General features: G+C 35.0%; 2 protein-coding genes across 2 annotated transcripts; both read left to right on the top strand.

The window, feature by feature from the left end:
* Window positions 1-15,279: 15,279 nt before the first annotated feature.
* On the top strand, window positions 15,280-16,176 carry LOC131659628 (uncharacterized). The gene has a single exon (XM_058928793.1). It carries the CDS (start codon window positions 15,280-15,282, stop codon window positions 16,174-16,176), a length of 897 nt encoding a protein of 298 aa, XP_058784776.1.
* Window positions 16,177-54,278: 38,102 nt separating this feature from the next.
* LOC131657053 (uncharacterized) lies at window positions 54,279-55,959 on the top strand. Its single transcript, XM_058926562.1, has 2 exons — window positions 54,279-54,368; window positions 54,720-55,959. Exon 2 carries the CDS (start codon window positions 54,720-54,722, stop codon window positions 55,941-55,943), a length of 1,224 nt encoding a protein of 407 aa, XP_058782545.1. The 5' UTR covers window positions 54,279-54,368; the 3' UTR covers window positions 55,944-55,959.
* Window positions 55,960-72,089: the final 16,130 nt, after the last annotated feature.

The raw sequence follows: 72,089 nt of genomic DNA, 5'->3' as shown, positions 1-72,089 counted from the left end.
TCTCTAATTTTCTTAAGCATTGCTCTGATTCATGTTCTTTCTTAAAAGAATGTTCTGATTCATTCATGCTCTGACTGTTTCTGTCTAGTTTGTTCTGAAACATTTCAGGATGTAAAGATGCTCTGATGATACTCTAATACATTCAAGAATGTTCTGATACAATCAAGCATGTTATGATTCAAGAATAAATTCAAAGCTCTGAAGTTGTCCTATGGAAACAAGAAGCAGAAGCTCTAAATGTTCTGAAGTTCTAGGAAAATGTGAACGTCTCGACTGAAATGGAAAATACTCAGGGAAGTCTTTTATTTCGAAATTCTTCTAGTATTTATTTCAGGGGGAGATTGTTAATCTCAGAGGGAGACATATTCACACACTATGTTTATATGCTTATGCTATAACTGTGTAATTGTCTATAGTCATCTGATTTTCTGATTGCAAATTCATATCAATTATATATGATTTTGTCATCATCAAAAAGGGGGAGATTGTTAGAACAAGAATTGTTTTGATCACCATTCTTAGTTTTGATGATAACAATGTATATGAATTTTGTATAAGATAATATGGTACTCTAATCCTATGCATTTTCCATTTCATGAAATATATAAAGAGTATGCACAATTCAGCGCAAGAAGCACTGACTCAGAAGGTTCAAGTATGCAACATCAGAACATGCTCTCGCAAGACATCAGAAGATGGTCAAGCAGAATCAGAACATGGTATATGGAAGCATTAGAAGAACTTGAGTTTAGAAGCAGAAGCACTGAAGTTCTTATGGTATCACGCTAGAAGCACTTCAAAGTCAGAAGACAAGAAGATGCTCTGCACCAAGTTGTTTTACTCTGATTAATTCAAACGTTGTATCTACAAACATCATATCAGAAGCAAGTACAAGATGATAGGCTACGCTGACTGACAAAAGGAACGTTAGAAGCTATTAAAGGCAAAGTCAGTTAAAGCAGGAAAAGCAAGGCTCGAGGTAGTTGACAAAAGAGTGAAACATTAAATGCAATGCTATACGGATCACGCAACGCATTAAATGCTCCCAACGGTCATCTCTCAAAACGCCTATAAATAGTGAAGTTCTGATCAGAAGAAAGGTTACAACTCTTATGCAAACAACTCTGCGCAAACAACCTTAAACGCTGCTGAATCAAAGTCTTACAAACTTCATCTTCAACCTCACTTCATTGTAATATCTTAGTGAGATTTAAGCTTAGAACTTAAGAGAAATATCACAGTTGTGATTATAGCTTATTAAGAAGCATTGTAATACTCTTGTAAGAATTTGTTTACATTAATTTGTAAAAGGTTCCTAGAGTGATCAAGTTGTGATCAGAATACTCTAGAAGACTTAGAGGGTATCTAAGTGGAAAACCATTGTAATCAAGGTTGATTAGTGGATTAAATCCTCAAGTGAGGTAAATCACTCTAAGGGGGTGGACTGGAGTAGTTTCGTTAACAACGAACCAGGATAAAAATCATTGTGCAATTGTTTTTATCTTAAGAGTTTTTAAAGTCACACTTATTCAAACCCCCCCTTTCTAAGTGTTTTTCTATCCTTCATGTTGCTGATGGAAATGTTGAAACTACTACAAATGTTGATGGAGGTGAGAGTGTGGCTGATGGAAATGTGGATGAAGACCCAGAGATGGATGCATTGTTGAATGATATGATGACTCTTTATAAAGAACAACAATCACAAGTTGACAACCTCACACAACCAGCTGCTATGCAACCTCCTGCATCACATGAAACACAACCAGCTGCAATGAATGAAACACAACCAGTTGTTATGCAACCTCCTGCATCACATGAAACACAACATGCTACTAATGTCAAAAAACCTTCTTCTAAGAAAAAGGTCATGACTGGGAAGCCATAAAGGGTCAGTGAAAGATTGAAAGAAGTGAAAAATTATAAAGGCTAAATACCCTTTTTCGTCCCTTATCTTTAGCTCGGGGTCCAATTTCGTCCCTTAATTTTAAAAAAGTGCAAATAGATCCCTTAACTTTTTAAAACGGCGCACGTTTGTCCTTCCGTCTATTTTGTGTAAACGGCCATTTAATTAAGCTTGCGTGGCATGATGAGTTGGATATTTATATTTCTTCATAGCCTTCCATGGTCATATTTCTGTGAAAACGATTTCTCCAAAATTGGGGGCTAGGGTTTAGTCACGAACGAATTTTCTTCACCTTTCTCCATGAAATCTTCTAGTGGTTCTTCATCTATGATACAAACCTGTCATGAAAGTTTGAATTGGAAACCGATTTTCCACTGTGGAGATAGGGCAATTCTAAGAAGGGCGACGACAGCTAAGAGTTTTTGGAAGCATTTCTGGGGATGTCCTCATTATAAGGTATGTTTATAATTTAGATTTTCCTTGAATTTTTTTCGTCATTCAAACTGATGAAGAAAGGAACCCGTGAATGCAGGGACAAGGGCAACCTGGGTGTGGTTTCTTCGAATGGTTTTATGAGGAGAGTGAAGATACTAAGGGCAAATATTTGATGTCTAGGTTGGAAAAGCTTGATAAGAAATTTGAAGAATAGCAGATGGATGTTAACAAAATAAAGCTGTCAACTAAAGAAATAAGGAAAGAGATATATGAAAATAGGAGGCAGTTGAACAAGATGATCAAACTGGAAAAAAATTGGATTATGATGCTTTTTATAGTGTTCATAGGTCTGTGGTTTTTGATGTAATGAATAATACCTTGTTATTGTACAAGTTGAATGTACCATGGTTTTTCATGTAATGAATTATGCTTTTTTATTGTACAATTTGAGTGCATCCAATGCCTTGTTATTATAAGACAACATGTCCCAGTTCAATGCATCCAATGCCTTGTTATTATAAGACAACATGTATCAGTTCAATGTATCCAATTTCTTTGTTATTGTACCAGTTGATTGTGTCACAATATGCCTTAGTTAAGTTGAATTATCACAACAATATAACACAATACTGGTTCATAATATATAGTTTGAACAAGAAGTGGTTTATAATTATCACAATATTAATAATTGGTTCATAATATTACATCAGAATACACAAACCAGAAGTGGTTCATAATTACCAAAAGTGGTTCCACATTGTACTGTAAGGTGTCTTCATCATGTTGACAAAAGCATCTTTATCCAATTGCTTAATTGCCCTCATTTCTCTTTCAAATGCCTGGACATATGTTGATTTTGCAGCCTTCCAAATTAACTCTTTGTAGACCTTCCCTAGAAATCTTTTTCTGAAGTTATTGTACAAGTGTCTGACACAAAACCTTTGCTCAACATTTGGCAAAAGCTCATCCATAGCTGGGAGCAGACCCTGCAAAAGACACATTACAGTTATGCAAACAATAAGTCACATTACATCTATGCAAACAATAAGTAATAATCAGGTTTAATTCAGAGGTACACACCTTTTGTTGGTCTGAGATGAATGTGTAAGTCAGACACTCTTCCCTGCCTCTTAGGTCATCAATCAATAGTTGCAAAAACCAAGTCCAACTATCCATATTCTCTCCTTCTACAACAGCAAAAGCAACTGGTAGCATTTGATCATTTGGATCCCTTCCAATTGCTGCCAGGATCTGCCCACCACATAATCCCTTCAAGAAACAACCATCCAGCCCTATCACATGTCTAGACAGTTTAAAACTTTTCTTACATGCTGCAAAACATATATAAACCCTCCTGAAATATGGTCTTTGGTCTTCTGTACCTTCTGGAACAGAATCAAGGTTGAGCTTTGTAACACCCCACTTTCCCATTTTATAAAAATACGGTAAAATAATAAAAATTTATCAGAGTTCACAAACACAAGTGGAATGTCACATCTTTTCAAACCAAACAGAATATGAAGTCTCAATTACTTCATCTATTCATTCCTCATTAATCAATAAAAACAACGGAAATATTATTTTATTTAAAAATAATCACGGCACATTTGCCAACTTATTCCAAAACTCCACATAAAATCGTGGTCCTCAAATATTTGAATAAAAAACAGATACGCAACAAAATTCAATTAAAAATAACAAATAAAATAATCCCAAAAACATCTTGTGTTACGTATCAGAGCGACTCTAACTAACAACACGGAAGACTTCCATAAAGCTATCCTGGACTTCCACTGCTATTCTTGAGTACCTGCCCATTTCTCATGGTAGGGGAAATATCACCAGAAAGGGTGAGTACTCACATACCATTATAAAAGATATAGGAACAAATATAATTACATAATTCACAGGTCGAGGTTCATGTTCACATAACATCACACTGCATATATAAACTTTATTTATTCAAACATTCGTCACTGTATAAATTAACGCATCATCCACAATATCATAAACAAGTCATCACAAATCCATTCATTTATGCAACTCCACAATGCACATATCACTACACACATGTCATTTCCAATCACAACTCAACAAACATATAATAATAATAATAATAATGACAATGCAATGTGACTCAATGACTTGACACAATGCATGTGGTACCAAAACATCGTGGTTCATGACCACAATTCCCGTCGGAATTCTCGACTACTTTTTCATGGTCTAGTGTGACCCCTATTTCATGATCACACCCACGACCACTGTTTCATGGTCAAGTACGATCCCTATTTCATGACCGCACCAATTCATGGTTCATTCAATCGAACCCAATTCCTAAAAGAATCCGGATAATTCGCATACACTCCACTGAGCAACGAATTATCTCCACCACGACTCCACAATTGAGTCCGGGCCTATCTACCATAAATTTTCACCTAGCAGTCTCAATGCTATGTTATGGAATGCACAATCAACAAAATATGCATAATCACAAATAACAACATGCATATCACACGATCCTCTTGATCACACGTAAGCCACACACTAACCGTAATTCACAAAGAATTACCACAACATAATATGCACATTCATAATAGATAATATGCATATCACACGATCCTCCTGATCACACATAAGCCACACACTTACCTTAATTCACAAAGAATTACCACAACACAATATGCACATTCTGTTGTATATTATTAACAATAATTAATAATATTGGTGTGTTCCAAAATGACAAGGAAAATATGCTAGTGGATTTGAATTTTGAATTTGAAAGTTGGCAACTCTTCATGAAATGTTGCAACCGTTGGTGAACCATGTTGTGGACCAAAAGTCATAACTCTTAGAAAAGAAATTGTTTCACCAAGGGTCGTTACCTTGTGAAACAATATCAACATGCCCTATAAAAACATAATTTCGGATTCATAATTAACACAAAAAAATACAAATCCTCTAAAATAATTCCAGAACACTCTTCGCTACATTCGAGTTTTCGCCGGTTTTGCGCAAACTCGAGAAGGCTGAATTATCCTAGGTATTCCTGCGTAGAAACTCTAAGACAAATTGGGAGTGCTTGAAATAGTATAAGGAAAGTGTTCCGTACACGATTCTAGCCTCGATTCCATTCGGTCTAAATTGATTTTCTAACACATTCATAATAGATAATATGCATTCAACAACAACATACAACAACTACCAATTCATATGACTATCATACAGTCACTACATCATACCATAACTGTCCAACACATCACATATACATGTCAAAACCTGCAGCAACCACAATCCACAGCTACAACACACATTCGCACAACCAAACTCAACATTTCACAGTTCAACACATCGTAACATATACGGAGACACATATAAAGCATCGAATTATTAGAATTCTGGTATTGAAAATAATTTTAACTGAAAGTACACGAAACCATCTTTCCAACGATTTGAACGGCGCGCGAGTTGGACACACGGAACAAAAGTTGTGATTTTTCAAAGTATTTCAACAAACCCGACACCGACATTTTACACGGACACCTTAAAAGCACATTAGAACTTATTTAAATTTAATTCCAGGACTTGAAACCATTTTTACAAGAAAGTACACTGTATTAGGTTTCTCCAGGTTCGAACGGTGAGTCAAACGGACACCCGAAACTCAAGTTATGAATTTTTGAAGTTTTATAAAAATCCTGCATTTTTCCTGCGAACAGCTCTCGGGTTCCCACTCAAATCACCTCAAAATCTCATCTAAACATCACTATAATACAAATTAAATACATAGAAACCTATATCTATCATGTATCAACAATTAAAAACCTTAAAACATGATTTCTAGCACAAAAGTTTTGAATCCAAATCCAAACCCTAACATTTCAATTCTAGCAATTTCAAGAACAAAATCCCTTTTCAAAATTGTTTGTAACTTCATTCCGACTCTGACACGCGAACACGCAACAACAACACATTTACATCATACACTTCATAATCATACAATCTCATAACAACAATTGCAACCAATTATCATTCCAACAATAATCATCATAACCACATAGAATTCATAAATCAAAAATCAACAATTATCAAAATTATCTCATAACGACAAATCCCCAAAACCCCAAATCATATCATTATACCTAAACCCATATCAATAATAATAGCATGGAAATCCCCCTTACCTCGAAATTGCTCAGAAAATCCTGCGGAGATTGATTCTTGAAAGTGCCCTAGTTCTCCCTTGATCTTCCTCTCTAGCTTGTTTTTCTTCCTCTTCTCACTTCTACGATGTTTTTCACTCTTCCACGTAACTCTTCCTTTTCTCAACTTCAAATTCTCTTTTATTCCAATATTAACCCTTAGACCTCTAATACTTAATTCCAACCTTACCCTTCCCTAATTAAATAATTATTTAATAAATCACTAAATATTCATTCTATTATTCTATTAATAATAATAATATTATTAATAATAAGCATAAAAATAATAATAATAATAATAATAATAATAATAATAATAATAATAATAATAATCATAATAATAATGATAGTAATTATAATAATAATAATAAAACTATTATTACTTATATCACATAATTACTACCTACATTTCCAGTCTACGCGTCCCACTATGAACTCCACACCTACACGCTCAACCACACACCCTTAACAAGACCAAACAATTAATATAACACGCGACGGTTAAATAATTAAAAATGGCGTGTTACAAGCTTCACAGTGGATCCTGTGTTTGCCCTAAGCAGCTCATGACAATAGTCTTGGATTCTTGCATAGTCTCCCAAAAAAGAGCCATCAACCATATCTCTAGCCTGAACTCTTGCCCTTATAGCCTTGGACTTGTTGACTCCCACATTCCATTTCTTTTGAGCCTTAGCCTTTATATCCTTTATCCTTAACCTTGGATTGTTTTTCAAAGAGTTTAAAAGACTCTTGCTAAGCCACTTGGTAGTCATCATCTTCACATTATAGTCTCTACTACAGTCATGCTTGTCAACTACTTTCCTTAATTGCCATGTGTCATACCCCAAAATTTTCCCATACTATTTCTCTCATACAAATTCACATCAGTGCACAAGTTCCAAGACACACTCTCCTAAACAAAAACTCAGAAACTAGGGTTTGATTTGCTCAAAGGATAATCAGTGAATCGAGGGCTCCAAGGCATCCTATATGGTTCAATGTATCTCACACTATCTCCATGACAAGCATCAAGTCTCAATTCAAGGGATTGGTCACTCAATCGTCCATAAAGTCAACAGTCGACTAAGTTAACCTAAAAGTCAACTGTGGTCAAAGTACAGTCAAAACTCCTGATTTTTTGTCAAGATCCTCATATTGAAGTATCATTCACCATTTGATCAAGAATTGATCATGATTCATCAAGAAAAGATCAGAAATCAATAATTCCAAAAAGTCCTAGAACATATATTCATATGATAAATAATGAAGGATTAATGGTGTGAACAAATTGGTCAAAATTCAAGAAATGAACATAATGTAAGGTAGGGATGTCAATGGGGCGGGGCGGGGGCGGGGGAAACATTCCCATCACAATCCCCTCCCTCGAATTTATTCCCCATCCCCACTTCGGGTCCCCGCTACGGGGGGAGTTTGTCCCCCATCCCCATCCCCGCGGATCCCCACGGGACCCCACGGATCCCCATGGTTCATGCAGAGATCCATAAATATGATTTTTTATTTATTATTTTAAATCAAATTAATAGTAAAAGTTTAAAAAACTAACCACAAGAAATTTAGAAATTATTCTTTTATGATAAATATATTGTTTTAACAATATTTAATCTATAATATTGAGTGTCATGACCACCAAAATTTCAAACCAAAAAAATTGAAATAATCATTTATATCTCACTCTTCTACTAACAATACATATATATTTTAAATTTGTGTATAAGATTAATTATATGAAATGACAAATAAACTTCCATAATAATTTAAAATTATATAAAATTTAAGGACATTATGTTACTTTAGGCGGGGCGGGGACTCCACGGGGCGGGGGATATTTACGCCACCCCCGTCCCCGAAGTGACTTCGGGGAGACTTTGTTCCCCATCCCCGTCACCGCGGGGAAAAAAATCCCCGTCTTTGGGGCCCCAAACGGGGAATCCCCACGGGGATCCCTGCTAATGGAGGCAAGTTGACATCCCTAATGTAAGGTGATGAATCTGGATGTTTCGGACTATTGGGCCAAACTTGTGAGGCTTAAACATACCCATGGGTTGAATAAAGACTTCTAAATCAATTATTTTATTTTTATAACACTTATTTTTATTTACTTGAATTTTATTCATCTAAATACTAAATAAATTAAATAAATATAAGGTAATTAGATTTTATTCATAAGATTTAAAATTTGAATCAGGCTAAGTATCCAAATTTCATATATTTAAGCTAAAGCATTCGTGCAAAGCGTTTGGTGCAAAGATTTGATTCAAGAGCTCAATATTAGAAGATTATTCAATCAAGATCAATTACAATCTTCACCTTGCCAATTAAGAGGGATTCAATCAGATTTTGTTGACCTATTTGGTTCTAATATATAACCATGACATGGGCCGGACAAGGGGAGGATTTTAGCCGCATCAAGAAAAGCAGATTCTCATAACAGAAATCGTGAGAAAAGCGGGAGCGGCAACCAAAGATTGAGATCGATTAGAGGCGTTTGAAGAATTGGACAAGCTCCCTGAGTGTTTTCCGAAGCTGTTCAGGCACTCCTTGAGCCAATTCATGATCAGATTCACGGCCAAAAACTCAAGGTTTGCGCTTCTTTTGCCTCAATTCGATTCTGCTCATATACTCATCATAAATTACATACGAACACATATTTTTAATCGTGGTGATGTTTACAAGCTTGCTGTATATTGAATTTGTGTTTAGTTGCAGGTTATAGATTGTGCCATGGTTAGGTTTTCTGAGTTTGGAATTGGAAATTCTGAATACACAACAAATTGGCCGAAATTAGGTGTTCCATTAGACTCGGGGGCCGATGTATAGTAGACTTGGATTATTATTTTGTGCTTATCAATGATTATTTGCAGGATTCAGCATGGGAGACCTACGGCTACGCCACAAAACTGTGGCCAAAAGTATTTTTTTTTCTGCAGAATTGCAACGAAGAAGAAGCAATGCTGAACGCATGTTATTCTAAAAAATTTTAAAGGTTTTTTATAATATATCATTGTCACGTACGACTTTGTTTACAGCAAACAATAAGTAGTCCCGTGGTTGGAAGGAAGTGTCTGAGTCTTGATACCTCGACAGGTATTTTTACTACTTTATTTTGGGATAACTCGCTGCAAGATCCAGCACGCTTCACCTTTGCATACCCACAGTATACCCTCAACAATAGCCAATGGATTAGCGCTGGGATTAGATCCAGAGGAGTACAACGTGCATACCCATCATGGACACTCAGCAGCCACCACACATGATCCAAGCTGAGTTCTTTTTTTCTATTTTATTTATTTTTTTAATTACATAAATGTTTTTTTATCTATTTTCTTGTTTATCATTTTTTAATAAATTATTTATTTAGTTATTTTTTATTTATTCGATAGTTTAGTTTTTTATAATAATTTCATAATTGTTTATATTTTATCAAAAGTTCGATTTTTCACAATTTCGTTAATAATGGTTGTTTTTCATTTAAAATTCAATTTTATTTTAAAAATAATTTTTTATCAATTAAATAATTAGGATTACATCCAATAATTATTTAATTGATACATTGATTCGAACTCTCGATTTTTCTCCGTTAACTTTGGTAGTATTCCGAGTAGTTTATTATTTTATTATCTATGGTTAACTTGTGCCCTAAATTAGGGTTTGCAAGGTCTGTCGTCAGATCATGCCTACACTAAAAAATATTTCTTTGTTATTTTCTTTTCAGGGTTATTATCCGACGACTCCCGATCACCCGCCACGCCTTTTACGAAGCTAAGTCCCGACTCTATTCTATTTTATTTTATTGTTTATCTCTCATTTGCAGTATAAAATTACTATCAGGGCTAAAACCTCGAAAGTCAATGGACTCTTTTTGCACTCACGTCTTTTATTTATTTTTGCCCATTTTTCAGGGTTAGTCTCGAGGCTACCTCCGACTACGAACCATATCAGATCAAATCAAAGCTAAGTCTTTTCCATATTTGTTTAATATCTTTCTGCCATTTTTTTTATTAAATTAGGGTTAACATTATTTGGCAAATGAACTGTCCATACACTCACCCCTTTATTTTTGTTTTCTCTTTTCCAAATTTCGCAGGGTTAGCCAGCCGTCAAAGCTCAATAGTCGGTAACCCTAAACCCTGATCTCAATTATTACTTGTTTCAAATCTATTTGCTTTATTTTATCCTGCTGGTTTCAATTCCCCTCTCCTCTGATGGTTTCATTTTCCCTTCCCCATAATTGTTAATATTAATTGTTATGGTTAGTAACCCTAGGGAGTGCAACTTATTAATTCAATTACAATCACCTAACTATAAGATAAATATTTGAATCTGATCACATGATTGTTGCACCCACGCACGCTTTTGGGGTAACCTCTCTGTTGCCTGTTGCCTGTTGCCTTGTTGCCTGTTGCCTTGTGTTTTTTGCAGAATAGCCATGTCCCTCAAATACAAGGATACCTCAGCCACGCTACCTCGATACATATAAAGGTCATACGACCCTAATGATGCTGCCTTGGATACACTAATATGACCTCGACCCTCGGAAGTTGCCTATGGAAAAGGCTGAGGTATCTTCTAGCTGCCTACGAAAAGGCTATTATGATCCTTCCCTTTAGACTACCTGCCTCTCTATGGCATGGGATAATTTTAAGGCGAACGATAACTCGACGACCCTTCAACCTCCAAATGAAAGGCTTCTTGCCCTCTTATGGCAAGGATAGACCCTTTCATCCTGAAAGGCTAAAAGAACCTCTTTTTTTCAAACTATAAGGTAATTGCCCCTAATTGCTTTGCCTTGCTCTAAAATTTTTTATATTCTTTCTCATAATCCTTCAAGATGGCTACGCTCATTTACGAGCTAAAGTCCATATCCTTTTTCTTCTACATTTCTGAAAACAAGGAGCAAAGCAATTAAGAGCCCATGGAAAACAATGGATGCAAAGGGTGCCTTACACCTTCCCTTTGCATAAATTACCCCCCGAAGCCGTTTTCTTTTAAAAAGGTTTTTTCCTGTTCTTTTAGCCTTTCTATTAATTTGGATAAAATAAAAGTCGGTGGCGACTCATGCTTAACCGCGACATTTTTTTATTATAAAAAGTCAGTTCACCGTGTTACACCATGACTCTTCATTTGGTATTTTTGCACAATAAGCTTCCCATGCACAACCATCCTTGCATCTTACCCTAACCCTCACTTTGTCATTCTTAGTGAATCTCATATTTCTACCACTTTGTACAACATAAGTTGAAACTGCTTCCTTGAAATCCTCTCTTGAACTAAAATAAACACCTACTTCCCATTTAAAGTCTGCCATATTCTTTTGCAATTTGAACATTGGGTAGCTCTTTCTTCTAACAGCACCACTGCTCTCATCACTATCACAGCCACTTACTAATTCCTCACTCTCATTATCACCTTTGTCTTGTTCACACTTATCTTTAATACCACTGCCTTGACCCTCCTCAGCAATTTGTATGTTTTCAGTTAGATCTTCCAAGTCTTCTTCCTCTAAATCATCCAAACCATCAGATGAATCATCAAAAGCTACTTCCATTGCACTATCATAATTCTCATCCTCACTATCATTACTTCTTTCATCATTACTACTTTCAGCATGCACCTCTTCTTCAACAATATCCCCCACATGAACTTCTTCTTCAACAGTATCCCCCACATTAACATCTTCTTCAACATTATCCCTCACATCAGTTTCACCACCCCCCACATTAACATCTTCATCAACATTACCCCCCCTTCACAGTTTCATCCCCCCCACATTAACCTCCTCTACAACAGTTTCCCTCACATCAGTTTCACCACCTCCCATATGAACCTCTTCTTCAACAGTTTCACCCACAACATTAGTAACCTCTTCTATAAGAAACTGGCAGAATTCTGGCTCAGCTATCGTGTGTTGAATATAGATGTCACATTTTTTATGCACCCTATAAATATCAATTATTTCTAGTGCTCCTTTGTCATCAACCAATTCAGACATGCCTAATGAGGGGACTTTGTACCAGATTTTCTCTAATTCCCTATATCCTAAATCCTTAAGCACACCAACAAACTCAAAATATCCCCAAGTGTCAGCATCTATTCTCAAGTTAGAAATCGCTCCTTCTTCATACACACTATGGTCATCATCAACGAAGCGACCACTGTGATAAATGGTTAGTTCCATATACTCCTCCATTACACCTAAATCATAAAAACCCTAAACTGAATAAGAATCGACTGATACAAACCCTAAATAACAAACATTGTGAAAATCCCCAAATGTTATCAAACCCCTAATTTTACTATCACCCTAACAGCACAAATCAGAAGAACAGGAACGGAAAATAATGAAATGACATACCTGCGAACCGAAACGTGAATCTTGACTCGAATCTTTGTTGAGCGTCGCATGCACACACAGTTGCTCGAGTTTTTCTCTTCTTCACTTCTGCAACTCTAACGTTTTGTTTTTTAGGGTTTGAACCATGTTTAGAGTGTTCTTAAAAAGAATTAGACACGTGGATAAACAATTGCCTACGTGGAAAATAAATAAATAACACAACTAACGGATGGGAACGGAAGGACAAACGTGCGCCGTTTTAAAAAGTTAAGGGATGTATTTGCACTTTTTTAAAATTAAGGGACGAAACTGGACCCCGAGTTAAAGATAAGGGACGAAAAAGGGTATTTAGCCAATTATAAAAGACATGGTGGGCCTAGATCAACACTTGATGCACCTTTGACCATTGATGATAAAGATGGTGGTAGTACATCAAAGAAGATCTCAAAGAAAAAGTTATGTTATTGTCATTTTGTTAAGCACATAATGTGCAGTTTTGTAACTTTGACTTATTCTATGTGATGCACATAATGTGCACATAGTTTGCTTAAGCACATAATGTGCATTTTTGTAACTTTACTTATCAGAACATATTGACTTAACTTCACTTCACTTTGGTATCAATCCAAGATGTTAATTATGTATCATTCAATTAGTTCTTCTTTTAAGTTATTTTCTATCATCATTCCAACATATTTTCATGGCCTAATTTATCATAACAAAGCTCGTCATAAGAGTAATATCATAACAAAGACAAGAAATTAGAACATAAGTTACAGCTTCATATAACACAAGCAATTACAACAACTTCTCATTTGACGTTTTTGTTACATAAACATAAGAAGGCAATTAAAACATAAGTTACAGCTTCTCCTTGAACTTATTTTTTACCTGAACTAAGTAAGAAATGAACCCACTGACAAATAAACCTAACTAAAACATAATTCATCTTCTTTTTTAACCTATTAATCTTTTTCTCCATGGCTTCCATCTTGATTGCAATATCTCTCTCAATTTTCCTCATCATTTCTACTAAACCTACATCCGGATGGCCAAAATCTCTTTCACCAGAAACAAAATCTCTTTCACCAGAAATTTCATCATCCCAAAGAAATGCGTTGAGGTCATCTCTTTTACCTCAAAACTTACACTTCCAGTATTTTCTCCCCGGATTTGCAACCGATTTTAAAACAAACAACTTCATGGAGACATTGTGGCCACATTTGGGAGTTACTCTACCATTTGAAGATAAGCTTGAGTTAGAAGAAATTGGTTGACTCGTGTTACTGGAATTGAGAGACGAAACGAGATGAATGAAACGAGCAAATGCGAAGAGGAGAAAACAAGTAGGCTTCGTAGAGATGGAAAGAAGATGGTTGAAGAACAAACGAAAATATGGGTTAGGGCACAAAAAAACTGTTTTAATGGATAGTAGAAGAAAGGGTAATAAGGTCATTATCATGGGTGATTAGATGAGGTGGAATAACAAATCATTAAAAATTTTAAAAAAAATCTGCCAAATCAACATTTTTGATGATGTGGCTGACTAAAGGTACAAATTGAAACTTTTAAAATTTCTTAAGGCAATGTTTGCAACTTGTTTTTTTGGTAGGGGATTTTTCAAACCGACCCCATATAGCAGGGGGAAAAATAGGTATTAACACAATAAAATTATTATTTTCTTATATTTAATTATATCATTTTTTTGTGTAATCAAGATTATATAAACGAGAGAACTAATGGTTCTCCAACCTTTTTACACGAAACCAGGAAAAAACCTGCCAAAACAAAGAAAAATTACCAACCAACTTCAGTGGTTTTGTCATAATGTCTACAACACTTTCTTATCACTACAAGAAAATTGACCTGTAGTGACAGACAAAATCCGCCTCTATATGTCATTCAGCCGTAGGTAAAAGCCAATTCGTAAATCACCGACGGCCATGTTGCCCGTACACAATAGTGCGTGACCAATAACGGATTTTTGTGCGTCGGTTGATATTTACCAATAGACATATATCTTTACCTACAGTTTGAGTTGTCTGTCAGTATTTCTCTCAGAAAAGTTATTCTTTTAGCTACAACTTATTACCGTCGGTAAAAGTGGTATCCTGAAAAACAATTTAATTAATACTCCTACAAAGTGGGTTGAAGATTTTGGAAGTAATGTGGGTAAATATGCATTCAACTTTTGTAAGTAATGTGGGGAGAGAAACAAATTTCACTTTATATAATTAATACTCCTACAAAGTGGGTTGAAGATTTTGGTTTATAATGGTTATGTTTGTTGTCTGGTTTGTGCCAGGATTGTCGAACTTTGTATTTCTTTCCTTACAGCAGTTTGAAAAACTATTAAGTCGATAAGTTAAGTTAGCCCAAAATTAAAGATGCAAGATTCTAGTGGAGAATTGATTAGTAGCGAAGATTCGATTTGGTGGAGGGATTTGTGCAAGATCAATTTTCTAGATGATTACGTGGAGTATGGCTTTACCGGGTGTTTCAAAAGTTGTTGCATGAATGGGAAGGATACTCTTTTTTGGCATACCTTGTGGGTGGGAGACAAACCCTTTCGCTTTTCTTTCCCAGATTTGTATGATTTATCTACTAAGAAAAATTGTTCGGTGGCGGAGATCTTGATTTGGGTTGACGGAAGACATTTGTGGGATGTTCAAGCTTTATTTTCCCAGGGAGATGGTAGTGTTTCGGCTTTCGAGGCAGCAGCGGCTACTTTGCCGAGTTGGAACCGGTTTCGTGAGCTAGTGGAGGGTCACATTTCAAGTGATGTAGCGAGTGATACTTACGGTTGGTTCTTAAATTCGGATAAGGTTTTTACGGTAGCGGGCATTTCGAGGATAATACATAACTCTAAATCCTTTGCTTGGGATCTTCATGTGATTCATTCTTTGAAAGTTTTGTGGAGCATTCCATTACCGCCAAAGATAAAGTTGTTTTCTTGGAGATTTTTTGTCGAACACTTTCCGTCAAAAGATCTTTTATTGTTAAGAGGAGTCACTATTTTGTCTAATCCGGATTGTGATTTTTGTGGTGTTCATGTTGAAACTTCTTTTCATCTCTTTTTTTATTGTCATAGGGCGAAAGAGATTTGGAAACATATGTGCGCTTGGCTTGGCATACCTGAGGCGATCACCATAGAGGAGTTTCTTGATTTTGGGGTTTTACAAGAAAAGGTGAAGAATATTAATAGAAAGACTAAGATCAATGTGGTGTGGTTATCTACGATTTGGTGTCTTTGGATCATGCGGAATGCTATTTATTATCTTTGACAGGAGAGTTTTTTGTTTTGATGTCGTTTGTTCTAATATTATTTTCCTTTCTTGGAGATGGTTATCTAGCGGATATTCTAAGTTTAGATCCAATTACTACGATTGGTTTAAACTTCCTTTATTCGATGCAATCATTCTCTAGTGTTCTCTGTTTGTAAGGGTTGCACCCCTAATGCGAGCTTTATCAATCAATTGCCTATTAAAAAAAAGAAACAGTGTCATGAATTTCATGCTTCCTATTTCCTTTTCATTGCCTCTATATTTGTAGAATTTTCACGGTAGAGGATACTTTTGAGAGATTGAAATTACCGTGGATGTCATAATTACCACAATTTTTTCAAGAGAAATCTATCCCTATCTATATAGCATGTTTACGATTTATTTATTTTCCTACGACTTACTGAGTTATTGTTCCTATTTTAGTTTTAAAGAGGATTTCCAAATTTCACCGTGTTTGCGTGTTTGATTCTTCTATGTTGACTTCGGAGATTGCTTCGTCAAAGGCTATTTTTAAACTCGACTACTCAGTACAACCAAGCGTCACTTGCATTCAACAAATTTCATATACCAAAAATTGTTGCTGGCAGAAAAATCAACAGCCACTGATCCAGATTCTTATACGCATATTCTTTGTCTTCGGATTTGTGGACTATGTTTTCCCCAGATGTCCCTGCAAGAACCACACTAAGTCGTTACTTCCATGTCCGGAAGCAACGACTTGGGGGCTCCAGTTCTGAACTGATGTGTACTGTGTAAAATCATAGATTTGGTTATGAGTGTTTTGGGTGAGATTTTGAATATTTGATTAAAATTACTTTTAATTTATTTATTAAAGGAAAATACAAGAAAAAAAAAGGAATGCAACACTAACCCAATCCATGTTTTCGTATAAGCCGTATTTACGTATTTATCTAACTAACCATTTTACCATTTGTATGGATGGTTTCGTATTAAATAGCATGTCTCTTGTTTGTCAAGGAAAAAGAAAATGTTTGTGATGTCTATCAAGGTTTATTATAGAGGACTTAAATACTACAAAACATACGATCCTGGAAGTTAGAGAATATAAGATAATGCATGACACAAAAAGGTTCAATAAACCAATACTAATGAAAATGGCCACCTAAAATTTATTTACAGAACAAAACACATGACAAGAATGCAGCGGAATATGATCGTATTGATCATTTCTAAAAAAGTTTGAACAAGAATGCTTGTCATAAGAGGGTGAGCTAATTTATATGGCAGAAATGTTATCGTATGGATGCATGATTTGATAAGCTTAATCTCCAAAATGATGAAAATATATATGTAGAAGGATCCCTATAAAGATGATCAACAAAAATTAATACCAAAAACACTCATTAAAAATATAAATATTCCTTTCCTGTAAACTGAATCATTGACTTGGACATCACAGTGTCTTTCGTGTTATAAAAAACTTTAACACTTACAGAAAACATATTCACATTTAGCAATAACGATGTGCCAACAAAAACTCCAATGTTTAGAAACTTTTACCTGTTCATTTACTTTATACAAAATGATAAATATCTCCAAGTTCCTTTTGTCTATGGCATTGTAAATTAAAATACATAAAACACACCAAAATTATTTAAAAACTAATAATATTAAACTAGGAAACAATGAAACAAAATAAATAAAGATTCACATTGACGGTGGTCAAGTTATGGTAGCAATCTAGTCATCATGCTCTTCTTCTTCATTTTTCATCAGATTCTTCTTCATATTCATCTCCACTTCCTTCCTCTTCCTGTTCCTTTTTCTCTCTAGCCTCATCATTAACTCCACTCGCATCACCTCTTAATTTTTTGATAAAATGGTATGCCCATATGCTACTTTTGGCAATAGCAAAGCCGTGGGTACAACCCCTACTCAAACTTTTAAAAATAAAATTAGACAGAATTCAACAAAGAGAATAAATAAATAACGAGAGAAATGATCTCCATGTCTAATACCAAAACAAATGGTTGAGTACTTAAAGGACATAATAGCCGAAAAAATGTGAGAACCACCGTAACTTATCAATTTCAAGAATATATAAGAGAAATATTTCAACCACACCAAATGTAATCATATAAAGTATTTCACAGATATGACATGAAACAATGGCATTATTTAATTGTACTTGTAATTAAATTAAACATAAAACATCAATAACATAAAACTCATATTAACAAATCTTTAAATATTTTATTAATTTTTTTTATTATTTAATTATACTCACATTATACTTATGGAAACATAAATAGTTTATCCAAGGGCAATATCAAAGTAATTAATATATTTAAAAAAATAAATAAAAACCTTCACTTTTTAGCCACCAAATATTCTTTGTCAACATTGGTGTAAAGTGTAATTTTGTTTCTCACTAAGATAACAAATGAACAGAATATGTGAAGTGTAATAAGTAACACTTGAAAAAGGAAAAATTATTTATGTGCCAACAATCCATCCAAGTTAGGCTAAAACTCATAGATTTACAACATAACCTAGGAAGATAAAAGCATATCCCATACCAATAAAAAGAAAATCAGAACCTATTATAATAAGACGTATGAAAAGAGTTATATCAGACGATTATATAACCGCGTTATGGAAACAAAAACATAATATAAACTGATTTTATTTAAATTTGGATGCGCTATGCTTTCATCAGGATGGGCTATGTTGTCAATGTTATGGGCTATCCCCCAGCTAGAATGGATTTTTGGTCCATAAACAAGCATTCCTTTTCAATTATTACTTATTATACTTCTCATCTTCTCTTCATTAATTGCTATAATGAAAAACATAAAAACATAATTAAATTAATGTTGTCAGGAACATCTTGGAATCTTGGAACTTTAAGTTTAGGTTCTTAAATTTTTTAAATATGTTAATCATTTCGGTGCGAACATTGAATCAACTATAACTTCTATAAGAAAAATAGTACTCTCAACTTTTCATAAAAACACAACATATTCTCAACCCCAATCAAATAAAACTTTAACAACATATAAATAAAATCACAATTTAGCCATTACTCACAAATAATAAACATAGTAATAGTCCACAGAACCTTAAATAACTCAAAGTCAGCTCATTCAGTAAAGAAGTCAAAATTTTCAACTCAAGATAAACTCAAAAGTTAACTAATTTATTTTAATCTAATTAACTAAAAACACAGTGTGAGTATTATAATATTCAAAATAGTAATTCTTATTCATCCCTTTCATATAATTTAATTAAAAAAATCTAGAAGAAGAATGTCATTTCAAAAGCTGAAACAAAACGAAATTTAGCATGAGAGCTACAACATTAACTGGAAATATAATATATAATATAGAAAATAATAATAAAAAAAACAAAACCACTTTTAAAATTGTTTAATGTTTGGACTTAAATTCTCTACTTATAAACTAATAAGAACCAACCTCTCATATAAATTAGTAATAACCATTATAGTTTCAACATTTAAAAATTTATATTTATTAACCTACTATTTGCACTGACATAGTAATATCAGATTACAGATATTTTGTTATCCACTTGTTTGATAGAACATCTAGATAACAAAACTGATATTACATCTATCTCAATATAAAACTATAGAACAAAAGATTTATGACAAACAAAAGTAAACAACCATAACCTTCAATAAAAATACAATAAATTTATTTTGTTTTTCCTTGTGCAAACTTGTTACAGTATAATATTTATTTAGATAATGGTCAAACAATTTCATTAATTCGGTATGATATGAGCATTTCTCAAATATACAGGGATGCATTTTAAATATATGAAGGGCCATTTTAAGAATAGTAACAGAAAGATATAAACATGTTATATATCATATCAAAGAGGAAAACAAGGTTGAAAATATACCATTGAATTGAGTTCTCAAAACTCACTTAGAGCAACATAGTAATTCAAGCCTCACATCCAGTGATTCAAGCCTCTGCAAATGTGTTCAGCAATTGAATCATCATTATAATTGATGTATCTTGTGAATAAAAAGTGATTGGGAGAAATCAGATTGAATATCCAATTGTGCAATTGATCTATTTTAGAATTCAAGATTTCACTGTTCTTATAGTTATAGTGATTGCCATAATAAACGGATTAAGTAATTAACTTTGGTCGAGAGACAAGCTAGGGTTTCTTGTGGACGAGAGCGAATTGGACAACAATTTCTTGTCATGGAACGAGTTTTAAGGGAATGAAGGAACGAGTAATAAGGTAGTGAAGGAACAACAATAAATATTTATATTTATAATAATAAGAAAAAACTTACTGTCATAAGAAAAATTCCAAAGTATAATTTATGGAAGTTGAAAAAAATATTAGAATGAAAAATACTTCATCCTATATTCCTAAGAATAAATTTATAATTCATGAAACAAATGCCGCCAAAGAGAAACTTTGTTTACGTCTTGTAATGTTTGACTAAATATTTTTTTAAAGAGTAAAAAAGCTTATATAATAAGAAATAAAGTTCTTTTAATGAGAAAAATTAATTTATATTATTTTTAATGGAATTTTTGTTGTATGAGAGTAAATAATATTCGCATCTATTATTGTAGTATTTTAAATTATAGTTTATCAGATCCTAATATTGACATGCTTCCAAGTTTAAAACGGATAAATGCAAATGCCAAGTGACGCAAGGGCCCACGACGACCGTCGTCCGGTAGCCTTCTGGCCGGAGGGGGTGTCTTTTACGGTGGACCTTAGAGAGGCTTTTAAAAGGGTTATCTCCTCTTCCTCAATTTTGGTTTAAACTCCTGCCTTTAGGGCTTAGGGACCTTATTTAGGGGGAGTGGCTTGAGACCTTTTTAGGGTTCTTTAGGGTTTTTCACTGCGGTTCTCCATGCTTTGTTCCCTCTATTGGATTGGGTTTTTCTATCTCTACTCAGTTTTTCTTCTGTTCTGTGTGCTTTGAGGAGGTGTTCGTTGTAGGCGGGTTTTCGGGTGAGGTTCTCTTTTGCTTTTTTCTTTATTATGCGGAAATTTGGTGGTGCAATGAGGGATGAGGGCTGGTCTGAGGCTAGGAACAGAAAAGCATTCCACAATTGGAAACCTAAGTGGGATACTTTTCCTTATGAAGGGAGGAATTTCAACTATAAGGGGTTGCAGGGTGGTGTGGTGACTTCTGTGTATCTGTCCGAATATCTTGAATTCACTAAGGCAAAGGATTTGTTCGAATTGTTCGGTTGAATCGGGAAGGTGGTTGAGGTAGCTATAGCGGCGAGGAGGAATCAATTTGGAAAAAGATTTGGTTTCGGTAAATTCGTTGAGGTGGAGGACGAGAGAATGTTGGATGCGAGGCTGGACAACTTTCTAATAGCGGGCAAAAAGATCCATGCTAATTTTCCGCGCTATCAGAGGAACTTATTGGTGCCTGGTGGTGTCAGGTTTTCTGTTGCTAATGGCAGAGAGTCTGTGGGCTTGTTTGGTAAAGGTAGGGCTGATAGGTTTGAACCACGGAGGGACAATCGTAGCTTCACGGAGGTTGTTGGAGCGGATAGTGGAAAGGTTGATGTGGCAGTGAAGGTGTCTGCTCCCCCTTTCAGTTTCAAGTCTCAGGCAGATGTCGTAGCGAGATTTAGAAAAGCTTACGTTGGGAAAGTTTTAGTGTCGGGTTCGGCGTACAATATTCAAACTCATTTCGAGATGGAAGGTCTTTTTGCTATCAAGGTCATTCCAATGGGAGGTGACCTTTGCATGCTTGAAGAGGTAGAGGAGGGTTATATTGAAGACCTTACTGGGGAGGGAGAAACATGGTGGAAGACGTGGTTTGTGGAGATCAAGAAATGGAAGGAATCTGTGGTTGACTCAAGTAGGGTGCTTTGGATTCGGGTGTATGGCATTCCGGCTCATGCATGGTCTTCGGAGTTCTTTGTTGGTTTGGCGGAATCTTTTGGTTCATTCGTGTGTATTGACGAACACACATCGAAAGGTGATTTTTTGGATGCGGCAAGGATTATAGTGAAAGTGTCTACTTCCTTTGTTGTCTCGGATACGTTGCGGGTCATTATTGATGAAAACATTTACCCTCTTCTTATTAGGGAAGACATTTACGGTGCTTTCCAGTTTGGATCCAAAACTATCAACTCATCTAAGTTTGTTTCGTCTTCTAATTCGGATGATGGATGGCCAAATCATTTCTCCGATTATTTTGTAGAAGAGGTTTCGGTTTCCTCGTCAGCTAGTGTTGAACATTTTGATGATCCTATCCCTAGCAATCCTAAGAACGATGGTAGTGTGGCGCTGCTCTCCCCTGTTTTGGTGGGCGTTTGTGAAAATAGGGAGGCTGCAGTCGCGGACAGTGGCAATATGCAGGTGGCAGATTTTGTTGCTGATGTTTCTAAGGTGGCAGATTTTGTTGCTGATGTTTCTAAAGCCTATTTTGAAGGAAATTTAATTCTCTACAACTTTGTCTCTCACAAGCCAAGTCCATAAATGCTTCATTTGAGAGATACAGTCCAAGAGATTATAGGTCCTCTAAAAAGTCAATAAAATATACCTTTTGGGTCAAAGCTCATAACTCGAGCATGGAAACTCCGATTCAGATGAAACCAAAAAGGTCATTTAGTGGACTCTTTGAGCTTTCCAAAAAGTCTAAGAACACCTCCATATGTTAAAAATTGAAGGAGTTATGACTTGCACAATTTGGGCGATTTTGAGAAAATGCGCTTAAAGCAAAGTGGAGAAGTTTGGTATTTTGAACCATTGGGCCTAAAATATGGATTCCAAACATGACCATGGGTCTTATAATGATCTTTTTATTAATTATTTTATTTTTATAATGTTTACCTTACTTATTTGAATTTTTAATTCATTTAAATGTGGAAAAATTATTATAAATATAAAAAAATTAGTTTTAAGTCAAAGATTTGATTTTGTAACCAAATCCAATCATCCAAATAAGCCATATATGATACAAATTTCGTTCAAAAAAGATTGGAGAGAGATGGCCCAAAAATAGCAAGATTTATGAGATTTTTCCAATCAAATTTCATCCTTCCAATCACATGACTTATTGCTAAAAATATTTAACCTATTTGGTCTCCTATATATTCAGGAGGAATGGAAGAAAATAGGGGTTGGCTAGAAGGACGAAAAAATAAGGAAAGACTAGGGTTCTCTAAGCTTCCTAAAAATCAAAGAGCTAAGGCACACGAAAATTCTTGGTTCCAACAAATTTCAAGGCCAACAAAACGTCTCATTCAATCCCTAGGAGGGTATAGGGTAATTCCAGGGAGTTTTCAAACGTGAATCATACATGGTATGCATATAGCATGATTAACAACGATTGTGCATTCTTTTAAATTTTGTATTTCACATATTATCGAGTTTCAAAGTGATTGAAGGCCTCTAACGTGTTCCTGAGACTATTTAAGACAGGTTTAAACAATTACTAAAGGGTCGGGACGTGAGCATCTCGAAACGCCATTGTTGAGGTGCAAGCATGGAAGAGGTTCGGTTTGCATGCTCCAGGTCGTTTCAGACCAAAATCTCGATACCATTAGACTCGCCATGCTTTAATTATAAGATCTGGGTGATCTCTTCATTATAATAACAGTGGTTTGTTTTAGTTTAATTATGTGTTTATGTTATTGAAATATATTGAAACCACGACTTTGAGTTTGATTTTATACTTGATACAACTTTCCATTTGTTCCAAATTTGTGATGGTTGTGTTCATGACATTTAGCACTACAATTTTGGTTCAAATTTCGTTTGATTTCGTGGAGAATTGAGGGAGTTATAGCCATGAGAAGATGGAGGGGGGGGGGGGAGCTGCGTTTTTTGAGGTCATGGAGGAGTATTTTCACGATATATGCAGCCCCCATGAAGAAGACGATTGCGTGTCTTCATGGGATTGGTCCGTCAACATCCACCACTCTCTCTCCACGCGTGTTGCTTTCCAATTGGACGGTCAAAAGTCTTGGCTTCTCTCTCATCCTTATTGGTCACACACCATTCTGTGGGGCCCGGTTTGACTTCCTTTTGGTTTTCTTGAATTAATTATTTGTTTATATTATATTGATTGATGATGATACCACTAACAACTACTTGCACGCAGCACAATGGTAAAACGCTTCTCTTGGTAAACTACAAGGCCCAAGACAAATATTTTTAGCACATCCAAATAATCTCCTATAAGCCAAATCTAACGTCCAGGAAATGTGGGTGCATCATGGGACTTCAAGGGCTTGCCCACACGTAATAAAGACCAGGTTTCTTTTATTTTTTATGTTATTTATATTTTGTTTATATAATTGTTTAATTATTTTAATATGTTTTTAGTATATATAATTTAATTCTCTTATTCAATTAGAATTAGGATTAGAATAAATTAGGATTACTTAGAATTGTCTCCCCGATTGTTTTCCCGACTCTTTTAATTATTCGACTTAATGTATTCTAGTCTTTAATTATAAATCACAAAACCCTTAGAGAAATTTATAAATACATTAGGGTTTGCCTAATCCCATTGGGCATTTGGCCAAAATATTAGGATTTAATTTATTATTTGTTTCGATTAAATCTATTGGTTGCGACGGGTAATAATCAGTTATCTAATTCTTAAATATAAATTAAAATAACAATTTATTCTGCTAAATGGTTGTAACCAAAGCTATTGGTTACGATGATTAGCATTTTCCCTTTATCAAATTCGTTATTATTTGCAATCGAATCTATTGATTATGAGGAGTAACGATAATTAAAATACACACATTTGCTATCCGTGATAATCGAATCTATCGATTATAGTGGTTAGCAATATTCCCTTCAATCCGTTAGCCATGGTAATCAAACCTATTGATTATTGCAACTAATGGTAACAAATTAAAGTAGGGTTGTACGCCCAAATCTTAAAACACACTAAAACCACGATACTACAGGATTCATCTCTTCAATACTGCGATGTTCACAACTACGATAAGGTAATTCAAAATACCTTCGAACTTCGCATTTCAAAACTACGACATGCCATTCAAAAAGCCTTCAAAACAACTTCAAACACCTCCATATTCAATTCTAAGGCGTACAACCTTGTGCCCGAACTACGTTGACTCTGATTCTCCATAAGGAGATACGTATGCACTTGGCAACAAGGCGAGTCCCCTCCCTCAAAACTCTAATCATGTCAACATAATTAGCCCTATTACTTTCTGCCTTCCTTTTTTTATAAACCCTACAAACCTTTATCTTTGAATGTTAGCATTTAGGAAAGGGTTGAGGGTGCCTAACACCTTCCCTCGACCTGAATATAATAACTTACCCTGAATCTCATAACTGCGTAGGGTTTTCTATTCGCCCTTCAGAATAGGTGGCGACTCTAAACCTTTAAATTTTAGGCAGGTTGCTACACAAATGTCACCCGCCCAGGCCCCCATTGAATTTACACACGCCTCCCCATTGGATGCCGCCATATACAGAGATGGATAAACCTCATGCAAAGGACTTTGACCAATCTATCAAACAGACCAAAACGGCATCAAATTTCCTTCACCAAGCTTAAAGGACAAGAACTTTCTCATACTTATTGCATCATCAGCATCACTAAGAGTCATAAGTCTCTCCACCACAATGAATCCGTGCTCTTATGCCCAACTTCCCTTTTCTGAATTATTCTTTGTTCCAAAACACCATATCTTGCTTCCAAAACAACCTTCCAGATTTCATTTTCCTCATTAAGAAATCTCCAAACCCACTTTGCTAACAACTGTTTATTAAACATAGCTAGATCTTTAAGCCCCAAGCCACCCTCCTTTTGATGTTTACACATCGAGCTCCAGCTTACTTAATTCATACCTTTCTTATCCTCCTTATGACTCCAAAAAAACTTCCGTTGAATTCTAACTAGCTCCTCCACTACCACGGCTGGAATTTTAAAGAAGGACAAACAATACACCGGTACATTAGTTAAAACATATTTAATTAAGGTCACTCTCCCCCCAATTGACAAAGCAAAACTATTGTTCCGCTTGAATTATATATCTTTTATAAAATCTTTCACATTTTTTCGATTTTTTAAAGGTAAATATGTTTCAAGTCCATTTAAATATCTCAAACTTAGTTTTTTAGTCTCTCAACAATTTTTTTTCAAAAAATAGTTATCCTAATATTTTCTGTTTACATTTTAGATCCTTCATGTCATCGTCGGTTAACAGAAATTGATGTGGCAAACCACGTGGCAGCGTCATTGTGGAAAAATGCTGACGTGTCATGCCACATGGGTGAGATCAACATCATATTTGAACCCATAAAATTTCGGAGTTAATATATAACAAATTCATTGCAAGAATTCTGGTTCTGAAAAAATGGTTCATGTTGACACCCGCCTCTCCACTTAAATAGAATTGATTTCATATATCTCCCATGTCTAAAGTATGAAGATCATTAGAACTGATGACACCCAGTGCTTCCAAAAAGTGACATGGTTTATTCCTCTGTAAAAGTTTAGTGGAGAAACCATGGTATGGTCAACAAGTTCTTCATTCACTTAATTATTGGAAATTTATTTACCCACTTCCCTATGGAGTCACCCCCGGTGAGAACCCCATTTTACCCTGCTTCGGAAATGCATTTCTGAAATATTTTTTCTTCTAAATTTTCTCAGATTTCGGAAGTGCACTTCCGAAAAATTCCCAAAAATTAGGATTTTGAATAATTCGGAGATGCATCTCCGAAAAACTAAAAAAAAAATTAAAATTTTAAGGATATTAATTAATTCACATATAATAAATTTGATATAATTTATGAGTAATTAATAATAATAATTATATATTTTGATATAATTTATGAGTTATGAATAATAATTATTATACATTTCTATTCCGAGTCATATTTTAAAACTTAAAATAATTTTAATTAAAAAAATTAAAATAACTTCACTTACAAAATAAGTTATAATTTTTTATTTATATATTTATAATAATTATTATATATTTATATATTTATATATTTATATAATAATTATAATAATTATTATATATTTATAAAAATTATTAGATATTTATATAATAATTATTATATATTAATTATAAATATATTTATATATTTATATAATAATTATAAAAATTATAAAAATGAGTGTTTTAATTTATTATAATTATTATATATTTATATATTATATATTTATATATTTATAGATTTCACTTACAAAATTAATAATTCCTATTATGTATTTATATATTTTTTACGTATATGTTTTTAATAATTATAATTAAAAATGAGTTATAATTTTTTATCTAGTTTAAAAAAATTAAAAAAAGATTTTGTCTTAATTTTATTTAATGAATAAATTTTATATTTAATTCTATATAATTTAAAATTTATTAATGAAATTAAAATGTTTTTGATTTATATAAGTTAGTAAAATAATTTTTATACCTTGATTTTATTGATTCACCTTCATTTTATCAGTTAGTCTTTTAATATATGAATCTAATTCTAAATTTTCATGATTCATCGGTGAGATTCTCTGCTTACTTACTGATTAGTTAATAGTTGAGTTACCTTCTATATATAAATATCATTTGTAATTTGCGTTTTCTAGGGCCTAGGTCAGCGCTTGGCAGTCTTTGACGATAGGAATGCTGAATGAAATGTGGAAGTTTTTAATCCCTCCAAAGATTCAGATTTTGGCTTGGAGACTTTTGATTGTTAGACTTCCTTTAAACGACTTGTTGTTGTCAAGAGGAGTCACCCTTATTTCTTCTAATCTGATGTGTGTGTTTTGTGGGAACCATCCGGAAACATTGGCTCATTTGTTCTTTTTTTGTCTCGTTTCCAAGACGGTGTGGAGTAGGATCTATTCACGGATAGGAGTCGAGAATACTTTCTCGTTGGCGGAGTTTATGGATTTTTGAACATTGCAAACTAAGGTGAAGTCTCAAAATTACAAGAGGATGATTAACACCATATGGTTTGCAACATCTTGGAGTATATGGCGAATGCGCAACGCTATCTTTTTCGAGCAAAGTCAATATAGTTTTGATGTTGTGTCTTATAATGTTATGTTCTCTTCTTGGAGTTTGTTGCCTGTAAGGAACCGTTTTCCTCTTCCTCTAGTTTTTTCAACTGGTACATGTTACCGTTAGGATGTTTCAAAGTCTTGTAATCTTGTTGTAAGGGTTGCACCCCTAGTGCGATTTCTTAATATATTTGCCTATTGAAAAAAAATTTTAAGCTACTATTTGTTATTTTTAATGATTTTTTATTTGATTACTATTGTGTACTTAACTCATAATCTTACGTTAGTATTATATAGTTTTTAAACTATTTAGTGGCAAAACTCTGACACATTAAAAATTGAAAAAATGTGTAAACCTAACTTCTTTTGCCAATAGTGAGAACCTACATAAATATATTATTTTTTTTAAATAAGATATATAGAAATGGGACAAAAGCCCAAACACGATTACAACATAGGCTTAAACAAGCTAAATAGAAAGAAAATTACACACCAAATCCAACCTAAAATAAGTATAGGGTTTTTCTAAACTCGTAGAAGTAGCAATTGAGATGAGTAATATTCCCTATGTAAGACTATCTCCAAATGAAAGCTTTACAACCCCAAACGTCGTTTCTAACATTCCAGACACTATCTTTAAAAACCTGCTGTTAAATATATTTGCTCGCCAAATTAATAAAATAATAAATTTAATAAAATTATTATTTTCCTATATTTAATTATATCAATGATTTCATAAATGAAAGATCTCGCAATAATTTTTTTATTTAAAAGTTACAGATTAAGATGTGTGTGGGTTGGGGTTCTTGCCAATCTTAATTTTTTTTCTAGTCAATTGCCATTTATGAAATAGTCAATTACAAAACGTAGAATATAGTATATATCTTTGGGGTATTTTATATTATTATTTTCATTTAAAAAAATATTTTTACTATTCATATCTGGTTAATTACAAATGCATTTGATTATTTATTTAAATATTTTGTAGATAATATTTTAAAATCGCAATGTTAAATATCGGAGGAAAGTACGTGGTCTCCGTTCTGGTCAACCACTTCGAAGTTTAAGGGAGACGCAGTCTTTTAGGGACTACGTGGACTCCGTATTATTCGGGGGGTTGGGTGTGAAGTAACCCTACGAGGAGGAGGGTCCTCGGCATAACCCCGGGAGGAAGAGAGTCCTCGGATGAAGGGACGGTCGCCGGGAGCGTGCCTGGAAAGCTTGAGTCTAGACGAGGAGGGAAGTCCTCGTCAGATGGGACGCTCGCGGGGAGCATAATACGCCGAACACTCGCTGCAGTGCTTTCTTCGGGAGGAAACAATATGGAATGGAGGGAATTTTCGGAGTTCATTGACGAAAACAGTTTTGTTGGATGTCCCTTGCAAAGGGAAGAAATATAGTTGGTTTTGTGGTGACGGTAAATCAAAGAGTAGAATAGACAGGTTTCTTATTTCTAACAACATTGTAACGTCTTTGGGAGGTGTTGGTCAATTGATTGGTTCAAGGGACATTTCAGACCATTGTCTGGTTTGGTTGATTATTAATAAAGAGGATTGGGGGCCCAAACTGTTTTTGTTTAACAATGAATGGTTTTCTGATAAAGACTTTATCCCTTTTGTTAAAAAAGAGTAGTTGGATTTGAAGATAAAAGGGAAAGGGGACTTTGTTATGAAAGAGAAACTTTGACTTATCAAGGATAGGTTGAGATGGTGGAGTAAAAACATTTTTGGTAAGTATGTATTTGAAGTGGAGGAAGGTGTTAGGGTTTTGAATGCTTCGGACGATAATGAGGGATGGGATGAAGAGGAGCATGCTAGAAAGTCAAGGGCTAGTAAGAAAATTTGGTTGAACCTTAAGATTAAAGAGAATATGCTTCTTCAAAAGGCTAAACTAAAGTGGTTGAACGATGGAGATAACAATAACAAGTTTTTTCATAGAGTTATGAAGGATAGGAGGAATAGGAATCATATAAGTTATATAAGTTCAAGTGGAGGAATGGTGGAATCGGTCAAGGAGGTCAAGGAGGCGGTTAAAACTCATTTTGAAGAGAAATTTAAAGAAGAGAATTTTTCTAGACCAAACTTAGACGGAATCTTTCTTAGCTCATTGAGTTTGGATGATAGGATTGGTTTGGAGGTCCCTTTTACGAAATTGGAGGTCAAGGAGGCAGTGTGCAATTGTGATGGTTCTAAGAGCCCGGGCCCGGAGGGTTTTTCCCTCCTATTCTTCAAGAGATGTTGGGATTTTATTAAGGATGATATTCTAAAGTGTTTAGAGATTTTCATAATGGAGCAAAGCTTTCAAAATCTATTATCTCATCTTTCCTTTCTTTAATCCCGAAGTCTTCTAATCCGTTGAGGCTAGATGAGTATCGACCCATTTGACTTGTGGGTAGCATTCATAAAATTATTTCGAAAGTTTTGGCTAGTAGAATCAAGAGGGTTCTTTCTTCTATCATATCTAAATATCAAAGTGCTTTTGTTCCGGGAAGACAAATGTTGGATGGAGTTCTAGTGGCCAACGAATTGGTGGACTATGTGAACAAGGAAGAGAAGGAATGTTTACTCTTTAAAGTGGACTTTGAGAAAGCTTACGGCAAAGTTAGTTGGAACTTCCTTAGATATATGATGAGGAGAATGTGTTTTGGTCCTTTGTGGATGAATTGGATGGAAGCTTTGGTGTTTTCGAGCAAGATGTCGGTTCTCTTCAATGGTAGTCCTACTTTGGAATTCGAAGTGGAAAGGGGTCTCCGCCAAGGTGATCCCATTTCCCCTTTCCTATTTGTTTTAGTGGTGGAAGGATTGAGAGCTTTGGTTAATAAGGCGGTTCAAATCGGTGTTTTTAAGGGATGCCATTTGAATGGTAGGTGTTTCCCAGACAGTCTCCAATTCGCTGACGATACTCTCTTGGTGGGGGGTGGAAGTTGGAATCACCTTTGTGAAATTAGGTTGGTGTTGAAAGGTTTTGTGATGGTGTCGGGTCTTGGTATTAACTACAACAAGAGTAAGATCATTGGCTTTAACATTAACCCGCATTTTTTGGAAGTGGCAACATCTTTCCTTTCTTGTAGAACGGAGGCAAGAGATTTCAAATTTCTTGGAATCTACATAGGATCGAATCCTAGAAGGGTTTCATCTTGGAGACCGCTTTTGGATATTTTTAGAAAAAAATTGGACTCGTGGAAAACGAGGTGGCTAAGTTTCGCTGGGAGGATTACCCTTTTGAAATCGGTGATGAGTAGCTTAGCGATTTTCACTTTATCCTTCTATAAAGCTCCTAAGAAGATAATTTCCGAGATTAATAAATTACAAAGCAATGGAAGCTTGGATGAGTTGGAAAGAAGTGTGCCTTCCGGAGGAGAAAGGCGGTCTTGGCATAAGAAGTTTGGAAGAGTTTAATATTGCGCTTCTTTTGAAGTGGAGGTGGAGAATCCTAGATGCTACGGACTCCTTGTGGTATAGGGTCTTGAAAGCAAGATATGGAGATGTTAACACTAAAGCTTTAATCGGTGAAAAGAAGTCGAGAAATAAAAACAAGAGATCTATTTGGTGGGCGGACATCATTTCGTTGGAGAAAAATTTACCGGAGGATTTTCTTGCTAAGAATATCAATTTTAGTGTGGGATTAGGACACACTATTCCTTTTTGGTATGCTAATTGGTCGAATGTGTGAATTATAAAAACTTCTTTTCTGAATTTATTTGAAATGTCTCATTTGCAGGATGTCTCAGTTTCCGGTATGGGAGGTTGGACGGACGGTGAATGGCGATGGGGAGATTTCAGAGTTGATCTCGGGGCGTTTTCGGGGGCTGCTGCCACCGGGACAGCCTTGGCAGAGCTGCTTCCAGCGCCTGTTAGCAGTGCTGCAGCGGCTGATTCCGCGTATTAGAAGTTGTCAGAGGACCGTGAGTTCTCCGTTTCTACGTGTTATGGAGAGTTACGCAAAGCCTCGTTTTCTTGTGGTCTGGCAAATAGATACGATAGAGTTATGAATACTATTTGGAAAGTGGAAGTTCCTCTTAAAGTAAAGGCTTTTGGATGGAGATCTTTCTTAAATAGAATTCCTTCAAAAGACTCTCTTGTGTTAAGAGGTATTCTTAACTCTTCTTCAAATCTCTCTTGTGTTTTTTGTAATGAGGACGGTGAATCTTTGTTCCATTCTTTTCTATCTTGCCGTTTTGCAATTGATGTTTAGAAAGAAATGGCGGAGTGGACAGGTATGAATTTAAAAGTCATGCTCGATTTCAAAGAGAGTTTTTGAGAATGGAGTTCTTATTGTAACTATAAGAAAGTCAACCAAACTAAGGTAGGTGTTGCGTGGTTAGCTATAGTTTGGAGACTTTGGTTGTGCCGAAGCGATATTATTTTCAAAAACTCTACTTGGCATAAGAGAGATGTGGTTTGGATTGCAAAGAGCTTGTTTGGAGATGGTCGTACATAGGAAGAATTACTCAACCCAATTGTAATTTCTATGAGATTATCAAAAACCCTTTGTTTTACTTAAGCTGGGTTCCATTTGGTTGTGTAATTTTCTTTTGTTCGGATGCTTGTTATCCTTTCTATTGGGTTGTTTTTGCTATTGCCTCTTGTAATCAAGTCCTTTAGAACTTTGGTTCTTTATTAATACAACTTACTTACAAAAAAAAAAGTTGCTACGTATGATGCCCAGCAGGTATTGATAACAACACATTCTTTCGAGAAAAGCTCTGGTTCCTACAATTATTCACCTTTGTAACGAAATAATTATTCCTCTGCAAAACATAGTTCAAGTCATCCCCTTCTTTAAAAATATGTGAACAACTTGAACATCCAGCTAGGTAGTGAACTGCAAACCATGAACCGGAAGGAAATTATGTATTTATCATTTAAACTCAATCTTAGATAATACAAGCAACCTTCTGGTTAGTCCTCCCCATTGAAAACAATCTCTGCCCTTAATTCTTTCTAGCAAGTGTAACATTGTTTTGTTTTGTTTAAATTAAATATCAGAAAAGTAGTAGGTCAAAATCCAACTTTAATCACTCTCATGGCTATTATGTCAGTTCACTAATTACCCATATGACACTAATGGGTTTGTCTGATTCTAATTGGTTTAGAGTCTACTAACATGCAACATGTCAAACTCTGCAAATATTTTTGGTATTTGTTTGATTCTTTGTGTCCTTTGAACATGTTCATAATCTTCTTTAGAATTTGGAATGATATCAAATGCTGGACTACCTTTAGAAGTTCCAACTTCAATGGAATGACCACTATCAGAAGTTGAATTACCGCCAGAGTTTAGATCCTCATCGGAATCTAGATCAGAATTAGATTCACATTCAGAGTCAGACTCGCCTTCAAAATCTTCTTCAATTTCAAAGTTAATTTCCGAGGAATCTTAATAATAGAAAGTATATTAAACTAAGTTATGAAATTAAAGTCACCTATATATTGAAAGCCGTGGAATGAAGAACTTGAGGAAATGTATATGTACATGCTTTTGTTTTATTGTTGTCTTTGAGTAATGAAAGAAGTTTTATGTATCAAGTGAAATTAAATAGATTTACCACAACATATGTAAATTGAAATTAGGGTTAATAGCCATTTACCTCCTGCTATATAGGTGAGTTTTAATTTATCCCCTTTAAAAAAATTGGATTACCCCCTATAATTTTTGTGCACCCCCTAAGCGTGTAAAAATTAGAGGGGTAAATCAAAAAAATATATTTTACAGGGGGATAATTTTTCCTCTTAGGGGGCAAAAGATTTAGAATTTTAAAATTATAGGGGGTAATCCAAAACTTATTTTTAAAGAGGGGTAATTCAAAACTCGCCTATATGACAGGGGGTGCATGACTATTAACCCCTGATATTAATATAGAACCAACATTTTATAAACAAAATATATTAGGATATATCATCATACTGTGTTCCATCAAACAAAGAATGATTAAACACATGACAACACATTGAAAACACTTTTTATTGTCGACGTGCTAGTGTCTTGTATTTTTCATATGCATTCGTGCTTCATAGATCATAGTATATATTCCAATCAAATATAATATCGGAAGCAAGAAATTAACAAGACGATTTCGTAACTCATAAACCTAACATTTTTTTTTAAACAAGCGAAAACACATAGGAATCAGACATATAAACAACATTCTATAAAATCAATCAGAATTACCAAAAGGAAACTAAATCATGTAAAGAAACACTGCACCAAATCCTATCACAAAGTTGATGTCAAACATAATTAGAAACGGTATTATCAAACAAATGCTAACTTGAAAGCAAAAGAAACAGAAACTCTGAGATAGAAAATTAAAACTAAATGCAGAATAAAAAATTTACCCCTTAAATGTAATTAATGAAATGAACTTCTACTAAAGTAGAGTTTTGAAGCAAGAAGTCAATTATTCCATCAGGTATGGGTGAAGATGTTGCTGTAAATATTTCTAGTTCTTTTCTACTGTTAGTAGCTTCCAGTTACATAAAGAAGGGAACTCGGTCTTTAGTAAATAAGGAACTACGGAGACAGTATGGCCAATGAATCATGATTAATTTTATTAAAGCATGTGTTCTTTTAAAAAATTTAGAAATAAATTGATATATTCATAAACTAACTAAAATTTTCGCCTTTTATTTTCATTCTTTTTCTTTTGATTTGTCAAAGTACAATTTTTTTTTTTATCATGATCACTATTTCCTACTTATTTTCTTCTTTTTCCAAAACATTTCATCCTCCCCAACTTTATCATTTTTGTAAACCCTTGAAATTAAATTTAGTTATCTTTTATCTTTAAGACATGGTATGAACATTGTTTTTCTTTTAAAACTGACTAAGGATTGTAACTTCTCAAAAATAAAAATGTCAACGTTTAGGTCCAAATGGGTTAACAATCGGTAACACCTCATAAGTTAAGCATTTTGGTCCAGTAGTTTTTTCCTAAATAAGAAAATAATGCACTGTTCATATCCATGACATTATTATAGATTAACGAAGGGTTAAATATACAAAACCCCCTGTAATATTAGTGAGATTCTGTTTAAGCCCCTGTAAAATAATTTTTTTTAAAACCCCTCGTAATTTTCAACTTCCGTCAAATAAGCGCTTGATTGCCAGATTGCATATTATGTCAGTTCAAAACCCAACTTTAATCACTCTCATGGCTATTATGTCAGTTCACTAATTACCATATCAATACTTTTTTCTCCACTTTATCCCAAAGTTTGAGACTGCATGATTCTCTCCATGTTTACACTCCGACCAAACTTTGACGTCACAACAACACAAGGAGTGTTATCCAATCGGTTGGATATCTTCACATCATCAATATTGTCGTTTGAAAGGGAATTTTTCCACCAAGTATTCATCAACACGATATATGAAGTATTTAGCAACATAAATCCTCAACTTTATAAATATTAACGAGCTCAAAGAGATGTCGATATCCTTATAGTTCCACTGAGGTATCATAAATAGGCTGAAGTGGATGTGTTATTGGGTCTGAAAAATTCATGTTTAATAAGGCATAAATAATATTTTAAAAATTAATTTGTAAATAAATTTTCATAAATAAATATTAATAAAAATAATTAAAGAAAACGTAAGAAATTAATATAAACTTGAAAAATAAATAATTATATAATAAAAATTAAAATTAAATAAAATAATTAACGAATTCCACGTTGCTTCTAAAAATTAAAATTAAAATTCATCAAGACTGCCAAGTCATTTTATAATGGAATTTAGACTCAACAGGGGCTATAGCGAGAGAATCTAGAAATTGCGAGGGGGGTTTTAAAAAAAAAAAACTTTACCACAGGCGCTAAAAACAAATCTCGCTAATATTACCGGGGGACTTCGTATATTTAACCCATTCACTAATAGTAAGAGTTATGAAAAATTATTATAGTTAGAATGCATGTCTTCTCTCATTTATATATGTAAAATGTGAGCTATACACTCATCTCACTTGGTTTAGGCTTACCATTGCTAACTTATATTGGCACATTTTCACTAAAATAGTAATAAAGTCAACCTTTAAACCAGAAACTAATTCATGATCATTCTATTAATTTAAAGATAATCACAATATTAATCATGAATAAAGGATTCAAAAGATTTAATCTTTTATCATTGCATCATTCTTGATTTTCATTAACCTAATCTTATGATTCATCTGGATTTTCTTTTCCAATCATTTGAGCCATTTGTCGACAAATAACTTGAGCAAATACAAAACATTTCAAAACTGGATTTGCATTCCACCCCCTGTAGAGAATCATAACATGTCCTAAGGTCATAAAAAACTAAGGTTAGTTTTGCAGACATCCTTGTTAAGCTAAGAAATTCTGATTATGCGAATTTGTAGCCGCAAAATTCGCTTGGCGCACAACATTGCTCGCCTAGCAAGTTTTATCATTACTTGTTGTCCTTGTTCATATTCAACACACATCCATAGAAAACATACATACATTTAACAATAATGACGTCCCATTTTATCATTCTGTGTACTCTTTTTTTAAACATTTTGTAGTTGGTTTTTGAAACATTTTAAAATAATTTTTTGTTCCTCTGGGTTATAGTTCTTGTAATTTGTCTGCGTTGAAAATATTAATAAAAATGCTCCAAAGTTATTTTAGCTTTTAAACTATAGTTGAAATTTTAAACTGAACATTATGGAATACAAGGTACACATATTATTAAATGTTTAGGTAAATATATTACATGTTTCTTTCAATTCAGATTTTGTATCAATGGAACATGTTTCAAGTAAAGAAAGGGAGAACTTCATTGTTGAAGAAGCATTGGGTGACCTACACGGTAAACCAAAATAACGAATAAACACTCTATTTCAAACTGAGTTTAATGTTGTATGCGGAACCCAGAATGATAACTCGCTGCCTACGTAAGCCTTGTAGAATATGGCTCTATTCTCCTCCTTAAGGTCCCTTCTTTCACTGTGAGAGAAATGTTTCAACCACACCAAATGTAATCATGTAAAGTGTTTCATATATATGACATGGATCATTAACATTCCCTCAATTTCTATATAAATAATTAAATTATACATAAAACATCAATAACATAAAACTCATATTAACAAATCTTAAAATTTTCTATTAAATTTTATTTTATTACTTAATTATACACATATTATCTTTATGGAAACATATATAGTTTATCCAATGGCAACATCAAGCGATTAATATATTTAAAATAAAAAATAAAAACTTTCACTTTAGAGCCACCAAACATTCTTTGACAACATTAGTGTAAAGTGTAATTTTGGTTCTTATTAAGATAACAAATGAACAGAATATGAAAAGTGTAATAAGTAACAATTGAAAAAAGAAAGATGATTTATGTGCCAACTATCCATCCAATTTGGGTTAAAGCTCATAAATTTACAACATAACCTAAGAAGATAAAAACATGCCCCATACTAATAAAAAGAAAATCAGAACATATTATAATAAGACGTATGAAAAGAGTTATATAATATAAACTGATTTTATTTTCATTAGGATGGGCCATGCTTTCATCAATATGGGCTATGTTGTCAATTTTATGGGCTATCCCCCAATTTGGATGGATTCTTGGTCCATAAACAATCAATCCTTTTTCAGTTCTTACTTATTATACTACCCATCTTCTCTTCATTAATTGCTATAATGAGAAACACAATTAAATTAATGTTGTCAAACATCTTGGAGGTTAAAGTTAAGGTTCTTAAAATCTTTAAATATGTTAATCATTTTGGTGCGACCATTGAATTAACTATAACTTCTATTAAAAAAATAGTACTCTCAACTTCTCATAAAAACTCAACATATTCCCAATGCCAACAATAACATTCAAGATAGTAATTCTTATTCATCCCTTTCATATAATTTAATTAACAAATGAATCTAGAAGAAGAATGTCATTACAAAAGCTGTCAAGTAGCAATAATCATTATAGTTCCAACATATAAAAATCCATGCTATTTGCACTGACATTATAATATCACATAATAGATATTTTGTGATCCACTGGTTTGAAGGAACATCTGGAATACAAAAGTGATAATACATCTATAACAATATTAAACTATAGTAAAAAAATACATATCCTTCAACAAAAATACAATAAACTTATTTTGTTTTCCCTTGTGCAAACTTGTGTCACAATTAACAGTATAATATTTATTTTCATAATGCTAAAACATAATTTAATGATAAAATAATGAAAACATTGAACTTGATATGAGCATAAATCGAATAAGATATGAGCATTTTTAAAATATACAGATATGCATTTTAAATAGCATTTTAAGAATAGTAACAGAAAGATATAAACATCTTATATATCATATCTAAGAGGATGACAAGGTTGAAAATATACCATTGAATTGAGTTCTCAAAACTCACTAAGAGCACCATAGGTTTTGTTCACATCATTAATCACATCCAGCAATTCAAGCTGCTGCAAATGTATCCAGCGATTGAATCATCACTGTGCAATTTATGTATTTTGGAATTCAAGATTTCACTGTTCTTATAGTAATTAACTTTGGTTGAGAGAAGCTAGGGTTTCTTGTGGACAATAGTTTCTCGTCAAGGAACAAGTTTATAGGGTGTGAAGGAACGAGTTTTAAGGGAGTGAAGGAAGAAAAATAAATATTAATATTTAATAATAATAATAATAATAATAATAATAATAATAATACAAGAAAAATGTACTATCAAAAAAATAATCATAAGAAAAGCTTTATATCCGTTTTGTATCAAAAAAAGTAAAAACTTTTTTTTTTAAATAAAAAAGTTTATATAGTAAGAAATAAAGTTTTTTTATGGAGAAAAATTAAGTTTAGTTTTTTTAATGAAATTTTGGTTGTATGATAGTAAAAATATTCTTACCTTTTTTTTATACAGGTTGGTTTAAGTGCAAAAAAATTATTTAACCCCTTTTTTTCTATACAAGTTGGTTTACTTTTTTATTTATTTTTTAATAGGCAAGTCCATAAGTGATACTCCACCAAAGAGATTACAAAAACTTACCCTCTAAAACAAAGGAGAGTGTTAGTGTTCTAAAAGGAAAAATTATAAACAACAAAAAGTTACAATAAAAGGACACCCAATACCAATACCTCGAAACAATAGCGGTCTTGCAATCAAGGGGCTAGGTTAGGGTTAAACATCATCTCTTCTACGTCGGTTTAAATTCCTGACCTTAGGGTCAGGGACCTTGTGGAGGAGGTGGGTTGTTTATACTTTGACTTGGTTTCAAGAAGCCTCTCGTTTCGTTTCTGCGCTAGGTTTTCTCTCGTTGTTTTCTCTTTTTTCCTTTGTGTCTCTTCTGGTTTTCTGGGTTTCTTCTGGTTTCGTCGGTGGTTTTGTTTGCCGTGTCGGTGTTTGGGTGTTTTGATGTGGACCCCCGTTACCTATAAGAAGAGATTCACTCCGAAGTGGGATACCTTCCCTTTTGGAGGTCGTAATTGAAATCCATCTGTTTGGTTGGGGGCAATAACTTCTGTGTTTGTGTCTGAGTTTCTAGATGAAACCACAGCAAAAGATTTGTTTCAACTCTTTGGCTGTCATGGTAATGTTGTTGAGGTAGTGATTTCGCCAAGGAGAAATTCGTTCGGGAAGAGGTTCGATTTTGCGCGGTTTGTGGAAGTGTCCGATGGAAGATTGTTAGCGGTTCGTTTGGATAATATCTTCATTGGCAATCGGAAACTTCATGTCAACTTTCCGAGATTCAAAAGAGGTTTTCAAAGGGACATCAAGAAGTCCGAGAGGCCTGTTAGGAGTTTTCGTGGTGACTCCCAGAATAGGGTAGTTCCTTCATGGGGGGGCATTCCTAAGGCTGCTGTTCGGAGGAATCAATCCTTTGCGGAGGTTACGGGTTCTGGTCAGCCGGATAAGTTTTCGAATAGGAAGGATAACAATGTTTTTGTGTTTCAGTCCCCTGCAGAATTTAAAAGCAGAATGGCCAAAGCATACGTGGGTAAAGTAAGTATACCGGGTTCGGCTCGCAGTATCCAATCTCACTTTGAAATGGAAGGCGTTTTCGCTATCAAGGTGTCTCCAATGGGCAGTGACTTATGATTACTAGAGGAAGATAGCTTGTCGGACGGCTCTGAACATATCTCTGATAAGATGTCGGAGGACAGAATTTCTAAAGGAGCTGATGAGAAGTTGTGTGGGTTGAAATCTGTCAAGAATTCAAGGGAGTTTATATCACTAGACAAAAACGTCACCAGGGGCGGTAAAGTTGAATTCCGTAATGTTGAAATAACCTCGTTTTGGTTCAGCCACAAACACCACACAGCAGTCAGCCAAACAACCACCACGGTTATTCTAACGTACTTGTTACCTACTTTGCACCAATTATCAAAAAAAATTGTTACCCACTTTGGACCAATTATCAAAGAAACTGTAAATAAATATATATTTTAATAGTTACCTACATTTTTTTTTATATTAGGAAATCAATGAATTATAAAATACTTAAAATATCAATTCTAACGAATTATAAAATACTTAAAATAAAGGAAAAGGTAAAAAACTTTAGAAAGCTTACATAATTTAAGCGGAAAAATAGTGTTGTTCCATATTCTGCTTTTATATTTTAAAGATTGGGAAACAGAAACAAACTTATATTTTATAACATAAATTAATAAAAAATATTGAGTCTAAAATACCACTCATATAGAGTAAGTCTTTAAAATATTATAACTCATTTAAAATTTTAAATGTTTTCAAATTATACTTTCATCTAACTATGTAATTCATCGCTTAAGTTTTAGATACTAACTAATTGAATAAAAAAATAATAATAAAAACTTCTATTATACTACTTGTATTTAATATTAAAATTCCAAATGTACGATTATTTAAGAAGAAAGACCATATTAAAATTCCAAATGTACGATTATTTAAGAAGAAAGACCATGCCATCATTTAACAATAAAAATACTATTATTTCTACTACTATATAAAAAGATAGTTTGGCTGATAAATAAACCCTATATCAAAATTCCTTCTCTTGTAAGAAAATTCAAAGACCATAAAAACAAGGAGATGAAATTACAATGCTGATGAAAATTGAGAAAGAGTCAATGATTTACCTGATTGTATTTTTAATTCACATATTTTAAACTCTAATTACATATATTTATTATTATAAATTATTTTCTAATTGTTGAATATCTTTTAAATATCATTGGTAAAATATCCCAAAGCAATTTCCCACTCTTCTAGAAACAATATAGATGAAGATAGGTTATAGAGTTACCCAGTTTGTACACTTCTTCACATACCCTCATTTTTAAATGCCAAAAACGACGTTCATAGTTGCATTCTATCCACACTATAGCAAAACTCTGGAAGCCTCTTCCAACTCTTTCATTAATCTCTTCACACTTTACTCATTGCAAAGCTTTCACAAAATTTGTGAATCAGATTTTATCACTACGGGATGCCTCAACCTCACTATACGACTTTAACCTTAACTCTCTCATTTTCAATGAAGCGTTGTCTATTTAAAAGGATTTTAAATTATGTTGTTGCGCACAATGTTCAACAACTAGAAATCCATGTCGAGTGTAATATTCAAGTCTTTCCATCTTGCTTTTGATCACGCCACACTTCTAAAGAGTTTCAAAAAAAATATTATTTCCCAATCCTATGTTTTTTCAAGCATTAAGCAGTGTGCATCTAAGGTATGTTACCTTTTTACGCGGAGCAGATTTTTTTTAGCATTTCCAAAGTTGAGTACTTTGGAGATTTCTCATTTTGCTATTCAAGGTGAACAAAATATTTGCATATCAAGTAGCACCCTTCTCAACTTAACGATACAATCATATTCTTACCCGGGCAACATCAAACTATCTACTCCAAATCTTTGTACTTTTTCTTTTATAGACAATTCTGTTGAAAGTGTCTGAAATGGTGCGTGTCGGGATTTATATAGCATGAACGGTTAAAATTGTTCCCATGTAATAGGACACCTTCTGTGGGTTCCCATGGTAGGAATGTGCTGGCGGTCATAATCATGTATCCTCAATTGTAGTGACATCTCACCTATTCCTCGGGTCTTTTCGTGCGATGCTTTCATCACGGCCTTCCGAGCACCTAGAAAAACATATATGCTTAAGTTTGGTGGACTTATGTTTCTTTAAATTAATGGTGTAGTATGCTAAGTTGCTAACATCAAACATATAAAATGAAAGAATCCTCTCACGTTCAGACTATAAACTGTCATTTGGTGTTCTACATAATTTTCTTTGTTAAGCAAGAATATATTTAACAACATATTGATAGGAGAACCAAAGTTCTCAAACCCGATTACAAAAGCACAAGGCAAAACTCGGAAAAAAATTACACTCCAATTGAATCCAAAATTAAATAAAACAAATGGTCTTTGTTAAATTGATAGAAGTTGCAATTAGGTTGAGTAATTTTCCCTATAAAATACCATCTCCATGCCGAATCCTTTGAACCCCAAACCATGTCGCGGACGTTCCACGTATCACTTCTAAAAATAATGTCATTCCTAATAATTCATAAGCTCCAACAAATAGCCAACCAAACACATGCTTCTTTACCTCTTTTAACTTTCTTAGATTTGCAAAGAGGACCATCTCAAAAAACTCTCAAAACTATCCGTTATAATCTTCCAAACCAATTTAATCAGTCATTTCCTTCCAAACCAAATCCGAATAACAACAAGACAAAAGAGAATGAACGGAGGATTCGCCGACAACGCCACCGAAAATGCAAGAGAGATTGCTAGAAGAAAAAAATACCTTTTAAAGCAAGCAAATCCCTTGTCGGTAGTCTATTGATAAAACACCTCCATCCAAAAGCAGCTTTGATTTTAAGAGAGAAATTAGAAATTGTCATTAATAATAATTTTGTGAAATGATTACTCTTGGCAAAAATGCTCCTGTTATAGTGCATCTATGCTATGAGGATAGTTCTCTTGATTCCAGTCATCTTTCGGCAAAATTCGGCACTGCGAATTCCTCCAACTTTTGTATGTTTACCACCAGTCTTCACAAACCCTGTAATCAACGATTGTTCTTCACAAATCTTGATTATCAACATAAAGTGAACCAAACAACATGTCAATTTCAAGACAGGTATAAATCGAAGAAAAAGAAAGCCAATCCTTATGTAAATACGTTCAAAATGTAGTGAAAATATGCCGCTCATTAAACAAAAGATAAGAAAAGGAAATTAAAACAAGTAAAGAAAATCTACTAACAATTATGTCACAACCCTATAACATATAAGATCATATTTTAAAATGCTAATTCAATCTAGGCAAATATGTGATTCAAGATTCATCATGAATCGTTTTTCATAACTTAGGAGTTAAAGTTTTCTTCAACTAACAATCTAGTTTGAAGTATGAACTAAAAGTTATTTCTAGTCATACGTACATGTTAGAATCAATGTACAAGTTATTTCTCTAACTAAGACATTTGTAGTTATGATAATAAAATTAAAATACAGTTTGATAAATATTATACTTGCATGAGTTATACCTGTAAAGTATTAGTTCCTGAATTTCTTTCTCTTTTGCGACAAAAGTGAAGGGTGTGTCCAAGAGAAATGTTATGGCGACTATTTGGTTGGCTACTCTTTGGACTATTTGGTTGAAGGAGAATGCTATTATTTTCAAGCAAGACCGTTTTATTTTCTCCGAAGGCATGTCGATTATTATTCTTTCTTCTTGGAATTGGCTTTTAGCTAAACACAAGTTAAGAGATTTTTCTCGCTTGTTTCGAGCCGTAGGTGCTTCCGTTGATTTGTATGGTGGTTGGAGTATCCCTTATACTCCGTTGATTAATCCTTTGTTTATTGAAAAAAAACGATCAACGATTAAATATTAGTAAGTTCTTTCAACGAACTAAGTAGATTTAAGGGAGCCTCTACATAATTCCAATATATATTTGAATAAAATAAATATATTATAAGAAATTAAACAGATGTTAAAGTGTGGCATCAAAAGATGCAAGAAGGAAAGTATTGAATACTACAATTGAGAAGGACAACTAAGTTTTTGACGTTGTGTGAAACTGCGTGTATTAATAGCCGAAAAAATGTGAGAACCACCGTAACTTATCAATTTCAAGAATATATAAGAGAAATATTTCAACCACACCAAATGTAATCATATAAAGTATTTCACAGATATGACATGAAACAATGGCATTATTTAATTGTACTTGTAATTAAATTAAACATAAAACATCAATAACATAAAACTCATATTAACAAATCTTTAAATATTTTATTAAATTTTTTTATTATTTAATTATACTCACATTATACTTATGGAAACATAAATAGTTTATCCAAGGGCAATATCAAAGTAATTAATATATTTAAAAAAATAAATAAAAACCTTCACTTTTAAGCCACCAAATATTCTTTGTCAACATTGGTGTAAAGTGTAATTTTGTTTCTCACTAAGATAACAAATGAACAGAATATGTGAAGTGTAATAAGTAACACTTGAAAAAGGAAAGATTATTTATGTGCCAACAATCCATCCAAGTTAGGCTAAAACTCATAGATTTACAACATAACCTAGGAAGATAAAAGCATATCCCATACCAATAAAAAGAAAATCAGAACCTATTATAATAAGACGTATGAAAAGAGTTATATCAGACGATTATATAACCGCGTTATGGAAACAAAAACATAATATAAACTGATTTTATTTAAATTGGGATGCGCTATGCTTTCATCAGGATGGGCTATGTTGTCAATGTTATGGGCTATCCCCCAGCTAGAATGGATTTTTGGTCCATAAACAAGCATTCCTTTTCAATTATTACTTATTATACTTCCCATCTTCTCTTCATTAATTGCTATAATGAAAAACATAAAAACATAATTAAATTAATGTTGTCAGGAACATCTTGGAATCTTGGAACTTTAAGTTTAGGTTCTTAAATTTTTTAAATATGTTAATCATTTCGGTGCGAACATTGAATCAACTATAACTTCTATAAGAAAAATAGTACTCTCAACTTTTCATAAAAACACAACATATTCTCAACCCCAATCAAATAAAACTTTAACAACATATAAATAAAATCACAATTTAGCCATTACTCACAAATAATAAACATAGTAATAAGTTGTCCACAGAACCTTAAATAACTCAAAGTCAGCTCATTCACTAAAGAAGTCAAAATTTTCAACTCAAGATAAACTCAAAAGTTAGCTAATTTATTTTAATCTAATTAACTAAAAACACAGTGTGAGTATTATAACATTCAAAATAGTAATTCTTATTCATCCCTTACATATAATTTAATTAAAAAAATCTAGAAGAAGAATGTCATTTCAAAAGCTGAAACAAAACGAAATTTAGCATGAGAGCTACAACATTAACTGGAAATATAATATATAATATAGAAAATAATAATAAAAAAAACAAAACCACTTTTAAAATTGTTCAATGTTTGGACTTAAATTCTCTACTTATAAACTAATAAGAACCAACCTCTCATATCAATTAGTAATAACCATTATAGTTCCAACATTTAAAAATTCATATTTATTAACCTACTATTTGCACTGACATAGTAATATCAGATTACAGATATTTTGTTATCCACTTGTTTGATAGAACATCTAGATAACAAAACTGATATCACATCTATCTCAATATAAAACTATAGAACAAAAGATTTATGACAAACATAAGTAAACAACCATAACCTTCAATAAAAATACAATAAATTTATTTTGTTTTTCCTTGTGCAAACTTGTTACAGTATAATATTTATTTAGATAATGGTCAAACAATTTCATTAAATCGGTATGATATGAGCATTTCTCAAATATACAGTGATGCATTTTAAATATATGATATCATATCAAAGAGGAAAACAAGGTTGAAAATATACCATTGAATTGAGTTCTTAAAACTCACTTAGAGCAACATAGTAATTCAAGCCTCACATCCAGTGATTCAAGCCTCTGCAAATGTGTTCAGCAATTGAATCATCATTATAATTGATGAATCTTGTGAATAAAAAGTGATTGGGAGAAATCAGATTGAATATCCAGTTGTGCAATTGATCTATTTTAGAATTCAAGATTTCACTGTTCTTATAGTTATAGTGATGGCCATAATAAACGGATTAAGTAATTAACTTTGGTCGAGAGACAAGCTAGGGTTTCTTGTGGACGAGAGCGAATTGGACAACAATTTCTTGTCATGGAACGAGTTTTAAGGGAATGAAGGAACGAGTAATAAGGGAGTGAAGGAACAACAATAAATATTTATATTTATAATAATAAGAAAAAAGTTACTGTCATAAGAAAAATTCCAAAGTATAATTTATAGAAGTTGAAAAAAATATTAGAATGAAAAATACTTCATCCTATATTCCTAAGAATAAATTTATAATTCATGAAACAAATGCCGCCAAAGAGAAACTTTGTTTACGTCTTGTAATGTTTGACTAAATATTTTCTTAAAGAGTAAAAAAGCTTATATAATAAGAAATAAAGTTCTTTTAATGAGAAAAATTAATTTTTATTATTTTTAATGGAATTTTTGTTGTATGAGAGTAAATAATATTCGCATCTATTATTGTAGTATTTTAAATTATAGTTCATCAGATCCTAATATTGACATGCTTCCAAGTTTAAAACGGATAAATGCAAATGCCAAGTGACGCAAGGGCCCACGACGACCGTCGTCCGGTAGCCTTCTGGCCGGAGGGGGTGTCTTTTACGGTGGACCTTAGAGAGGCTTTTAAAAGGGTTATCTCCTCTTCCTCAATTTTGGTTTAAACTCCTGCCTTTAGGGCTTAGGGACCTTATTTAGGGGGAGTGGCTTGAGACTGTTGAGTGTCTTTTGTTGTTTTTATTCGTATGTTTTTAAGGCACTTTTTTACCCTTTTTTTCTATGTTTTTAGAAGAATAGCTTATGTAAATAAGTGATTTTTGTCATATGTAAATGTTTGGTATTTTGATCTATTTTCTAGTGTTTCAGTTATTGGTGATAGCAAATGTTCAGAAAAATCGGGAAAAAAGTCGAAGAATCGAGGATTTTGGCAACTCTGAAGGTGTCAGTATTCCTCTTGTTTTCGCCCGGCGAATAGCTTGGAAGCGAAGCTCCGCCCGGCGAGGGGTAGGCGAGCCAGGGGCGAAGCAGCTCAATTTTTGGCCATCTTTCTGCTCTGGAGCGCCCGGCGGAGCGTCTGTCTCGCCGGGCGGAAGAAGATATTATTTTGGGGTTCTTTTGTGTGCTTTTGAGGTCACGTGGCCTGTTTAGTGGGTTTCGCCCGGCGAAGCTGTTCTTCCGCCGGGCGAATCTGGGCTGATGTGCCATGCTATATAGTGCTTGTTAGATATTTTGAGAACCATTCCATCTTTAATTTCTCTCTCTTGAACCAAAATATACCATTTGGAGTGAGAAAACCCTAAAACTTCCATTGTTAGTAGAATTCAAGTTTTTACCCATCAATCTTGGAGACTTCCATCTTGATGTTCATAAAGCTTGATAGTTTGCTTGTTACTCAAGTCACCATGGAAATGGGTGGCTAAACCTTCTTGGTGTCAAGATTAGAGGTAGATGATTTGCTTTTAGTTTGTATTTCTTTTGATCTTTTGTATGTGAACAAGTGATGATATATATATGGTGAAAAACCTTGTGTTTATTTAGTTATGAGATTTGTATTCTATTTGAGAAAATGTTTTCAAGTCTTGACCTAGGTTTTTTATCTATCAACAAGTAAAGTTTAGAAATAGCTTTGTGAGTTGATATTTACCTATATTAAGCTTTGAGTGTTGTCATTTTGATAGTTAGGTTGAGAGATCATTTAAGGATCAAAATGGCAAATTTCACAATATGGTTTAGACATGAAACATATTGAGAGGATTGTGATTATATGTATCATTCATGAGTTCACGTATTTGATCAAGAAAATATGATAGAAGCAAATCATCAAAAACAAATCTAATCTTGACATTCTTTTACCATCTTTTAAAACCACATACCAAGTTTAGCATTTCTTGCTTGAGATTAAACAAATTATGTTACCAGAATCAAAACCAAACCCCATGATAACTTTAACTCACGACAAAGTAAACTATAGAACGGCAGTGATATCGCAATAATCCCTGTGGAAACGATAAACGAAAAGTACCACAATACACATTCAACAAAATGGCGCCGTTGCCGGGGATTGTTGTTTAGATATTGCAAGCATTGCAATAGTTTGTTTTGTATTGAGTCTTATAATTAATATCTTGTTTCTAAATTTATTTTCCTTGTGTTTGTTAATTTGCTTGGTTAGTTTTTCAGATTACAGTTTATGCGAGGACGTGTACCTGCAGATCAACTCCTTTTTGATCCTGAGATTGAGAGGACTGCTCGTAGAGAGAATAGCAAAACTCGTAGGAGGAGACAACTAGCTAGGGAAAGAAGACAACAGCAAGAGGCATCTTCTTCTTCAACTCCTGTTGAAAACTTGGTTGAGGAAGAAATGGCTGCGGATCCTCCAGCTCGAGGGCCATGTGTTAACAGCCCTCGTCTAAATGCACAATTTGCTCGTGATCAGGCCAATGGAAGAAACTCCGAAATGAAGACGGGGTTACTTCAATTATTATACCAAAATCCGTTCACAGGGGCAGATCACGAGGATCCATTTACTCATCTAACAAAGTTCTACGAGATCGCCGGAACAATTGGTGCTCCGGAAGACCAAGAAGAACAGGTGTTCAGGAGACTTTTTCCTCATTCCTTAATTGGAAAAGCTAAGGAATGGTACCTTGATCAACCTAATAATGTCATGACAAATTGGAACGAGTTAGAAGAGAAGTTCTTGGATCGGTTCTTTCCTCACAATAGGTTCATGGAAGCGAAAACTTCTATTGCGGTGTTCTCTCAAGGTTCGAATGAATCTCTCAATGAAGCATGGGAGAGGTTCAAGTCCATGGTTAGAAAATGCAAAGGTCATGGGTTTGATGAATTGTCTCAAATCCATATCTTTAGAAATGGACTCCAACCTCAACCAAAAACTCTTTTAGATGCGACCGCGGGTGGTTCGTTGATGTCAAAAACTGCTGCAGAAGCGATTGCTATCATTGATAGAATGGCTTTGAATGATCATCAAGGGCAACACAACCGTAGTGCATTGCAAAGAAAACCGGGAGTTCTTGAATTGAATACTAGTGATGCAATACTTGCTCAAAACAAGTTATTGACACAACAAGTAGAATTGCTCACTCAACAAATGTCAAAACTCCCTCAACAAATCAAAGAGATAAATGGGAGCCCTTCTAAAAATCAACATGTGTTGTGTTGTGAATTGTGTAGGGGTGACCATCAAACAGGTTTTTGTCCTCCACCGGGTGAAGAGGTGAATTATGTGTCTAATCCTAATCAAGGATATGGTGGGAGACAACAACAACAACCTTACAACAATAACCAAGGTTACCAACAAAGAGGTAATCAAGGTTATCAACAAGGATGGAGGCCGGAAGCGGGCCCATCGAATCGTCAAAATCCTTATCAAGGCGGTTACAATCAACAACCTCAACAAACAAAGCTTTCAATCGAGGACACTCTTAGCCAATTCATGCAATTGCAAATTGCAAGCCAAAAGAGTACGGATGCCGCAATAAAGAACCTTGAAACTCAAGTCGGGCAATTGTCAAAGCAACTTGCCGATCATAACAAAGGTCCTTTTCCGGCTACTACACAAGAAAATCCTCGTGAGCATTGTAAGTCAATTCTAACTCGTAGCGGTAGAAATATTGATATGGGAGTAGGAGAGATAGTTGAGGAGGAAATTGTTGAGAGTGAAAAAGATAGGGTGATTGAAGTAGAAAAAAATGTTGAGGGTGATTTAGTTGAAAATGAGAAAGAGAAAGAATTAGTGGAAAAAGAAACTCTTGAGAAAGTTGTAGAAAAAGAGAGAAAAAAATTGAGTGTGAGTGAAAAGGGAAAGAAGAAGGTGGATGATTCTATACAAGTGAAGAAATTACCTTACCCTCCCGGTCCGTCAAAGAAAGAAGATGCAAAGCACTATGCTCGGTTCTTGGACATTTTTAGCAAGTTGCAAATCAATGTTCCTTTTTCCGAGGCATTAGAGCAAATGCCGATGTATGCGAAATTCATCAAAGACATCATCACTAAGAAGAGAAGATTCTTGGATCAGGAGGTAGTAACGGTGAGCTCTTGTTGTAATGCGTTAATTCAACGCACTACTCCGATAAAATCAAATGATCCTGGGCGGGTAACCTTACCGGTGTCTATTGGAAATGTTCACATAGGCAAAGGTTTGGTAGATACCGGTTCTAGCATTAATTTGATCCCATTGTCTATGGTGAGAAGATTAGGAATCAACGATTTGAAGCCGACAAGAATGACGTTATCATTAGCGGATAAATCCACAGCTCATCCTCATGGAGTTGCGGAAGACTTGCTTGTCAAGGTTGACAAATTTTGGTATCCTGTTGATTTTATTGTCATAGACATGGAAGAAGATCCTGAGATTCCATTGATCTTAGGAAGGCCTTTTATGAAGACGGCCCGAATGATGATAGATATTGATGATGGCTTAATGAAATTAAGGTACCAAGATGAAGAATTATGTCTTGATCTCTTTGAAGCCATCAAGCATCCTAGTGATGACGATGATTGTTTTAGAATCGATGCCACAGAAAAAGCGATTATGAAAGTAGAGAATGAAATGCACTTGACTAATCCTCTTGAGAAAACTTTAATGGAAGCTCTTGAAGTGCTTACAAAAGATCAAGAGAAGGAAATTGAAGATTGCTTGAGAAATCTTGAGGCATGTGATGAGATGAATCCTTTTGAAGTTCAAATTGATGAGTTGAAAGATGAGCTTGAAGTTGAAGAACCAAAGGTGGAATTGAAAGTGTTACCTTCTCACTTGAAGTATGTGTTCCTTGAGAAGAATGCAAACAAGCCGGTTATCATTAGCAACGCCCTTTCTAAGGTTGAAGAAGAAAAATTGCTTGTGGTCCTAGAAAGAAACCAAGAAGCAATGGGATGGACACTTTCCGATCTCAAAGGCATTAGTCCCTCCTTTTGTATGCATAAGATTTTGATGGAGGACGACTTTAAACCGGTGGCTCAACCACAAAGACGTTTGAATCCGGTGATGAAAGAAGTAGTGCGAAAGGAAGTAGTGAAAATGTTAGAAGCCGGGATGATTTATCCGATCTCGGATAGTGCTTGGGTGAGTCCCGTCCATGTGGTGCCTAAGAAGGGTGGAATGACTGTGATTCGAAATGAGAAGAATGAGCTAATTCCTACTCGAACTGTGACTGGATGGAGGATGTGTATCGATTATCGTAAGCTTAACAAAGCTACGAGGAAAGATCATTTTCCCTTACCTTTTATGGATCAAATGCTCGAGAGATTATCCGGTCAACAATTTTATTGTTTCTTAGACGGGTATTCGGGATACAATCAAATTGTAGTCAATCCCGAGGATCATGAGAAGACCGCTTTCACATGCCCTTTCGGTATTTTTGCTTATCGGCGAATGCCTTTCGGGTTGTGTAATGCACCGGCAACATTTCAACGGTGTATGCAAGCTATCTTTTCTGACTTAATTGAGAAGTGCATCGAAGTTTTTATGGATGACTTCTCGGTTTTTGGGGCTTCATTTGATTTATGTTTGAAAAATCTTGATACCGTGCTAAGTCGTTGTGTGGAGTCAAATTTGGTCCTCAATTGGGAGAAGTGCAACTTCATGGTTACTGAAGGAATTGTGCTAGGCCACAAGGTTTCTTCAAGAGGCCTTGAGGTGGATAAATCAAAAATTGAAGTTATAGAGAAGTTGCCTCCTCCATTGAATGTGAAGGGTATCCGTAGTTTTCTAGGACATGCCGGGTTTTATCGAAGATTTATCAAAGATTTTTCCAAAGTGGCAAAGCCGTTGAGTAATCTACTCAACAAAGGTACTGAATTTCTTTTCGATGAATCCTGTTTAAATGCTTTCCTAGAGCTTAAAGAAAAGTTGGTAACCGCACCCATAATCGTCGCTCCTAATTGGTCGCTTGATTTTGAACTCATGTGTGATGCGAGTGATTATGCGGTGGGTGCCGTATTAGGACAAAGAAAGAACAAAATTTTTCATGCTATTCACTATGCAAGCAAAGTTTTAAATGAAGCGCAAGTCAATTACGCAACTACCGAAAAAGAGTTGCTTGCTGTTGTGTTTGCATTAGAGAAATTTCGTTCTTACTTGATTGGTTCCAAAATTGTGTGTTATACTGACCATGCAGCTATCAAATACTTGCTCACTAAGCCGGACTCAAAACAAAGGCTGATTAGGTGGATTCTCTTGCTTCAAGAGTTTGATCTTGAAGTAAGAGACAAAAAAGGGTCTGAAAATGTGGTAGCTGACCATTTATCTCGGTTGGTGAATACCGAGGTAACACAATTTGAAAGTGAGATCAAAGAGGAATTTCCTGATGAGAAACTGTTTATGGTCCAAGAGGTTAGACCCTGGTTTGCTGACATGGCTAACCATAAAGCTACCGGGTGGATACCGGAAGATCTTACTTGGAACCAAAAACGGAAGTTTTTATCCGATGCTAACTTTTACGTTTGGGATGAGCCTTATCTTTTCAAATTAAGTAGTGACAATCTCTTAAGGAGGTGTGTAACTAGTGAGGAATCTCAAAGTATTTTGTGGCATTGTCACAATTCACCATATGGTGGTCACTACAATGGATTACGTACGGCAACTAAAGCCCTTCAGGCAGGTTTTTGGTGGCCTACGTTGTTTAAAGATGCCTATCGTTATGTTTCGAGTTGTGACAGTTGTCAGCGGAGTGGTGGAATTGGTCGTCGAGATGAAATGCCTCTACAAAGCTTCCTAGAGGTGGAAGTGTTTGATTGTTGGGGAATTGATTTCGTCGGTCCATTTCCATCCTCATTTGCCAATGAATACATTCTGGTCGCTGTGGACTATGTGTCTAAATGGGTGGAAGCGATTGCTTCACCAAAAGCTGACGGTAAGACCGTAATCAAATTTTTGAAAAGGAATATTTTTTCGCGTTTCGGTACGCCAAGGGTGTTGGTGAGTGATGGTGGATCGCATTTTTGCAATGCTCCACTTGAAAAAGTGTTGAAGCAATATGGAGTTAGGCACAAGGTTGCTACTCCATACCATCCGCAAACCAACGGCCAAGCTGAAGTTTCAAACCGTGAGATTAAAAGGATCCTTGAAAAAACTGTGTCAAGTTCGCGAAAGGATTGGTCTCAAAAGCTTGACGACGCATTGTGGGCGTATCGTACCGCTTATAAGGCTCCAATTGGTTTAACTCCATTTCAAATGGTTTATGGTAAAACTTGCCATTTACCCGTTGAGATGGAGCACAAAGCTTTTTGGGCGTTAAAGCTTTTAAATTTTGATCCTAACTTGGCCGGTGAAAAAAGGAAAGTTCAAATCCATGAGTTGGATGAATTGAGACTTAATGCCTACAATTCCAACAAAATTTATAAGGAAAAGGTAAAATTTTATCATGATAGCAAACTTCGGCAAAAAGATTTCCAAGTTGGTCAAATGGTGCTTCTCTTCAATTCCCGTTTGAGACTTTTTCCGGGAAAATTGAAGTCAAAATGGTCTGGACCGTTTTTGGTCAAGGAGGTGAAGCATTTTGGAGCGATTGTGGTAGAAGACCCGAAATCCAAAGAAACATGGACTGTTAACGGGCAAAGATTGAAAGTGTACCGTGGGTGCGAGTTTAATAGAGAAACAAAGGTGCTTGCTCTTAGTGATCCTTGATCACTTATAGCCGTCGAGCTGACCGACGTTAAACAAAGCGCTAGTCGGGAGGCACCCCGGCATTGTAAGTATTTACTGTTGTTTTAGTTGTTTTATTAGCTTTAAAATCTTATTTGAATGTTGTGTAACCAAAGGCCTAGGCCTGTAATCTTTTTTAAAAAAAAATTTTTGGTTCTGGTGTGGAGCGCCCGGCGGAGCAATTTGGCTCGCCGGGCGAAGGAGTATTTTCTGTGACTGTTTGTCACGTGCTTGGGCTGCAGAGAAAAGGGGCTTATTGTGTGAGGCCCACTCTTGCCCTCACACCAGCAATTTTCGTTTCCCCCCTTCCCTTGTGCGCCCTAGCCGTTCCTCTCCTTGCCTTGCTCCCATTCCTCTTCTCTTGCTCTTCTCTTCCTCAATTTTTAAGCAAAGGTAAATTCTTCCCTCTTTGTTATCTTTTCTCTCTTGTGTTCATGCCTATTAAACTAGAGTAATGAAATTACCATAGGGTTTTGAAAACCTTTAGTTGAAATAGGATGTAATAGAGTTATCTAGAGGTGAATAGAAGTTCCTTAGAGTGTGGGAAGATGGTGTTGGGGATGTTGCTTGTTCTGCAGTTGTGTTGCCCTGTTTCGCTCGATTCGCCCGGCGGAGCATTCTGGCTCGCCGGGCGAGTCACACCAGACCTGCAAAAGTATTATTTTTGGTTCCTACAGTCGATGGTGTGTTTTGTGCTAACGATCTTTGGTGGCTTGTTTTGTGTGGTTCCTTCTTTTTGTGCAGATGTTTAGCAGGCAAAGGAAGCGATCCAAGTCTCAAAAGGATGCAACTGCGGCTGGTAGTTCAAATCCTCCGCCAAGAGCTTTTGATGCATTGCGTTTCAGTAGTGCCATCCACCAGGACCGTATGCCCATGCTGGAAAAGAAAAAGATTTTGGCGGAGAGGAAGTTTGTGATTGACACTGAGGGAAGCTACAAAGAAATAGCAAACATTTTCAATGCAAAGAAGTGGGGAAGGTTGCTCACTCCGGTTGATTGCATAAATTATGAGATTGTCCGTGAGTTTTATGCTAATGCACTTCAACCGGAGGGTGAGTTGTGTTCTTATAAGTCTTTTGTTCGTGGTAAGGAGATCGATTTTTCGCGGAATGCAATCAGTGAGCTCCTTGGCAATCCTTGGAATCCATTTGATCCAAATATCCAGACTGATGAGTTTTCTGTTGCACGACGAACTCATCAGAACCAGGAAGTAATTTCTCGTGTGATCCTTAAACCGGGAAAGCAGGTGGAGTTGAACAATGTTCAGGAGCCGATTCGTTACAACAGGATTGATATGACTCCTTTGGCGCAAGCGGTGCTTCTTCTGATTGTGTTTAACATAAGGCCAAGGTTTCATAAGTCTTCGGCACCTCTTGATGTGGCTTTGCTTGTTTATCACATCTTGGAAAACAAGACGGTCGACGTTGCTAAAATAATTGCTAATGAGATGAAAATCTTCATCGAGAACACTCGTCGTCCTGGGGTACATTCTAGCGCACCTATTATTTTTCCTTGTTTGATTACTTCTTTGTGTCAAAAGCAGGGTGTTCGTTTTCCAAGTGTGGTGAACGAAAGGAAAAGAGATGTGGTTGATGATATCTACATCAACCGCTACTGTAATGCTAAGTTGGCTGCTAAGAAAAAGCAGAAGGAAGCTGGTGAGTCCTCTGCTGCAGGTGAGCATGGTGAGACTCTGGATTATGAAGATTGGGATCCGAGGTTGAGAGCATCTTTTAATTATACTTGGGATGCGCTTGAGGCTGGAAGGAGGTCCAGTGAATTCCTTATGGACTCCATGAGGCAGTTGTATCTGCATCAGTCTGCACCTTCTGGTGAGATCCCTCCTTTTCCTTCTCGCGAGGATTATTCTGCTTATGCAAATTGGCCTGAGGGCAGGCCTTTCTTTTCTGAGGGGGTGGATGATGCTGATGCAGAGGGTGATGAAATTGGTGATGACATCCTTGATTAGGAGTTTGCTAGTTATTTTGTTTTTGTCTTAGATTTTTTTTTTATATGTTTTAAGTATTTGATAACTTTTGGTTGTTGGCGCTTGGCCATGTTTTGTTGGATAATGTTAGTTAATTTTAGTTGGATTTCTTTTTATATATTTTAGTTGTTTAAATTTTTAGCTTTGTTTGATTGTTTAAGATTTTGGTTCCGCAAGGAGCAAGAAAAACAAAAATATTTGTCAGCTCAAAAGTGTGGATGGTGATGATAAGATCCTCAAAAGTGTGCGTAGAAGGTATTACTTTAATCGCTTTGTAGAATGATAGCACGATAATTAAATTAACGCTTTATGCAAATTCGTGATATGCATCATCTAGTAAATATATGTTCAAGTGTGAATCATTAGGACTTAACCATAAATGTGAGTAGCTTCCATTGTTCACCAAATATTGTGATGTCTAGTAATATTGTTTAACTCGTTCGATTCATGCCAAATCTTGTGTTCAATTGAAATTATGGAACTTTGAAGGGATCAAGGCATTGTTTGTATTATTGAGGAAAACCACCATTCCAAAAAGGCTTCATTTAACCGAATTAGTGTGTGCGCATTTGTAAACCTTTTTGAGCCGAAAGTTTGTGTGAATGAATCCATTGCATGCCAACAAATTATTAAGATTACCACTTAGTAGTTGTGTTGTTGATCAAGTAAATTTAGTCAATGATGATTCATTCTCATATTTTTCTTGTGTAAACACTTTCCCTTGAACCTTTATCTTACTTTGAAAAGCAATTCTCGTCTTTTGAGATAGAAAAGTGTGAAGTTGGGGAGAGTGGTTCCTATTTGTGAAGTTGCCATGGGAAAGAAAGTGTGGTGGGCAATGCATCTTTTATATAAATATATATAGAAAAAAAAAAAAAAAAAAAATGAATGAAAATGAAAAAAAAAAAAAAAAAATAATAATAAAGAGAAGATGCATTGTAAGAAAAGGAAGTTAATTGTGAGAAGTTGTGATTTGAGCAAGAATGAATTTATCAGATTGAGAATTGTTTTCCTTGTTTCTTACCAATTTTCGTTTCAATGGCCTTATATATTATCCTTTCCTTTTTATCCTAAGCCAAGCTACAGCCGAGAAAAGTCCTTTGTGATCTTTGTTCCATGTTTTTTTTTGCGAAATGTCGAGATGAACGTATGAATTGTTCTGGATGTTAATATAGTTATTAGCGAGAGTGTTTTGTCCATTGTTTATATTGTGTATAATCCCTGTTTTGTGAGAAACTTAGGTGATTCATACATGAGCATGTTATGGCAAAGATTTGCATTTTGAAGTTTGTGTTTAGGGTTTAATTCGTTATAGTGTTATCTATCTATCTAAGTTATGAAGTTGCCTTGGGCGTGCACTTGTCGAGTTTGAACCATTCAAGTTTTGTTCGGTTGATTTTGTGCTTTGAATCGTTTTGGTTTAATTTTAAAAATTTTCCTTTGATTGAGGACATTCAAAGATGCAAGTTGGGGAGATTTTGTTGAGTGTCTTTTGTTGTTTTTATTCGTATGTTTTTAAGGCACTTTTTTACCCTTTTTTTCTATGTTTTTAGAAGAATAGCTTATGTAAATAAGTGATTTTTGTCATATGTAAATGTTTGGTATTTTGATCTATTTTCTAGTGTTTCAGTTATTGGTGATAGCAAATGTTCAGAAAAATCGGGAAAAAAGTCGAAGAATCGAGGATTTTGGCAACTCTGAAGGTGTCAGTATTCCTCTTGTTTTCGCCCGGCGAATAGCTTGGAAGCGAAGCTCCGCCCGGCGAGGGGTAGGCGAGCCAGGGGCGAAGCAGCTCAATTTTTGGCCATCTTTCTGCTCTGGAGCGCCCGGCGGAGCGTCTGTCTCGCCGGGCGGAAGAAGATATTATTTTGGGGTTCTTTTGTGTGCTTTTGAGGTCACGTGGCCTGTTTAGTGGGTTTCGCCCGGCGAAGCTGTTCTTCCGCCGGGCGAATCTGGGCTGATGTGCCATGCTATATAGTGCTTGTTAGATATTTTGAGAACCATTCCATCTTTAATTTCTCTCTCTTGAACCAAAATATACCATTTGGAGTGAGAAAACCCTAAAACTTCCATTGTTAGTAGAATTCAAGTTTTTACCCATCAATCTTGGAGACTTCCATCTTGATGTTCATAAAGCTTGATAGTTTGCTTGTTACTCAAGTCACCATGGAAATGGGTGGCTAAACCTTCTTGGTGTCAAGATTAGAGGTAGATGATTTGCTTTTAGTTTGTATTTCTTTTGATCTTTTGTATGTGAACAAGTGATGATATATATATGGTGAAAAACCTTGTGTTTATTTAGTTATGAGATTTGTATTCTATTTGAGAAAATGTTTTCAAGTCTTGACCTAGGTTTTTTATCTATCAACAAGTAAAGTTTAGAAATAGCTTTGTGAGTTGATATTTACCTATATTAAGCTTTGAGTGTTGTCATTTTGATAGTTAGGTTGAGAGATCATTTAAGGATCAAAATGGCAAATTTCACAATATGGTTTAGACATGAAACATATTGAGAGGATTGTGATTATATGTATCATTCATGAGTTCACGTATTTGATCAAGAAAATATGATAGAAGCAAATCATCAAAAACAAATCTAATCTTGACATTCTTTTACCATCTTTTAAAACCACATACCAAGTTTAGCATTTCTTGCTTGAGATTAAACAAATTATGTTACCAGAATCAAAACCAAACCCCATGATAACTTTAACTCACGACAAAGTAAACTATAGAACGGCAGTGATATCGCAATAATCCCTGTGGAAACGATAAACGAAAAGTACCACAATACACATTCAACAGAGACCTTTTTAGGGTTCTTTAGGGTTTTTCACTGCGGTTCTCCATGCTTTGTTCCCTCTATTGGATTGGGTTTTTCTATCTCTACTCAGTTTTTCTTCTGTTCTGTGTGCTTTGAGGAGGTGTTCGTTGTAGGCGGGTTTTCGGGTGAGGTTCTCTTCTGCTTTTTTCTTTATTATGCGGAAATTTGGTGGTGCAATGAGGGATGAGGGCTGGTCTGAGGCTAGGAACAGAAAAGCATTCCACAATTGGAAACCTAAGTGGGATACTTTTCCTTATGGAGGGAGGAATTTCAACTATAAGGGGTTGCAGGGTGGTGTGGTGACTTCTGTGTATCTGTCCGAATATCTTGAATTCACTAAGGCAAAGGATTTGTTCGAATTGTTCGGTTGAATCGGGAAGATGGTTGAGGTAGCTATAGCGGCAAGGAGGAATCAATTTGGAAAAAGATTTGGTTTCGGTAAATTCGTTGAGGTGGAGGACGAGAGAATGTTGGATGCGAGGCTGGACAACTTTCTAATAGCGGGCAAAAAGATCCATGCTAATTTTCCGCGCTATCAGAGGAACTTATTGGTGCCTGGTGGTGTCAGGTTTTCTGTTGCTAATGGCAGAGAGTCTGTGGGCTTGTTTGGTAAAGGTAGGGCTGATAGGTTTGAACCACGGAGGGACAATCGTAGCTTCACGGAGGTTGTTGGAGCGGATAGGGGAAAGGTTGATGTGGCAGTGAAGGTGTCTGCTCCCCCTTTCAGTTTCAAGTCTCAGGCAGATGTCGTAGCGAGATTTAGAAAAGCTTACGTTGGGAAAGTTTTAGTGTCGGGTTCGGCGTACAATATTCAAACTCATTTCGAGATGGAAGGTCTTTTTGCTATCAAGGTCATTCCAATGGGAGGTGACCTTTGCATGCTTGAAGAGGTAGAGGAGGGTTATATTGAAGACCTTACTGGGGAGGGAGAAACATGGTGGAAGACGTGGTTTGTGGAGATCAAGAAATGGAAGGAATCTGTGGTTGACTCAAGTAGGGTGCTTTGGATTCGGGTGTATGGCATTCCGGCTCATGCATGGTCTTCGGAGTTCTTTGTTGGTTTGGCGGAATCTTTTGGTTCATTCGTGTGTATTGACGAACACACATCGAAAGGTGATTTTTTGGATGCGGCAAGGATTATAGTGAAAGTGTCTACTTCCTTTGTTGTCTCGGATACGTTGCGGGTCGTTATTGATGATAACATTTACCCTCTTCTTATTAGGGAAGACATTTACGGTGCTTTCCAGTTTGGATCCAAAACTATCAACTCATCTAAGTTTGTTTCGTCTTCTAATTCGGATGATGGATGGCCAAATCATTTCTCCGATTATTTTGTAGAAGAGGTTTCGGTTTCCTCGTCAGCTAGTGTTGAACATTTTGATGATCCTATCCCTAGCAATCCTAAGAACGATGGTAGTGTGGCGCTGCTCTCCCCTGTTTTGGTGGGCGTTTGTGAAAATAGGGAGGCTGCAGTCGCGGACAGTGGCAATATGCAGGTGGCAGATTTTGTTGCTGATGTTTCTAAGGTCGGCGTAGATTCTGAGCAAGGTGTTTTTGATAAAGCTATTGAGGATGCCATGTCGGGTACTTTTTTAGCGGATGCCACTGTGCCTGTTTTATCGGCCAGTGCTGTTTCTGAGGGTATGTAGGGGTGATAGTGTGGTTTGTGTTGTGGCTGAGGGTATTGTGAAGGGGGGTTCGGCTGTCGGAGAGGAGGTGTTGGGAGACTGTCAAGTGGTTTCACAGGGGGCAAATGAGGCTGTGAGTCTTGATGATTCGAGGTGCCGTAGGCCCTTATCTTTTTTCCTCAAAACAAAGGCTGGAAGTTCTAGAGGCGTGAGGGGGAAGGTGAAGAAAAGGGGGGATAGTAAGGGGGTTTCTAGTGGTAATGTGCTGCCGGCTGTTCGTGGAAAACAGAGGCGAGGTGAACTCGAACTTGGTGTAGTATCTGCAGCAGCAGTTCCGACAGGGAGTAACATTTTGTTTTCTTTGTCTGCTGCCGGATCACAGGGATGTTTGGATAATGTGGCGGCTGATTCTGATATCATCCGTTGTAACCAACGGATTCTAAGAAATTTTGGGCAAGCTTCGGGGGAGAAATTGTTGAAAGCCATTACTAACTTAGGAGTGGTTCAGTTAGCGGGGAAGGCCGATTCTCAAGATAGCATTGAGGAGTCTAAAGTTATCGAAGCGAAAGGTTCGTTAGGAGGGAAGGCGAAATACATTCCTTTACAATGATTATTGGTTCCTTGAACATAAGGGGGGGGGGGAGGTAGTTGGATTAAAAGGAATCGCATTAGTAGTATCATTCAAAAAGGTAAAGCGGACGTCTTCTTTCTTCAAGAAACTAAGTTGAGTTCCATTTCGGATGCGGTGGCTAGGAATTTTTGGGGAAACACAGATGTTGATTTTTCTTTTTCGAAATCCGAAGGAAGCTAGGGAGGCATTCTTACTCTTTGGAAAGCTAGTTCCGTATCGGTTGTTCTTAGTTTTCGAGGCAAGGGTTTCTTAGGAGTTAAGGTTAGTTGGAAGAATAAATTCTTTTATTTAGTCAATGTTTACGCGGCTTGTTCTTTGTCTTCTAAGCGTATTATGTGGGAGGAATTGGTGGATTTGAAACTTAAATTTAACGATGGATATTGGTTAATTGGAGGTGATTTTAATGCTATAAAAAAAGTAATGAAAGAGTGGGTTGTTCTTTGTATTCGCAGAACACACACAAACTCTCCTCTACATTCTGAATTATTTTTCTATCCATCAACAGCTTTCTAGTTGGTAACCTATTTATCAATAATCTCCATCCAAAGATGCTAACTTTATATGGAACCCATGCTTTCCACAGCAACCTCAAGCTTTTCAAAATAACTCCATCCTTCATAGTCATATCATCCTCCTTTACCAATATAGAGTAGAAAGAATTAACCGAATACTCCCCTGTTCCCCCTAAGGCCCACACCACTCAGTCCTTCACTCCCCTACTGGGCTTGATCTCAGACAGAATCTCCAAGAGTTCAGTCATTTCATTCACGGCTTCCACATTTTTGCAATTCGTCGCTAACATCCACCTGCCAGTTCCAAATTGTCATACCCCAAAATTTGCCCCCTTATATTTAATCAAAGGTTATTCAATGGCTCAAGGTCTCAAGGTGTTCCATGTTTCTCAAGGTATCTCCATGGAAATTATAAAGCTTCAATCCCAAGGATTTCCTACCCAATGGCTCAGATGATCAAAAATTGACTATGTTGACCTAAAAGTCAACTATAGTCAAAATACAGTCGAACGTCAAGATTTTTGGTCAACATCAAGTATGTGAGGTTATATCCATCATTCGATCAAAGGTTGATCATGATCCATTAATAAAAACTCAGAAATGAACGAATACAAAGGTTCAAATTAGGGTTTTAAAGGAGAAAGTCAACGCAACTTTGACTGGCCATAACTTCCACATGGAGTATAAAAAATTTCCCAACCAAAGCCTATTTTGAAGGAAATTTAATTCTCTACAACTTTGTCTCTCACAAGCCAAGTCCATAAATGCTTCATTTGAGAGATACAGTCCAAGAGATTATAGGTCCTCTAAAAAGTCAATAAAATATACCTTTTGGGTCAAAGCTCATAACTCGAGCATGGAAACTCCGATTCAGATGAAACCAAAAAGGTCATTTAGTGGACTCTTTGAGCTTTCCAAAAAGTCTAAGAACACCTCCATATGTTAAAAATTGAAGGAGTTATGACTTGCACAATTTGGGCGATTTTGAGAAAATGCGCTTAAAGCAAAGTGGAGAAGTTTGGTATTTTGAACCATTGGGCCTAAAATATGGATTCCAAACATGACCATGGGTCTTATAATGATCTTTTTATTAATTATTTTATTTTTATAATGTTTACCTTACTTATTTGAATTTTTAATTCATTTAAATGTGGAAAAATTATTATAAATATAAAAAAATTAGTTTTAAGTCAAAGATTTGATTTTGTAACCAAATCCAATCATCCAAATAAGCCATATATGATACAAATTTCGTTCAAAAAAGATTGGAGAGAGATGGCCCAAAAATAGCAAGATTTATGAGATTTTTCCAATCAAATTTCATCCTTCCAATCACATGACTTATTGCTAAAAATATTTAACCTATTTGGTCTCCTATATATTCAGGAGGAATGGAAGAAAATAGGGGTTGGCTAGAAGGACGAAAAAATAAGGAAAGACTAGGGTTCTCTAAGCTTCCTAAAAATCAAAGAGCTAAGGCACACGAAAATTCTTGGTTCCAACAAATTTCAAGGCCAACAAAACGTCTCATTCAATACCAAGGAGGGTATAGGGTAATTCCAGGGAGTTTTCAAACGTGAATCATACATGGTATGCATATAGCATGATTAACAACGATTGTGCATTCTTTTAAATTTTGTATTTCACATATTATCGAGTTTCAAAGTGATTGAAGGCCTCTAACGTGTTCCTGAGACTATTTAAGACAGGTTTAAACAATTACTAAAGGGTCGGGACGTGAGCATCTCGAAACGCCATTGTTGAGGTGCAAGCATGGAAGAGGTTCGGTTTGCATGCTCCAGGTCGTTTCAGACCAAAATCTCGATACCATTAGACTCGCCATGCTTTAATTATAAGATCTGGGTGATCTCTTCATTATAATAACAGTGGTTTGTTTTAGTTTAATTATGTGTTTATGTTATTGAAATATATTGAAACCACGACTTTGAGTTTGATTTTATACTTGATACAACTTTCCATTTGTTCCAAATTTGTGATGGTTGTGTTCATGACATTTAGCACTACAATTTTGGTTCAAATTTCATTTGATTTCGTGGAGAATTGAGGGAGTTATAGCCATGAGAAGATGGAGGGGGGGGGGGAGCTGCGTTTTTTGAGGTCATGGAGGAGTATTTTCACGATATATGCAGCCCCCATGAAGAAGACGATTGCGTGTCTTCATGGGATTGGTCCGTCAACATCCACCACTCTCTCTCCACGCGTGTTGCTTTCCAATTGGACGGTCAAAAGTCTTGGCTTCTCTCTCATCCTTATTGGTCACACACCATTCTGTGGGGCCCGGTTTGACTTCCTTTTGGTTTTCTTGAATTAATTATTTGTTTATATTATATTGATTGATGATGATACCACTAACAACTACTTGCACGCAGCACAATGGTAAAACGCTTCTCTTGGTAAACTACAAGGCCCAAGACAAATATTTTTAGCACATCCAAATAATCTCCTATAAGCCAAATCTAACGTCCAGGAAATGTGGGTGCATCATGGGACTTCAAGGGCTTGCCCACACGTAATAAAGACCAGGTTTCTTTTATTTTTTATGTTATTTATATTTTGTTTATATAATTGTTTAATTATTTTAATACGTTGTTAGTATATATAATTTAATTCTCTTATTCAATTAGAATTAGGATTAGAATAAATTAGGATTACTTAGAATTGTCTCCCCGATTGTTTTCCCGACTCTTTTAATTATTCGACTTAATGTATTCTAGTCTTTAATTATAAATCACAAAACCCTTAGAGAAATTTATAAATACATTAGGGTTTGCCTAATCCCATTGGGCATTTGGCCAAAATATTAGGATTTAATTTATTATTTGTTTCGATTAAATCTATTGGTTGCGACGGGTAATAATCAGTTATCTAATTCTTAAATATAAATTAAAATAACAATTTATTCTGCTAAATGGTTGTAACCAAAGCTATTGGTTACGATGATTAGCATTTTCCCTTTATCAAATTCGTTATTATTTGCAATCGAATCTATTGATTATGAGGAGTAACGATAATTAAAATACACACATTTGCTATCCGTGATAATCGAATCTATCGATTATAGTGGTTAGCAATATTCCCTTCAATCCGTTAGCCATGGTAATCAAACCTATTGATTATTGCAACTAATGGTAACAAATTAAAGCAGGGTTGTACGCCCAAATCTTAAAACACACTAAAACCACGATACTACAGGATTCATCTCTTCAATACTGCGATGTTCACAACTACGATAAGGTAATTCAAAATACCTTCGAACTTCGCATTTCAAAACTACGACATGCCATTCAAAAAGCCTTCAAAACAACTTCAAACACCTCCATATTCAATTCTAAGGCGTACAACCTTGTGCCCGAACTACGTTGACTCTGATTCTCCATAAGGAGATACGTATGCACTTGGCAACAAGGCGAGTCCCCTCCCTCAAAACTCTAATCATGTCAACATAATTAGCCCTATTACTTTCTGCCTTCCTTTTTTTATAAACCCTACAAACCTTTATCTTTGAATGTTAGCCTTTAGGAAAGGGTTGAGGGTGCCTAACACCTTCCCTCGACCTGAATATAGGCGACTCTAAACCTTTAAATTTTAGGCAGGTTGCTACACAAATGTCACCCACCCAGGCCCCCATTGAATTTACACACGCCTCCCCATTGGATGCCGCCATATACAGAGATGGATAAACCTCATGCAAAGGACTTTGACCAATCTATCAAACAGACCAAAACGGCATCAAATTTCCTTCACCAAGCTTAAAGGACAAGAACTTTCTCATACTTATTGCATCATCAGCATCACTAAGAGTCATAAGTCTCTCCACCACAATGAATCCGTGCTCTTATGCCCAACTTCCCTTTTCTGAATTATTCTTTCTTCCAAAACACCATATCTTGCTTCCAAAACAACCTTCCAGATTTCATTTTCCTCATTAAGAAATCTCCAAACCCACTTTGCTAACAACTGTTTATTAAACATAGCTAGATCTTTAAGCCCCAAGCCACCCTCCTTTTGATGTTTACACATCAAGCTCCAGCTTACTTAATTCATACCTTTCTTATCCTCCTTATGACTCCAAAAAAACTTCCGTTGAATTCTAACTAGCTCCTCCACTACCACTGCTGGAATTTTAAAGAAGGACAAACAATACACCGGTACATTAGTTAAAACATATTTAATTAAGGTCACTCTCCCCCCAATTGACAAAGCAAAACTATTGTTCCGCTTGAATTATATATCTTTTATAAAATCTTTCACATTTTTTTGATTTTTTAAAGGTAAATATGTTTCAAGTCCATTTAAATATCTCAAACTTAGTTTTTTAGTCTCTCAACAATTTTTTTTCAAAAAATAGTTATCCTAATATTTTCTGTTTACATTTTAGATCCTTCATGTCAACGTCGGTTAACAGAAATTGATGTGGCAAACCACGTGGCAGCGTCATTGTGGAAAAATGCTGACGTGTCATGCCACATGGGTGAGATCAACATCATATTTGAACCCATAAAATTTCGGAGTTAATATATAACAAATTCATTGCAAGAATTCTGGTTCTGAAAAAATGGTTCATGTTGACACCCGCCTCTCCACTTAAATAGAATTGATTTCATATATCTCCCATGTCTAAAGTATGAAGATCATTAGAACTGATGACACCCAGTGCTTCCAAAAAGTGACATGGTTTATTCCTCTGTAAAAGTTTAGTGGAGAAACCATGGTATGGTCAACAAGTTCTTCATTCACTTAATTATTAGAAATTTATTTACCCACTTCCCTATGGAGTCACCCCCGGTGAGAACCCCATTTTACCCTGTTTCGGAAATGCATTTCTGAAATATTTTTTCTTCTAAATTTTCTCAGATTTCGGAAGTGCACTTCCGAATAATTCCCAAAAATTAGGATTTTGAATAATTCGGAGATGCATCTCCGAAAAACTAAAAAAAAAATTAAAATTTTAAGGATATTAATTAATTCACATATAATAAATTTGATATAATTTATGAGTAATTAATAATAATAATTATATATTTTGATATAATTTATGAGTTATGAATAATAATTATTATACATTTCTATTCCGAGTCATATTTTAAAACTTAAAATAATTTTAATTAAAAAAATTAAAATAACTTCACTTACAAAATAAGTTATAATTTTTTATTTATATATTTATATATTTATATAATAATTATAATAATTATTATATATTTATAAAAATTATTATATATTATATAATAATTATTATATATTAATTATAAATATATTTATATATTTATATAATAATTATAAAAATTATAAAAATGAGTGTTTTAATTTATTATAATTATTATATATTTATATATTATATATTTATATATTTATAGATTTCACTTACAAAATTAATAATTCCTATTATGTATTTATATATTTTTTACATATATGTTTTTAATAATTATAATTAAAAATGAGTTATAATTTTTTATCTAGTTTAAAAAAATTAAAAAAAGATTTTGTCTTAATTTTATTTAATGAATAAATTTTATATTTAATTCTATATAATTTAAAATTTATTAATGAAATTAAAATGTTTTTGATTTATATAAGTTAGTAAAATAATTTTTATACCTTGATTTTATTGATTCACCTTCATTTTATCAGTTAGTCTTTTAATATATGAATCTAATTCTAAATTTTCATGATTCATCGGTGAGATTCTCTGCTTACTTACTGATTAGTTAATAGTTGAGTTACCTTCTATATATAAATATCATTTGTAATTTGCGTTTTCTAGGGCCTAGGTCAGCGCTTGGCAGTCTTCGACGATAGGAATGCTGAATGAAATGTGGAAGTTTTTAATCCCTCCAAAGATTCAGATTTTTGCTTGGAGACTTTTGATTGTTAGACTTCCTTTAAACGACTTGTTGTTGTCAAGAGGAGTCACCCTTATTTCTTCTAATCTGATGTGTGTGTTTTGTGGGAACCATCCGGAAACATTGGCTCATTTGTTCTTTTTTTGTCTCGTTTCCAAGACGGTGTGGAGTAGGATCTATTCACGGATAGGAGTCGAGAATACTTTCTCGTTGGCGGAGTTTATGGATTTTTGAACATTGCAAACTAAGGTGAAGTCTCAAAATTACAAGAGGATGATTAACACCATATGGTTTGCAACATCTTGGAGTATATGGCGAATGCGCAACGCTATCTTTTTCGAGCAAAGTCAATATAGTTTTGATGTTGTGTCTTATAATGTTATGTTCTCTTCTTGGAGTTTGTTGCCTGTAAGGAACCGTTTTCCTCTTCCTCTAGTTTTTTCAACTGGTACATGTTACCGTTAGGATGTTTCAAAGTCTTGTAATCTTGTTGTAAGGGTTGCACCCCTAGTGCGATTTCTTAATATATTTGCCTATTGAAAAAAAAATTTAAGCTACTATTTGTTATTTTTAATGATTTTTTATTTGATTACTATTGTGTACTTAACTCATAATCTTACGTTAGTATTATATAGTTTTTAAACTATTTAGTGGCAAAACTCTGACACATTAAAAATTGAAAAAATGTGTAAACCTAACTTCTTTTGCCAATAGTGAGAACCTACATAAAAATATTATTTTTTTTAAATAAGATATATAGAAATGGGACAAAAGCCCAAACACGATTACAACATAGGCTTAAACAAGCTAAATAGAAAGAAAATTACACACCAAATCCAACCTAAAATAAGTATAGGGTTTTTCTAAACTCGTAGAAGTAGCAATTGAGATGAGTAATATTCCCTATGTAAGACTATCTCCAAATGAAAGCTTTACAACCCCAAACGTCGTTTCTAACATTCCAGACACTATCTTTAAAAACCTGCTGTTAAATATATTTGCTCGCCAAATTAATAAAATAATAAATTTAATAAAATTATTATTTTCCTATATTTAATTATATCAATGATTTCATAAATGAAAGATCTCGCAATAATTTTTTTATTTAAAAGTTACAGATTAAGATGTGTGTGGGTTGGGGTTCTTGCCAATCTTAATTTTTTTTCTAGTCAATTGCCATTTATGAAATAGTCAATTACAAAACGTAGAATATAGTATATATCTTTGGGGTATTTTATATTATTATTTTCATTTAAAAAAATATTTTTACTATTCATATCTGGTTAATTACAAATGCATTTGATTATTTATTTAAATATTTTGTAGATAATATTTTAAAATCGCAATGTTAAATATCGGAGGAAAGTACGTGGTCTCCGTTCTGGTCAACCACTTCGAAGTTTAAGGGAGACGCAGTCTTTTAGGGACTACGTGGACTCCGTATTATTCGGGGGGTTGGGTGTGAAGTAACCCTACGAGGAGGAGGGTCCTCGGCATAACCCCGGGAGGAAGAGAGTCCTCGGATGAAGGGACGGTCGCCGGGAGCGTGCCTGGAAAGCTTGAGTCTAGACGAGGAGGGAAGTCCTCGTCAGATGGGACGCTCGCGGGGAGCATAATACGCCGAACACTCGCTGCAGTGCTTTCATCGGGAGGAAACAATATGGAATGGAGGGAATTTTCGGAGTTCATTGACGAAAACAGTTTTGTTGGATGTCCCTTGCAAAGGGAAGAAATATAGTTGGTTTTGTGGTGACGGTAAATCAAAGAGTAGAATAGACAGGTTTCTTATTTCTAACAACATTGTAACGTCTTTGGGAGTTGTTGGTCAATTGATTGGTTCAAGGGACATTTCAGACCATTGTCTGGTTTGGTTGATTATTAATAAAGAGGATTGGGGGCCCAAACTGTTTTTGTTTAACAATGAATGGTTTTCTGATAAAGACTTTATCCCTTTTGTTAAAAAAGAGTAGTTGGATTTGAAGATAAAAGGGAAAGGGGACTTTGTTATGAAAGAGAAACTTTGACTTATCAAGGATAGGTTGAGATGGTGGAGTAAAAACATTTTTGGTAAGTATGTATTGGAAGTGGAGGAAGGTGTTAGGGTTTTGAATGCTTCGGACGATAATGAGGGATGGGATGAAGAGGAGCATGCTAGAAAGTCAAGGGCTAGTAAGAAAATTTGGTTGAACCTTAAGATTAAAGAGAATATGCTTCTTCAAAAGGCTAAACTAAAGTGGTTGAACGATGGAGATAACAATAACAAGTTTTTTCATAGAGTTATGAAGGATAGGAGGAATAGGAATCATATAAGTTATATAAGTTCAAGTGGAGGAATGGTGGAATCGGTCAAGGAGGTCAAGGAGGCGGTTAAAACTCATTTTGAAGAGAAATTTAAAGAAGAGAATTTTTCTAGACCAAACTTAGACGGAATCTTTCTTAGCTCATTGAGTTTGGATGATAGGATTGGTTTGGAGGTCCCTTTTACGAAATTGGAGGTCAAGGAGGCAGTGTGCAATTGTGATGGTTCTAAGAGCCCGGGCCCGGAGGGTTTTTCCCTCCTATTCTTCAAGAGATGTTGGGATTTTATTAAGGATGATATTCTAAAGTGTTTTAGAGATTTTCATAATGGAGCAAAGCTTTCAAAATCTATTATCTCATCTTTCCTTTCTTTAATCCCGAAGTCTTCTAATCCGTTGAGGCTAGATGAGTATCGACCCATTTGACTTGTGGGTAGCATTCATAAAATTATTTCGAAAGTTTTGGCTAGTAGAATCAAGAGGGTTCTTTCTTCTATCATATCTAAATATCAAAGTGCTTTTGTTCCGGGAAGACAAATGTTGGATGGAGTTCTAGTGGCCAACGAATTGGTGGACTATGTGAACAAGGAAGAGAAGGAATGTTTACTCTTTAAAGTGGACTTTGAGAAAGCTTACGGCAAAGTTAGTTGGAACTTCCTTAGATATATGATGAGGAGAATGTGTTTTGGTCCTTTGTGGATGAATTGGATGGAAGCTTTGGTGTTTTCGAGCAAGATGTCGGTTCTCTTCAATGGTAGTCCTACTTTGGAATTCGAAGTGGAAAGGGGTCTCCGCCAAGGTGATCCCATTTCCCCTTTCCTATTTGTTTTAGTGGTGGAAGGATTGAGAGCTTTGGTTAATAAGGCGGTTCAAATCGGTGTTTTTAAGGGATGCAATTTGAATGGTAGGTGTTTCCCAGACAGTCTCCAATTCGCTGACGATACTCTCTTGGTGGGGGGTGGAAGTTGGAATCACCTTTGTGAAATTAGGTTGGTGTTGAAAGGTTTTGTGATGGTGTCGGGTCTTGGCATTAACTACAACAAGAGTAAGATCATTGGCTTTAACATTAACCCGCATTTTTTGGAAGTGGCAACATCTTTCCTTTCTTGTAGAACGGAGGCAAGAGATTTCAAATTTCTTGGAATCTACATAGGATCGAATCCTAGAAGGGTTTCATCTTGGAGACCGCTTTTGGATATTTTTAGAAAAAAATTGGACTCGTGGAAAACGAGGTGGCTAAGTTTCGTTGGGAGGATTACCCTTTTGAAATCGGTGATGAGTAGCTTAGCGATTTTCACTTTATCCTTCTATAAAGCTCCTAAGAAGATAATTTCCGAGATTAATAAATTACAAAGCAATGGAAGCTTGGATGAGTTGGAAAGAAGTGTGCCTTCCGGAGGAGAAAGGCGGTCTTGGCATAAGAAGTTTGGAAGAGTTTAATATTGCGCTTCTTTTGAAGTGGAGGTGGAGAATCCTAGATGCTACGGACTCCTTGTGGTATAGGGTCTTGAAAGCAAGATATGGAGATGTTAACACTAAAGCTTTAATCGGTGAAAAGAAGTCGAGAAATAGAAACAAGAGATCTATTTGGTGGGCGGACATCATTTCGTTGGAGAAAAATTTACCGGAGGATTTTCTTGCTAAGAATATCAATTTTAGTGTGGGATTAGGACACACTATTCCTTTTTGGTATGCTAATTGGTCGAATGTGTGAATTATCAAAACTTCTTTTCTGAATTTATTTGAAATGTCTCATTTGCAGGATGTCTCAGTTTCCGGTATGGGAGGTTGGACGGACGGTGAATGGCGATGGGGAGATTTCAGAGTTGATCTCGGGGCGTTTTCGGGGGCTGCTGCCACCGGGACAGCCTTGGCAGAGCTGCTTCCAGCGCCTGTTAGCAGTGCTGCAGCGGCTGATTCCGCGTATTAGAAGTTGTCAGAGGACCGTGAGTTCTCCGTTTCTACGTGTTATGGAGAGTTACGCAAAGCCTCGTTTTCTTGTGGTCTGGCAAATAGATACGATAGAGTTATGAATACTATTTGGAAAGTGGAAGTTCCTCTTAAAGTAAAGGCTTTTGGATGGAGATCTTTCTTAAATAGAATTCCTTCAAAAGACTCTCTTGTGTTAAGAGGTATTCTTAACTCTTCTTCAAATCTCTCTTGTGTTTTTTGTAATGAGGACGGTGAATCTTTGTTCCATTCTTTTCTATCTTGCCGTTTTGCAATTGATGTTTAGAAAGAAATGGCGGAGTGGACAGGTATGAATTTAAAAGTCATGCTCGATTTCAAAGAGAGTTTTTGGGAATGGAGTTCTTATTGTAACTATAAGAAAGTCAACCAAACTAAGGTAGGTGTTGCGTGGTTAGCTATAG

The sequence above is a fragment of the Vicia villosa genome, linkage group LG3 (assembly GCF_029867415.1).
Source record: "Vicia villosa cultivar HV-30 ecotype Madison, WI linkage group LG3, Vvil1.0, whole genome shotgun sequence".
NCBI lineage: Eukaryota > Viridiplantae > Streptophyta > Magnoliopsida > Fabales > Fabaceae > Vicia > Vicia villosa.
This window is presented reverse-complemented; position numbering and strand designations above follow the sequence as displayed.

Bases quoted from the DNA above. Each gene is read 5' to 3' on its own strand.
- LOC131659628 (XM_058928793.1), top strand. From the start codon at position 15,280: ATGCAAGATTCTAGTGGAGAATTGATTAGTAGCGAAGATTCGATTTGG.
- LOC131657053 (XM_058926562.1), top strand. From the start codon at position 54,720: ATGTTTAGCAGGCAAAGGAAGCGATCCAAGTCTCAAAAGGATGCAACT.